This window comes from Gekko japonicus, unplaced genomic scaffold (assembly GCF_001447785.1).
Source record: "Gekko japonicus isolate JY-2015 unplaced genomic scaffold, Gekko_japonicus_V1.1 scaffold530, whole genome shotgun sequence".
NCBI lineage: Eukaryota > Metazoa > Chordata > Lepidosauria > Squamata > Gekkonidae > Gekko > Gekko japonicus.
In genome coordinates this window covers 228,317-300,405 of record NW_015163103.1, presented here as the reverse complement: position 1 = coordinate 300,405, position 72,089 = coordinate 228,317, and positions in this window count along the sequence as shown.

The following is a 72,089-nucleotide window of genomic DNA, read 5'->3' as shown; positions in this document are numbered from 1 at the left end:
TAAGGCGGTTTGTGGAGGTTCATGGGGAGCAAAAGGCAGGGGTTTAAACCTCTGCTTTCTCCTCCCCATGAAAGCTGCCAAAAGATCAGAAACAGTTGAGTGGCAGGGGCAGCCTACTCTCATAGCTCAGCTCTTTCAGGCTGAAAACAGCTGAGGCTATTCCTGTGGCTCAGCTGTTTAAAGGGGCTTTCTTGGGCTGCTAGCCCCAGGTGCTGGCTGCTCAAGAAAGCCCCTTTAAGCAGCTGAGCCACAGAAGCAGTTTGCTCCACATGGTTCAACAGTTTAAAGCGGCTTTGTTGGACAGTGCTGGCTGCCCAAGAAAGCCCTTTTAAACAGCTGAGCCATGGGAGCAGGCTGCCCCCAAGGCTCAGCAGTTTCTGATGTAAACAGCTGAGCCGTGGGGTCAGCCTGCTCCCATGGCTCAGCTGTTTGGGGCATGAACCTCACAAACTCAGTTCAGTTTGTATGCAAGCTGACTGGGTTTATGGGATTTGTGCTTTGGTTCATGGTTCACCCATGAGCCAAACCAAACTGCAATTTTATGGTTTGTGCCAATCCCTAGTAGTTAGTAACCTGGTGGTTGCTGCCAGGAAGGCTTGCCCCTGTTAAGTCCTCCCTTAGAGGCCAAAACAGTTCTGAAAGCCTTTTACTGACAGAAACCAAGGCTTCAACACTGGCAGTACTGTTGAGGTTGCCTAGCAGTAGTCACTGAAGATAGCATTTTCTTAAAGCCACAAGAGTTGTTTTCTAGTATTTTGTGGGAGTTAACCGCCCTCCATGATAAACTTTTTGAAGGTTTCAGATTTTTCTGCAAACCTGGGCCTTTTCTCAGGTTTGTTGAAAGAATCGTCTTGTCTGTTCATGGCTCCCCACTCCGGATTTAAGTATCTACAGATGTGTTGAGAATTAGCTATATTGATTGATGATTGATATACTTAGAGTGAATCTCTGAATCAACATATAAATCAAAGGGCATTGTACAAGATTTTCATCCCTTGGATCTAGAGCCTCCTTAGACTTGACCACAACTCCCTGGGACATTAATTACTTGTTTGGGGCTTTTACACAGTTCTATCTGAGGTGATACTGGGGTTCAGAACTTGGACAAAAAAGGTGAACAGGAGGACAAATATGGACATTGATGTCAATATACACACTAAATAATACTAAAAATGAAGTTTTTGAAAATTTTTACCAAACACTATTAGACTTTCAAAAAGAAATTTTAATCTTTGGAGATATGAATGGGGTGTTAGACTCCAAAAAAGACAGATCTAAAAATGCTAGAGGAAAACTCCCTAAAATGTATTTAGATATATGGGAATTTTAGAATTGGAAGACATCTGGTGAACACTTCATCCAGATGAAAGAGATTTTAAACATTTTTCTGACAAACACCAATCATATTCAATAATAGATATGTGTTGGATATCACAAACTTTAATTACAAGAGTTGGGAAAGTATAGATTCTTCCAAAGATTCTAGCAGATCATAACCCAATAGAATTAAACTGGAAGTGTGGAAGTCAGAAAGAAAGAAAATGGAGATTAAATGATACATTATTACTACAAGATAAGGTGATATAAAAATGTAAGAGAGACGTAATGGAATACTTCAGTATTAATGATACAACTGAAACCATGTAGAATGGTTTAAAATTCACGTCATGAAACAATGTTTAATTTATTGACTGCAGCTAGAATTGTTTATATGTGCTTCTGGAAATCTCTAGTTACTCCAGGAAAAAAGGTTGGTTGATGAAATTATAGGAAACTATTAGAATTGTGATTAGAAATTGAGACATATGTTCGTGCCCCATACTGAGAATCAATTCATGGGTTAATATTGTGGTAATTTGATTGTATTATGACAATATGTAATTATATTATATGTAGCTGGCATATTAATCACTATATCATCACCGTACCACCACCACTAAATGGAGTGGGTGTCATCGGGGAACGAGATGGCCCTGGGAGGAAGGACGGATCGCTGTACCACCTGGAGTCTACCGTGTTGCTGTGGGACCACTTTGTCATGTGTGACCCCCATCAGTTGTGACATCTAGAGCACTTGTATTTTTATATGAATGATTGTTTTATTGCTTGTTTTATCCTGTTTTTACCTGTTTAATCCTGGCATATATGCCTCATTTGTTAGCCGCCCTGAGCCCATCCGGGGAGGGGGGGTATAAATTGAATGATAAATAAAATAAAAATAAATATGTTTGTAATCTGCAAAAATAGTTGTAGCCTTTTATATCTTATACCATTTGATGCAGTGGGATTAGTATGATATTATTTGACAGATAACATGAAATGGTAATTAGTATCAGATAACCAACAGTTTGTGATTTCCTATTTGAAACCCTACCAAAACTGAAACACTGAAAATGATACCATCACGTCTAAAGCGGGTGGATTTTGAATTGATTGGACAAATTTTGACTATATTTATTCCTGTTCAAAACCATAAAGTACTAAACTGTGAAACATAATTCTGTACTCTGAAAATAGAGCACAAAGCTTGTTTTAACTATGAACTTTGTCATCAAATATAAAAAGGTTCTTTAGCTAATTGATCCTTGTCAATGAGGCATCCTGTACAGGAGGCAAGTGTAATAAAGTATAGGGTAGGGGAAGGCTCTGATTAGGACAGTAACAACTCTGTGATTACTCCTCTTATGGCAGAATCTGAGGAGTCACTGTTTTCACAGAAGAAAGTATAAGAGAAGTAGATTGATGAGAATGGATGATTCACTGGACAGTTAGTAGAACAAAATTTCATCCTTGATTACAACTGTACAAAATAAAGTCATTTCAGCCCAGAAGTCTCACAAATTATTGCTGTTTAGAGACATATCACAGTCCAGTTCCTTTGCAAGAACCCCTCCCTCCAAATCTCAAGGTCTTTGGACTGGATTTTGTTTTCAAGCTTGAACTGCAATGCAATGTCATACATCTTGTCCTGGAAAACTGGGCCTTCCGACCTCTCTTTGTGGCTCCCCTACCTTTGTACCTTTAGACATAGAACTTACTTCATCAGTTCCATTCAGTTAGCAGAGAGATCTGAGTCAAGAGAAGAAGAAGAAGAAGAAGAAGAAGAAGAAGAAGAAGAGATTGGATTTATACCCCGCCCTTCACTTGGAGTCTCAGAGCGGCTTACAAACTCCTTTCCCTTCCCCTCCCCACAACAGACACCCTGTGAGGTGGGTGGGGCTGAGAGAACTCTGACACAAACTGTTCTTTTTCAAGGACAGCTGTGCCAGAGCTTGTGACTGACCCAAGGTCACATTAGCAGGTGCGAGTGGAGGAGTGGGGAATCAAACCCGGTTCTCCCAGATTAGAGTCCGCACACTTAACCACTACACCAAACTGCCACATTATATTCATTACTCATTAACATGCCACAAGACTCATTATCACATTCCCATAGCCATTTTAGAGTTCTTTCTAGGTTGATGGTGGAAAAATTCTCAGGATAAGTCAATTTTGGGGGGGACATTACTGCTGTTAAGATTACTAGGTTACTTGTACTGTGTTGTACTGTACTGTATCCATGTACTCTCCTTCCACAGTTGCAATTCTGACAGTACTCATGCTTCAGGATCTTCTTGACCTCTCTCCCCCACCCCATTTCCAGTTTCCCACTTTCTACCAAGCTGCCTCTCCTGACTTTTTTTGGTATTCTCTCGTCCCATTTTCTCTTTCACACAAGTAACTTGTCCACCTCCCTTCTTTCTCTCTTCCTCTCGTTCAGCTCTCCAGTGCACTACTTCTGATCCACCAAATGCCCCTGCCCTCTGTCTTTTTTTTTAAGCCTAACTCTCCCTTCATCCCCTCCTCATCTGACCATCTTAAAGCTCACCCTAGCTCTCTTTGATGCCTTCCCTCCCTTCTATGCTCTCTTCTTTCCTCTCCTTGGGAACACTGTATGCACATTCATAGGCGAGTTCCTTTTAGGCACATCGTGTTAAAAGGACCACTTTCACTAGGACGTACTTAAAATGGTCTTCATTGCATTTATGGATTTATTTAACTTTGATTTCATTGCTTTGTCTCTTGAAAATCGCCTTGCTTTCTTGCTTTCTATCCACTACTGTACTCAATAAAGTTTATTTATTTTTTCCATTTATATACTGCCCCTTCCCCACAAAGTTGGGCTCAGAGAAGTTCATAACAGTTTAAAAACAGAGGTAGTAAATATGGTTAAAACATTATAAAATACGGAGTATAAAAAGCAAACAATTTACAACTGGTAGTGGTGGATCCAGCATTAAGCCCAAAAATATGCCTAATTGGAAAATACCTTACAGAAAAGCTCTGTTACCCCCAGCAGCTTTGAATTAAGAAGCTGAATAGCTGACTTTAGTTTCTAGGGAAAATTAGTCAAATGATAGAGCCTCAGCGAGAGATGGGATTTTTATGGGATTTTGCCCTTTATGAGAGCTCTTAATAACCAGTCCAAGAGTAAAAATAGAGAATGTTTAATTAATGGGATATTAGGGACTAACATAATACCATAAGAGAAGCTGGTGTAGGATCAGGTCAATGGCCTATCCAGTCCAACACTCTGTCATACAATGGCCAAAAATACTAAATGCCATCAGAAGGTCCATCAGTGGGGCCAGGACACCAGAAGCCCTCCCACTGTTGCCCCCCCAAGCACCAAGAATACAGAGCATCACTTGCCCCAGACCGAGAGTTCCTATCTATATCATGTGGCTAATAGCCACTGATGGACCTCTGCTCCGTATGTTTTTCCAATTCCCTCTTGAAGCCATCCATGCATGTAGCCACCACCACCATGGAACATACACACATACAAGATCTATGGAAATAAAGAGAGGAGTGGGATAGTAGGAGGGGTTGGAGAAAAATACTTTACCTATCCATGAGATCAGGAGTCCATGGAGCAGATACTGGAAAGATGTAAAATGGCCCAAACTAATTTTGGGGTGACCTGCCAATAGAGTGCTTGGGCAGGCACACCGAGATTGAGCTCTGAGAGCTATTTTTATACCCAAAAATGTGTTCAGAGGGCTTGCTAATGTGATGGATCCCTCAGAAAAAATTATTGATGAGATTACTCAGGGTTATAATGGGCTTAATCAAGGCTAGGACAATGTAGTTTGGGAATTCTGTACAGAGTTCCCAGGAATGGACAAAGAACGGAGGAGGTTTTCTCCAACATGGAAAGTAGATTTTGGGTTGTGTTCCTGATTAGTTTTCCGGGGTTGGAAGATTTAGGGATTGCTAATTTAAACTAATCAAAATGAGAACAATAATGCTTGATGAACCATCTGGTCTTGCGGTGTGGGAAAGAAGGAAAAGTCAGGACTTTTCATTATCAAGGAGATGTAAGGAGGAAAGATGAGATCAGACGGATGGAATTAGAGTTTGAAACTGAAAGATGTTACTCTGGGGCAAGGCAGGTCCATTGTTCAGAATATGCAGATGTCGGCAGGGTAGAGAGGTAGTCACAGCTGTCAAGGCAAAATCTCATGTGCTTTCCAGGGTCATGTCCTAGGCACGATTATGGCCTGCCAGTCCTGGCTTCCATCTTTGTGTTCACTTATGTCAAGTTGCCTGGTGTATGGACTCCTGGGGTACCCCTATGGGGTCCCTAGATGGTTGAAATGACCCCTCCTGATAGACAGGGGGTCAGTGTACTTACAATTCAGCCATTTGATTGAGTTCAGTTAGAAATTTCTCTATCATATTTTCCCAATTATTGTTCAAAGTATTTGCCTCTGAAAATACAGATATATTTCAAGTTGCTTCTAACTTATGTTTATTAGAGGTGTGCATTTATATACACTCAAGCAAAAAATATACCCCCCAAATACCTTATCTGTATTTGGGGGGGTATATTTGGCATTGCAAAAGATATCTGGGATTTTTTTCAGACCCCCCCAACCCCCCCCCCAAATCCTGGATATATTCATGATTTTCCTGGGGACTGTTTTTGCTTATCTTTGTTTGTTTGATTGATTGATTGATTGATTGATTCTGTGTCTCCCAAGATTTCCCTGGGCTTCCCTGCTGCTTTTATTCATTTCAAATGGGTCTTGTCAGTTTCAAAAGGTTTCCCCCCTCCCAGCATCCCTTTGAGCTCCCTTCCCATTTTGGTGGACAAAGCTTGCAAAATCTCCCCCCCCCTTGCTTGGAGGTGTTGTGACTCTGTGCTTTGAGATCAGTCCTTTTAAACTCACAGTGCCACAGTGGAACTGGGTTCTGCTAGGCATTCTGTACACTGTAACTGGCTGTGCCAGGCTTAAAAAAATGCCCCCCTTCAGTTTGCACTGCAGAGATTTTCTAGTTTGATTTTGGTTCTATTTTCCTTGGCACATTGGCTTGTGGTTCTGCTGGGATTGCTGGGAGCCAAGGAACAGAAAATCTTTAATAATTTCAGTTTCTTCATTGTGTCTATGTTAAAGTTGTGTAATGTCGCATTTAATCATGACTTTTGTCTTCTTGATTTTCAGCTGTAGTCCTGCTTTGGCACTTTCTGCTTTAAACTTCTTCGGTAGTCATCTTAAGGTCTCAAAAAAATAAGGTGCATGTATAGGTGCATAAAATAAGGTGCATGTATATATAAAGGCCATACATATATAAACGAACTTCCCTGGATGGAAACAGTGGCCTGAGAGATGGCTTTAGAGCACCAAGTGAGCTTCTTGATTAGGGACTGAATATATGTTTCCCCAACTCTAACCTTCCTCAGGCTCCTAAAATCCCCTGGTGAGGATTTGCTCAGAGGTCCTTTCTTGGTAAAAGCAAAGTTGGCATCCACAAGGAGGAGGGCCATTTCATTAGTGACAATTATAAAATCCTTTTTTCTCTTGAGACCCACATTGATGGCTACTTTCTGGTTTTTGGTAACTACAGGAAATCTGGGATTACGGGATGGATCCAGCCTGCTTTTTCTCTGTGTTTCACACAATTCATTTCCTTATTACAGCCCCCCCTCCCACAGGTCTTTTGTCCATATAATGACCATGATCGCCAGCACAATCTTTTGGGTAGGCGAAAGGTACTCTGATTAATTAATGGCTACAAACCTGGAAAAGTTCCCCCATAGTTCATTGTCTCATAAGGGACTTATTCTTTGCTTTTGTGGTATAATTGACTTTTTGGGAGCATGCCATCATCTGTTGCAAAGATTAGAATAATTTAAATAATCCCTAGATTTACTATTGCTTCTTCTTCTTCTTAGTTATTGTTTACTTTAAAATAGTAATACTGACCCAAGTGTTGTTAGGGTGACTGAATAAATAAAATCAAGTGTAACTGATGCTTTTCTTACATAAATAAATGTTCTCTAGTACTGGAGATCATATTAAATTTAAAGCATAAGACTGATGCTAGGCTTTTAAAAGGCTTTTAAAATAAGCCTAGTGACTTCTTTTCATGGAAATACTTCTGTACTGAGAGGGAGTATCTGGGTAACTAAAAGCTCCATCAAAAATAAAAGGAATCAAATATTGGAAACTAGCTAGAAACTAGCTGTCTGTACTTGTGCATGTATAAGAAACTATCTTGCAAAACATTCCACTTTAATTGTATAGTCATTTTTGTGCAAAAGATTGGGATGGCTGATTTCTATTTGCAATAAAATAATTTTAATTGAGGGTAGTCATAATGGAGGGTAGTCAATTATTCTGTCCCTAAATAATCTTTCTTGGTTTTGCTATCATGGAAATAAACAGGATGTAATATAATTAGCAGATGGGTGTTTTGTTCATACTCACATTGAGTAGCCTGACCTTACTCCGTATCAACGTCTTGTTTAGCATAATGTGTTTGAGATAATTTTGGATCATTGGAAAATTAAAGAAACCCACCCACTTCTGTTGAGGTCTGATCCATTCATTTATTCCTGTTGAAGCCTTAGTGTCACATCTGCTACTTGAAAAAACAAAAGGACACTGTGAAGGTGCCATTCCTATTAGAAACAATTGTGTGAAGCAGTTTCTGTTAACACACCTTGAGGAATCAGCCAAATCAGCACAACTGTTGAAAAACAGTGATATACTAGTGTTGATGGAATTGTTTGAACCTTATGGTGAATCCAGCTGATTTATCACACTAACTTACCATTCTATTTTCTTTTCTTTAAAATAAATACTAATGTTTACTCTCAAATCAGCAACCCTACTGCTGACAAAGTAATTGTGCAAAACAGGCTCCAAAGAGATCAGCCCTTGTACCTTGCCTAAACTAAACTAAGAGATTCAGGTAGTTCCAAATCAACCAAATCCTGTCTGGTTGGCTTTTAAGAGGCTTTAATTCACATGTTGAACAGATCCAGGCCATGTTTTTGCGGCATATCCTTGGGGTCCCAAACTGTATAGGTTATGCAGCCATGTGCCTGGAGGCAGGGCAGTGTGTTCTTACAACTAGAGCTTGGCTCTTGACACTGAAATTTTGGTTATGCCTCGAGTACAGGGAAGGGCCCAGTAGTTATATCTCTTTGATGCTGTCGGATTCATTTTCATCTAACTGGCTTCATTCAGACTCGAGGAAAATACAGTTAATTGGTATATCTCTGAAGACTCCCTTTTTATGTTCGATTAGGAGTAAGGCCCATTGTGGGAAGAAATATATTGAGCTCTAAAGACAAAAATACCACATAAATACAAAGGGTTTTAAAAGGGGGATTATATTTAATTATTTTAAAAGCAATTATGAAGCCAGAATGCCAGCAGGGGGTTGGGGGCTGTCCAGTGTTTTGCATGGAGTGTCACATGTATGACTATCTGCCCTCTGGACAGAAGTCTTGGGTGTGTGCTCGGTGCAAGGAGCTCCTGGTTCTCAGGGAATGAGTTTGCTCCCTTGAGGCCAAGGTGGCTGACCTGGAGAAGCAGAGACAGTCAGTTAGGTGCACAGAGAAGACTCTCGTGGACTTGTTAGATATGTCCCACTCTGGATCTGGCAGCCCTGCCGCTGTCAGGGGGCATGAGGGTCAAGGGGAAACAGGGCACCGTGCTGAGGATAAGGGGAATGTGCCCACAGAAGGGACCTCTTCTTCAGCTGGTGAACAGGTATCCTTTCACACCAAGGAACCATCCCTGGGCAGGGTGGGAGGGGGGCTCTTGGTAGTTGGCGATTCGATCCTTAGGCAGGTAGACAGCTGGGTGATGAACCCGCGTACTGACCGTATGGTGACTTGCCTGCCTGGTGTGAAGGTAGCGAACATTACGCGTGTTTTAGATAGGCTGGTAGATAGTGCTGGGGAGAGCTAGTGGTTGTGGTGTATGTCAACACCAACGATGTGGGGAAATGCAGATGTGAGGTCCTGGAGGAAAAATTTAGGCTGCTGGGCAGGAAACTCAAGGCCAGGACCTCCAAGGTAGCCTTCTCAGAAGTGCTACCTGTTCCACGCGCAGGGCTGGAGAGACAGGCACAGATCAGGAGTCTCAATGCGTGGATGAGATGATGGTATAGAGGGGAAGGGTTCAAGTTTGTTATGCACTGGGTTGCTTTTTGGAACAAGAGAAAGCTGTACAAAGGAGACAGTCTCCACTTGTCTCAAGAAGGAACCAGGCTGCTGGTGCTTAAAATCAAAAAGGTGGCAGAGCAGTTTTAAAACTGAATATTAAGGGAAAGGGTCAGGGAATATAAGATTAAAGTTCTGGAGAGATTATTGATTTTTGATTGTACCCTGTATGTTTAAATATTAGTTTTGTTTGATTTTAATTTATGCCAGTAAAGGTACTGGCTGACTGACACTATCCAGTTATGAAAGTAAAAAGCTAACAGGGGAGTGAAAGTGAGAGTCTCAAGGCTGGAGGGTGTCAGTCTGAGGAGGAGGGATGTGATCCTTTAGAAGCAACCCCTTTGCTGAGTGATGGACTGATATCCTCTCATACTGAGGATACCCCTGGGGTCTGGGGGGAGGTGGGCTTCTGGTAGTGGCTAATTTGATCATTAGGAATATAATGAGTGGGGTCTGTGATAGGAATTTTGACCTCATAGTGACTTGCCTGCCTGGTGCTGAGGTTGCAGATATCACACACCATCTAGATGGGTTGATAATTCATGCTGGGGTGGAGTCAGCTTTCATGGTGCACGTTGGCACCCATGACATTGGGAAATGTAGTTGTGTGGTCCTGGAGAAAAATGTAGGTTACTGGGCAGAAAATTAAAGGCAACTTCAGACCTCTGCCTCTATGCCCTATTGTTGGCTGTACAGGGTTACTGGCTGGCCACTGTGTGAGACAAGATGCTGGACTAGATGAACTATTGGTCTGATCCAGCAGGGCTCTTCTTAAGTTCTTATGAGCAGTCTTTAATTTGAGAACTGGTTCACATCACTGCAGCTTCCACACCACTTTCTTAAGCTCATGTGCAATGAACCCTAAAGGATATATGCTTGAGGTGGGATGTGGGAAACCACCTGTTTGCACACTTTTGTTGCTGTTCAGTCACACAGTCGAGTCTGACTTTTCGCAACCCCATGAACCACATCACGCCAGGACCTCCTGCCCTCCGTTGTCCTCTAGAGACTGCCCAATCCCATGTTTGTTGCATCAATATATCTGCATGCAGAAGGTCCCAATTTCAGTCTCTGGCACCTTCAATTAAAACGGTCAGGTTGCAGGTGATACAAAAGACCTTTTTTTTGAGACTTTGGGGAGCTGATGTCAGTCAGAGCAGACATTGGCTGAGTTCAGACTGGCAGTTTGGCTCGATACAGACACGTTTCACAAATGGATTAAAGGGGCTGGTTCACACAGCCACAGCTGTCAGGCGTTCCCCAGCCGTACTCAACCCGTCCTATGACAATTCCCTACCATGTTAAAAAAGTACCAGGTGAAAGCGGTAGCAAACCCTGGAGAGCACATTAATCCCGCTTCCTGGAAGTGGTCACGCTAAAAGCCGCAAACAAGCCGCATTGCTGTGCCTATGTGCATAGGCACATATCGCTGGAGTGAAAAAAAGGCACTTTCAGCTGTGCCTCCACCAGGGGCGGGCCAACAGTATGAACGTTCCCTTGCGCCTCCTCCCCAGTATGCTCCCGCATCAGTAGGTGCAGTGCGACCAGGAGTCCCCGGCACAACTTGGTCTGGGTCTTTTTGCCCCACCTCCCTCGCGCTTCATACTGCCAATCTGTCCTCAGCCATTAAGCCTGATAGATTGACAGTCTGATTCAGTATAAGGAAGCATCACGTGTTCAGGTTCTCTGATGTTGTGATTGCAAAGCATGAAGAAACATAGCCTTTCATTTGCAGTATTCATATGCATGAATATGATGCTGGTTCCTATAACTACAGGTGTATGTATGACTGAGATCAAACAGTACTAAAGGCCAACATAGTTATAAGAAGACTGCTGTTCACTATGTTCTCACTGTTACAGGATGAAAGCACGTGCAAGGGGGCCAGTTACACATTATGGACACCATATTGAGACTGCTTTAATTGCTCCATAAGGCAACATGGTGATAATTTGTATACAACAAGGTACCATTAGATGAGTTTTATCACCACATTGTAAATGCTCAAATCCTTTCCAGTTCATACAGATATGATGAACTTTGCTCAGTTTGTGTGGGGGATGTTCTTTTTTGTAAGCTCTTTAGGAACTGTAGTATTCTGTAACTTGATGTTGCAAACATTAAGTATGAACATGCATGTGTGAATTTACCTTTAATTTTAAGGTGACTATCTGGAGTGCAATTCAAAAATTATGAGGAGTTACAGAGGAGGAGCTTTGTAGATAGATAATTGAATGGCTTGATTTACTCTAAAATTCCTGTTGATCAAAAAGATAGTAGGTACCTCGGGCAGCTCTATTGCTGAGAGAAGATAACCTTTCCGCACTCTGTTTAAACAAATGAAGTTTAATTATATGGAAAATATGGCTGTTAAATACCCCTAACCCTATGAAACCCTTTACTGCCCAGCATTAGAAAGAAACCTTGCTTCATGATATGTTGACATAGCCTCTGTGTGCCAAACAATGAATGTGGTGAATAATATAATTCAAACTGAAGACTATGTAATGATAATTTTGTTTCTATGAGACACATGTGGAAAGCAAGCAAGCTAGATAACTAAATCTAAAGTTCTTACTATCTACCTATATGTATAAGAACACTTTGAAAGCCCCTTTCTGCTGAGTGCAACAGTTCTTGGCCAAGTCTTTTTGTAGCCATCTTAGTTCTGTGGAATGAAGAATATACAGCAAATGCCACCCAGCATTAATTATTTAAAGGCTGTGGGACCCACTGGATTTGCATGTCTCCACAGTATACCCCACTGCACCTGCTACAAGAGTATTCAGGCTTCCATGTGAAGCCTGACAACATTTGCAGCAAATAAGCATGGATTAGATTTTGACACTCAGTCACTGCTCCAGATTTCCATATTGCAGCTTTGGATAACACCTGGAGGTTCCAAACATCAGCTTCATTTGAGCATTTTGTCAACTGCTTTGAGTCCTTAGGGTGGAGTAAAACATTTAAGTAGATAAATATAGACAATCCCCTTATTTTTATTTTCTCCTGCATCAAAGAAGTTGTTAGTGTTTCTGGCAGTTTTCAGGCCTCTCAGGGCTCTTTTTGTAGCAGGAACTCCTTTCCATATTAGGCAGGGGTCATTTCCTGCAGGAGCGCACAGGAGCAGAGCTCCGGCAGTAAAGAGTCCAGGGGGCGAACACATGCAACAAGCCCCACCCCCTGCTCCCAGCAGCCCTCAGTCAGAGCAAGAAGCAGCCAGGTAAGTTGCAGAGCTCCCTCCAGCCCCCCAGTTCAAAGCAGTCCAGTGGCACCTTTAAGATTAAGTTTTATTCAGGTACAAGCTCTCCCACCTCTGCAAGGACAGATCTGCACATTCCCCCCCAATAGCTAGCAATCCTAAACAGTCCAGTGGAGCCTGAGCAGTGGGTGTTGCCTTCTGACACACTTCCGGTGATGTCAGGGGGTGTGACATATGCAAATAAGTTATGCTAATGAGTTATGCTAATGAGCTCCTGCACCTCTTTTTCTACTAAATTACCCCTGATATTAGGTGACACACCCCTAATGTAGCCAATCCTCCAAGAGCTTACAGTAGCCCATGTAAGAAGAGCTCTGTAAGCTCTTGGAGGACTGGCTATATTAGGGCAGTGTCACCTAATATGCAAAGGAGTTCCTGCTACATAAAGAGCCCTGTAACTCTTTTCTTTGGTCATCTGGGTTTTCTTCGCCATGCTTTGCGCTATAGATGTCTTTGCTGCCAGAAACTTAACCTGCATGGTATTGATACACTGTTCTTCCTGCATCTCTTTAGTTTCAGGATACTGTAATTTGATTTGATTATATGTCATTATTTTAATAGCATAATTGGTTTAAGGATGTTGGGTGGTTCCTGCCCATTGCATAAGATTAAAATGGATGTGTTTGACTATCCTTCTTGTTCCCCTAAACATCTAAGTGGAAAAAAGGCATAATTTAAATACTACAATTAGTTCTACACATTTGACAGGCATAGAAAAGAACTTTCATGCTTTATGCATCATAATCAGAGCTTAATCTCATTGCTGTTCACTGCTTTGGAAGCAACTTAACCATCTTCTCTATGTTTGCTTCTTTTTGAATAATAATCACATCTCTTAATTAGAGGGTCAACAAAGAATTCCCAATGAGAGCCATAACCTGCAAGAAGTCACAGAGTGCAAAGACAGCTCAAGAAATATAGATAAACGTGCTTTTGGAAGCCTGCATCATTTTACATTTTAGTCCCTGGGTTGCCCAAAATGTTTCAGTTGCTTGGCAACGTTCTGTTCACATTCTTTCTACAAGTTGTCTGGCATTCCTTGGGAGGGAGGGCTGCATTCCTGCTTCACTCCCCATCCAGCGTGGCATTTAGAAACTTAGAATAGCCACTTGTTCCCTGAAATTCTCTAGGCTGGGCAGTAAAGTTACACTGGCATCTTCAGAGTATCATCTGGAAGCTTAATTTCCCTGCTATCTGTGGGCTGAGAGCACTGGCTTATTTGGCTATCTGTTTGGAAGCATTACTACTAAAGTTGCTTGGGACAAAATATTGTCAACTGCTGGAACCAACATCTATTGAATGCTGTCCTAGTTAATGTATTGAAATCCACAGGCACCATGTACCCTTTGAGAATTACAACCAACTGGCAGCCCCAGTCTATGAGTATTTTTCATTGCCCCTTGGGGTGGAGCAGTTTAAAACCCAACGTAATAGTAAACCTTCATTTCCAGGTGGCACTGCCTTATTTCCAGGTAGGGGTTTCCAGAGTAATGAATGAAAAACCAGTGGATTTGTTATGATTTTTAACAGGTTTGTTAATGATTTGGAGCTGGGAGTAAGCAGTGAAGTGGCTAAGTTTGCAGATGACACTAAGTTGTTCAAGACAGTGAAAACCAGGGGGGACTGTGAGGGATCCAGAGGGATCTGTTGAGGCTGGGCAAGTGGGCATCAACATGGTAAATGAGGTTCAAGGTGGGCAAGTGCAAAGTAATGGACATTGGAAACAAAAATCCCAACTATGAATACACATTGATGGGGTCCAAACTAGTAGTAACTGACCAGGAGAGATATCTTGGAGTCATGGTAGATAACTCACTGAAAACATCAACTCAGTGTGTGACTGCAAAAAAAAAAAAGGGGGGGGGAATGCTATGCTGGGGATTATTAGGAAGAGAATTGAAAACAAATCAGCCAGTGTCATGATGCCCCTGTATAAATCTATGGTGCCACCTCATTTGGAATACTGTGTACAGTTCTGGTCAACACACCTCAAAAAAAGATGTTATAGCATTGGGAAAAGTGCAGAAAAGGACAACTAAAATGATTAAGGGGATAGAACACTTTCCCTATGAAGAAAGGTGAAAGTGCTTGGGGCTCTTTAGCTTGAAGAGATGACGACTGAGGGGTAACATGATAGAGGTTTACAAAATTATGCATGGGATAGAGAAGGTAGAAAAAGAAGTACTTTTCTCCCTTTCTTACAATACAAGAACTCGTGGGCACTCAGTGAAATTGATGAACAGTAGGTTTATTTATTTATTTAATTAATTACATTTATGAATCCTCTAATCCCCACAACGTGGGGCTCTAAGGGATGGACAAATTAAAAATAATTAAAACCATAAAACTATCCCAACATATTATACACAGCTGAAACAAATAGATTTGTATTTTGTAGTGCCCTCCCAATCCTGGATTGTGATTTAGAACAGATAAAAGGAAATGCTTCTTCACCCAAAGAGTAATTAACATGTGGAATTCACTGCTGCAGGAAGTGGTGGCAGCTACGGGCATAGATAGCTTCAAGAGGGGATTGGATAAACATATGGTACAGAGGTCCATCAGTGGCTATTAGTCACAAGGTATAGATGGAACACTCTGTCTGGGGCACTGGTGCTCTGTATTCTTTTTGCTTGGGGGGGCACAGTGGAAGGGCTTCTAGAGTTCTGGCCCCAGTGGTGGACCTCCTGTTGACACCTGAGTTTTGGCTACTGTGTTACACAGAGTGTTGGACTGGATGGGCCATTGTCCTGATCCAATTTCCCCCAGTTTTGGTATATGTACTGCCAAAGCAAGCACCAGCATGGCTTCTCTTATGTTCTTAGACCTAGTAGCTAAAGGGGATTTTTTCAGGCACACTCAACAGCCCGTGAAATCTGATGCCAGAATAAAGCTGTTAGTCTTTAATATGCTATAAGACTCTGTTCTTAAAATCCTCCAGGTGGGACCTTATGGGCCAGATGGGTAGAAACTGGAGAACTGCTCCTTTTGGAGAGCAGCTATTGCCCCTGGATTCTTCAATAAGAAATCTTTGTATTCATTTTGGCATAGTGGTTAAGAGTGGTGGACTCTACTCTGGAGAACCAGGTTTGATTTCCCACTCCTCCACATGCAGCCAGATGGGTGACCTTGGGTCAGTCACAGTTCTCTCAGAGCTCTTCTCTCAAGATCAGTTCTCTCAGAGCTCTCTCAGCTTCACCTACCTCACAGAGTGTCTGTTGTGTGGTAAGAAAGGGAAGGAGATTGTAAACTGCTTTGAGACTTGAAGAGAAGTGTGGGGTGTAAATCCAATCTCCTCCTCTCCTCCTCCTCTCCAAAGCTCTAATTCTTTTAATAGAACATTACAAATGAAAAGGCTTGCTTTTTAAAAAATACAAAGTGGGTGCATGTGTTCAGCATATGGCTTGGTGGACACCTCAGCTATAACTCTGTTAAAATCCCAAGGCAGACTAGGGTTACCAACAGTGTGGAGGGGGGAAAGTCCTATCTTCATCAAGTATAAAGTGAAGTATGAAAGTTTTCATGGCCTAAAGATAAGAAACATGACCTGGTACATACAATCTCATTAGGGTTGCCAGGTCCAGAAAACTTGCTGGCAGGGGACTTTAGGGGGCAACCCTGGGGGGGGGGGTGGCAGGGAAGAAGGTACCTCTCTCTCCCTCCTCTTGTCCCCCCTCCTTCTCCCCCCCTCCAGTTCCACAGGTGCCGCTGGCTTCTCAAAGTTTGAGAACTCTAAGTGCTTAATTATAGTTAAATCCCATTTTGTCCAGTTGGGTTTGCTTCCAGGTTAGTGACCACAGAAATACATATTTAGTCACTCCAGCTGTTTTTTTTAAATAGTTGTAGCTTGGTTTAATTAAAGTTTTTAGAGCTTGTTCTGCAAGCCTGTAAAGGTGAAAACACATGCTTAATTCAGTGAAATGTCACAGAAATGCAAGGACTCAAGAGGCAGAGAGAGGGGGAGAGAGAGGGGGAGAGGGAAGGAGGGAGGGAGACTAGCCTGGAGTTTAGGATTTAGGTGTCATAAATGAAAATGAAACATAAATGCCACTGCAGTTACACTGTACGAAGGACATCAGCACTAATATTTGGATTTCTTTTTAAATTTAGGAGACAGATGCTAATTCAACAAAATGTAACAATGGTAAATATATATATATCAGGTATGCATAGTGCAGTTATGATTAAGAGAGGAATCCTAAGGGGGGGGGGAAATCAGAATAGTGACCCTACTGACCCCTATGCTGGCAGAACTCAGAGTAATGCCAGTGTAAGCACAGTTTATGCTGGCGCAGGGCACTAGCAGGGCAAGATGGCAGTGGCCCTGCCCCAGCAAACAGAGGGGGCAGGAGGAAGAGGCAGTGGCAGGGCAGCTGCTCCTGGGCCAGGTGTCTTAGCTGCTGCTGACCGAGAGGAGGGAGGGGATTCTGGCCCATTACTAGGTCCCTGGGCATGGGCCCCACATCCAGTACACCTCATCCCACCCACCCCTTTCCTCCATGTGGGTGGGAATTGAGTAGGAATGGCTGTAGAGCTGTTGTGAGTGGCAGGAAGCCTTTCCCAGGGAGCTGTAAAGGATGGAGGGGCTGGCAGCATCAGTAACGGCAGCTGTCAGACACCTGGAGGGGCTTCTTGCCATAGTGAGGGACATGGGTTAGGGACAGGGGAGCATCAAGAGGATGCTGGGGGACCTGTCTGAGTCCCTCTGGGCCCGCTGCACCCCCTATACCCCCTGCCCCTCCTCCTGTTGTTCCTCTAGTGGGAGTGGCCTACAGATTGGTACAGGGACACCCTAGATGGTGTAGGTGCCCTGCTGGACACCGTGGCTGGCAGGGGGCACCCTCTGGGTCCCTATATATAAAACCATAACTACTCCAAATATAACTACAATAGAGGATGGCAGTGTTCTCTCGACAACTGGATGGTCGCCTACCCCTAACCCAGGCTGTTGGTCATCAGGCTGGCAATGATGTTGATGTTAATTTTAGGGCCAGGGTCATGATGTTAAAGGCAGCCCCCTAATTGAAAGCCTCGTGGAAGAGCTCCATTTTACAGGCCCTGCGGAACTGCAGAAGGGCCCTGATGTCCTCTAGGAGCTCATTCTACCAGTAAGGGGCCGCCACAGAAAAGGCCCTGGCCCTCATTGCGGCCAGCCTGGCTTCTTTTGGGCCTAGGAGAATCAGGTGATTTTGGGATCCCGATCTCAGCACTCTCTGGGGGACATATGGGGATGTTAATATGGAAGATGTTAAATGTTGCAAAAGATCTTGCACAAGCAGACTCTGAGGCAGTCTATGTATTATCCATATGGCATTCTTTTGACTTAAACTAGCAAACACCCATCAAAACTAATGAAGAACTGTTGATCATGTACCATCTGTTTAAAACAAGTAAAGACAGTTGCAAGGAAAACAAAAGGTTGGAAGAAAAAAGGCAGATGGATGCAAAAGGTGTCCTTTGGCAGTTATGTAGCCAGTGGTACCTGAGGAAATCAAAGCCTGTTTTCTTTTATTTTTCAGAAAATTGCAGCATTGCTGGGGAGGGAGGCCTGATGATCTCACAAAGGATTAGCATTTTGACAACTTAGGCTGATTAAAAGTATTAAAGTGGTACACTGAAAAATCCCAAGTGGGCTGCTGGCTACTTCCATATATGAGCGTGAATGTAATAATCGTATCAGAGAGAGTTCAGGCATACATATTTGAATAGTACTGTCAGAAAGGATGTCCAATAACCTGACTTTGATAACCAGCTGGTAGTTCTCCAGAAAGAATTTATTTCCAACCATATAAGCTGTTGATGCTTCACAGATGCAAAGGCCAGGCAGTATCTAATCACCCCTAAAATATTAACTTTTCTCTGTAATATTTAAATCTCGATTCTCTACGATCTTTAGCCAAAGTCTTCTTCAGTGGAGGTTTAGTTTGATATGTGTCTACATGGAGCAGAATTATACTGAACTAATCAGAAAGATATTGGAATCATTGAGATGTGTTTGGCCCACTTGCAAACACAGCAAAGCTTGTGGTAAGAAATAAGAAGTCAGATGTTATTATACTAGTAACAAGAAGTACTGGTGGATTTTGGTAGCAGTAAGTCTATACAAAAGAAGATGTCTAGTTCCTTTGTAACAGGTTTTAACTTTCAATTCAGAAGCTGCCAGACTATATCTAGCACAAAGTTTGAGTCCATTGGCACCTTTAAGACCACCAAAATATTACTCAAGGTGTGAGCTTTCATGTGCATGCACACGTCCTCAGATACCCACCTGAATATATCTAGCATAATAACAGCTCTTCGGGGTGGTGGCCCAGAGAGGTCTTTCTGCTCCTGTAAGGTCCCGGTCAAACCGGCGGGAAAAGCTGCACTGGAAGTGCGGCTTCTTAGAGCCACACCAAAGGAAAGCACGGCATCGGGATCAGACGCTTCCCCCGAGCACATATTCTGTCTGGCGCGAACACACGGCCAGGGGAAGCGAGGCAAAGATGGGCGAGCCGAGGCTGCTGGAGTATTTGTGCGTGTGCGCAGTCTGGCAGTCGCACATGTGCAGTCTGGCAGTCCCTCAAATAACATGGGCTGCCGGCGTGTCTGCGATCCCATGCCCGGCCTTGCTGTGGATCTTCCCATAGGTACTACATTTTCCCTAGTACCTTTTTGATCCGCGTTTTCGGCCAGAAGGGACGGGTTGGGGGTGGGTGCACGACGCTTGCCAGATGTTGGCATCTGATTGTGCCCGTTTGATGCACCCTCAACCTGTCTGCTTTGCAGGGCAAATCCTCCCATGTGACTCGGGGCAAAACTGAGGTATTTTATTAGAGATGCTAGGGACTGCACCAGAGTGTAAAGATGTGCTGTCACTAGCCCCCCCCCCATTGTTATTATGTCCATAGAAAGTATATAGAATTGAAGCTTAATGTGTTGTTATTTATCAGGCAATATCATTTCCCCTCCATGCCACAAAAAAACTTCAACTGCTTATTTCCACACATTAAGCCTCTATTAAAGGGACAGGACATTTTTTCACCCAGCTAGCTGGCAACCCTAGTTGAGGGAAAGATATCAAGCCAATTTTTACTTCTGTGGTTTCTACTCCCCACACACAATCAGCTTCAGAAGTGTGTAGTGCTCATAATTAGCATGCACTGCCCTCCTTCATGCAGTCTCTTCTGATTTCTCAAAATTTACCCAAAATATACCCCAAAGTTTACCCAGCTCTTATTTCTCAGGGCCGGTAGTGGAAATATATAGCTTTCAGAGGTGTCCAGTGCCACTGCCAAACTTGAGTGGAATTCCCAATGACAATAAGTCATAGACAACATCTATGAGGCGTCCTATCAAGTATATGCACAACCAAGTTATAGCAGTGACTGAATAATTCATACTACTTGAAAAGCTGCCATACCTGCCAGTTCTCATATTCCCTGGATATTTCAGAGGTCTTTTTTTAAAAATGCATGTATTTATAAGTTTTGTTATTTACAAAAGAAAAGAAAAAACAAATCAATATACATAGTTCATTCTTTGGAGTTTACATTAAACATTCTTTCCAAACCATGTATACACTCTATACCATCTTTTTTTTTTAAGTTCTTGTGTCTTTCAGAGGTCTTAAAATCCAATGTTTGGTGGTCTTGGAGTGATTGTCTCTCTTATACTGCAATAGGCATGAATCCACATCAGTTACATTCCAAATACCCCATCCTAAATCATATCCTGTTAATTCCAGAAGAGCTATCTGAATGAAATTACCTCCAAAATTCAGAAGATCTATATTGGGATCTGCATTGGGAAGCAGCAAACCTCTGAATATCAGTGCTAGGAGGCAACATCAGGGGAAGGCTCTGTTGGCCTTCCAGGGTAACTGGTTGGCTATCTCATGAGACAAGCTGCGGGGCTAGATCAGTCGCTGGTCTGATCCAGCCAGGCTCTTTTGTACTTCTGAAGTAGGACCCCTTGTTGTTCTGGCAGCTTACTCACTGATGATGTTTCAGTAATGTAAATATGCCTCTAGGACAGAGACAATTCATTGTTTAGATTCAGCTGGGCAGTCATGTTGGTCTGAAGCAATAGAACAAAGTTTGAGTCCAGTGGCAACTTTAAGACCAACAAAGTTTTACTCAAGGTATGAGCTCTTGTGTGCTTCTGTTACCTTCCATTTCAATGTGTCTGAAGACGTGTGCGTGCACACGAAAACGCATACCTTGATTAAAACTTTGTTGGTCTTAAAGGTGCCACTGGACTCAGACTTTGTTCTAACTCATTGTTTATCATTGTTAAAATTTATGTACCTTCCTTTACTCAGAGTGACTCACAGCATCAAAATTAAAATAACCGATGAATCATAAGAACATAAGAACATAAGAGATGCCAATGTTGGATCAGGCCAAAGGCCCATCCAGTCCAACACTCTGTATCACACAGTAGCCAGAAATACCAGTGCCATCAGGAGGTCCACCAGTGGGGCCAGGACATAAGAAGCCATCCCACTGTTGAATCATATAACAACAATAATGAATGAATACTAACAACCCCCCATCAGCATACATGATTCAAAATAATAAGCTGCAACAACTAGAAACTTTTTAAAAAACAAACCAAAACTTAAAACAGCATGAACAGTAAGCCCCATTATGTGTTTAAAAGATGCAACTACAGTAAAATCAAATTAAACCCCAGAATAAAGTTCTGGCATAAAAAACAACCCACTGAAATTTAACCTCTTCTAGGAGGCCATCTGTGAGGGGGCTAAAGGAGCCACTTGGTAAACTTTTTAGATTGGAGGAAGGCTTGAAACTTGAACCAGAAGAAAAGGTGGGGTATAAATGGGTTAAATAAATATACTTTTGCTCAGTGGTTGGATAGGGAAAGCATCCACCCCACCATCTTTCTAGGCCCTGTGATCCACAGGTAGGTTTGGGTCCATAATTTGAAGACTTCAGCTAAGACAAATTGCTGTAGGAAAGCAGAAAGTGGAAATCATTTCTAAATTAGTAGAAGGTTGCCCATGAGCAACTACATAATCCAAAACCCATTTCCTGCATTTCCTCCTGGTTTTTTGAACGTGACAACAAGTCTATGAGGCGTGCTATTAAATAGTTATTCACCTGAGGGTGGCTTTGTCCATGTGTCTATTTATTACTCTGATTTATTTGCAAATCAATTTAAAATTCCTTTTGATTTAACCAGTCACAACTTTGTGCATAATATAACTGCATCTGTCTGATATCATTCAAAATAATCCTCTGGAGAATTGGACCGACACTTTAATCTAGAGATCAAGGCTTCCGACTGTAATAACTCAGCGACAGGGCATGTAGTTTGGGGCAAGAGACAAGTTAAGTCCTTGGGGCATCAATTCAATAAAGAAAGGATTGCATTTGTTGATAGAGGATTAAGAAGTAGCTGGTGGGAAAGGCTCTCTTTTTCTGGGTCGGCAGTTCAAACCAATCCAGGTCAACAAATACTGGATTTTATTGCCACCAGAAAGCAATTTTATACCTATCATTTGCTTTATGAAATGTGGTGGTTTACAGTCCATCCACTTTAGACTTGTTTCTCTATCAGAATGGACAGTCCTTATTGACTGACCTAGTAATGACTGGATACAGTTTTTTTATCTTTTGCTTATCTTCTACTGTAGAACTCAAATGGATATACACAAGCTTCCAAGATACCCAGGCACTGTCCAGACTTGATTAGTTTCAAGCTGGCTGCTGTATTATGTGCCTTAAAATCCAATTCTGGGATCTGAATGAATGTTTTCCACAGTGACTTGAACACCTTGATGTTTACACATATGCACACAAAATATATCTGCAGTCGAATTAAGAACATAAGAGAAGCCATGCCGGATCAGGGCAATGGCCCATCTAGTCCAATGCTCTGTATCACACAGTGGCCAAAAACCAGGTGCCATCAGGAGGTCCACCAGTGGGGCCAGAACTCCAGAAGCCCTCCCACAGTTGCTCCCTCCCAGCACCAAGAATACAGAGCATCGCTGCCCCAAACATAGTGTCCCATCTATACCTTGATGCTTATAGCCACTGAGGAACCTCTGCTCTATATGTTTATCTAATCCCCTCAGTTGTCTGTGTATGTAGCCACCACCACTTCCTGTGGCAGGGAATTCCACATGTTAATTACTCTGTCTGAATTCATTTCAGCTTGCACTTGGACAGAATCCTGCCCTAATCGTTGCTGGAAATAGACGAAAGCAGAAAAGATGTAACTCAATACTGACTCTAGATTCCTAACTAAAAGGCTAGTGGCAGGTGTAGTACTGCTTTGCACGTTGGTTAATTTAGCAAGTATGTGGGCTAAAGAACAATCCACTTTATATTGTACTTTGATGTTCAATCTTCTCTCCAGGGTGAAACTCAATGGAAACTGATTCTGCCACTTTGTAGTAGAAAACTGTGCTACCCTTCTTTTCCTCACATTGTAAATTTCACAGGAATACATGAAATTGTCTTACACTAAGTCAGGCAATTGGTCTATCAACATCTTTATTGCCTGTTGTGGCCAGTAGTGGTTCTCCAGGGTCTCAGGCAGAGGTCTTTCAGATCATTGAAGATGCCAAGGAGTGAACCCGGAGGCTTCTGCATGCAGAACAGATGCTCTGCCACTGAGTCACAGGCCCTCCCACAAACTCAAAAGAAAATCTTAGGGAAATGTGTTAAATTTCCCAAAGGAAAAAGTATGTGCTTCGTTTTAAGACATCCACTCCACAAAATATGAAAGTCACACAAAATAAATGATTCCTTGGTAGGTATTCCTTACTGCAGAACCATAAGAGACATTCACTCAGTGCAACAGCATAACAGCAAAATCTTATTCAAAACAAGAACTGGCTTATAGAACTCAGTGGTATAATGTAATTGGAGTGGCTAATAACCTGAAATTAAAATTGACATCTAAAAAAATATTGTGAATAATAACTGTGAAAGAGGCATGCATTTGAAGATATCATTGATTTTCCTGCACACTTGAAGCCAATTATTCAGAAGCAATCCCACTACATCCCAACATGACATATGATAAATTTGGAGCCCCTGTGCATTCAGATGTTCACAGAGAGCACTTCCACTCAGGAGATAACTAATTTGTTTCCAAGAAGGGAGCTGATCTTCATATGGAAACAGATGCTTACATGGACACCCTTGAAAGGAATGGAAAAATGATTGCAGGAGGTGGAGCTCTGTATGTACACTGAAGTTCCTAGGACAGTAAGAAATTGCTGGATCCTTCCTGCATACACATGAAGTTGGCTTATACTAAATCAGATCATTGGTCAACCAAGGCCAGTTTTGTCTACTCACATGGAAACAGGTCTCTAGGGCCTCCGGTCAAAGATTGTTCACATCACTGACTACCTAATCCTTTTAGCTCTTTCAGTACATTGCAGGCAATCATGAATACATTAGCAAAAGATGGAGATAAGACAACATTTAGTAACCCTTGAAACAGCCAATGAAGCTCCCAAGGGCCAGGGGCCACATCTCCTTGGGGCTGTGCCACTGTATATCCATGTTGTCAAAGATGAATCAACATTCAAGGGATGCAGAAGTTGCCCTTTTATTGCTTTGCTCAGTTCCAATCACCAGTTCCCAAGGTTAGCTGTCACCCTGCAGTCTTATTACTGCCACCTGCTTTCCCCCATGTTCACTGTCTGCTTTCCCCGCTAAGGTCCTTCACCAGGTCTTGGTAACTACTATCTCTGGCCACTGCCTCTTCTGGTAGGATTAACACCTGAGGCTGCTAGACCACCTAGGCCTGGGCCAGTGGCAAATGTTGCCCTTTGTTCAGGAATGCTACCTTCTTTGTCCATGGGAGCCTTCTGTCTCTATTGACCATAGAGAGCTCGGGCCAGGCTGGCTCTTCTCCTTCCCTTCTCCTACATGGTTCCACCCAGCAGTTTCCTCATCACCTCCTTCAGCTGAGGCCTTTATGTGCTCCTTCTCCTGGATATGCTCAGTTCCTGCTGACTAGTGCCTACTCCTGAGTAGATTATTTCTCCCAAGGAAACCTTTGCCTTTGCTCTTTTGTCCATTGAAAACTAGCCCTGGTTGTCCTTCCACCTATCTGCTCCTCCCATGTCCTCTCAGACCCACAGTATGCCTCCTTCTGCCCCATTATTGTGTTGCTGGCATGTTTATCACAGTGTCTGAGCTCCACCCTTTCTCCTCCACAGCTGGGGTGCCTGAGGATGTGACACAGCTCTTGAAGGTAGGCCAGTTTATTGCCTCTGTATTTCAGTTGGGAGAGAGGAGTTTGAGATGCCCAAGGCCACCATCTAGTCAGTACATATCTCTGATAAGATTTGTACTGGGGATTCCCTGCTTACAGATCCTGCTTAGTCTTATTATGCCTGTTTTGCTACATTGGTCATTTTGATGCACAGGAAGTATCCCAAATTTTAATACCCCTGTGATCTTTTGGGATTGCCAAAGTTATTCAAGTGAAGTCTTACAAGCTAGCCCAACCTCACAACTTTGCTATTCTTTGTATGTTTCTCCCCACAAATAATAATTTTTAATTTATCCTAAATTATCCCAATTAAAACCAAACCTTCATTCTAGGGTCGTTTGTGGAATTTTTAAATTTCTAAAACTGAATAAAATGAAAGAAGGAAAATAACAGTGTCTAAATAATATGTTCCTAGTATGATAGTTCCCAGTAAATATAATTTTAAACCAAATCCCTGAGGCACTTTATGATAAAATACAGCAGGCAGACCAAAATGTATACATGGCAAAAACTCAGGAAAACCAGGATCGAACATAGATTGCCGTGTGTGATATAGTCTCAGTATGATAATCAGTATGATTAATCGGCCATTAATACTTTTGCCACCAAATGAGAAGGGAGCACTCACTGGAGAAGACCCTGATGCTGGGAAAGACTGAAGGTCAAAGAAGAAGGGGACGGCAAAGGATGAGATGATGAGACAGTGTTATTGAGGCAACGAAAATGAAATTAAGCAAACTCCGAAGCACAACAGAAGACAGGAGGGCCTGGAGTGATGTGGTCCATGGGGTCATGAAGAGTCAGACTCAACTGTGCGACTGAACAACAAACATGATAATCCAAGAGCCCAGGTCAGATGTGGGCCAGAGAAGTAATGAACAAGAAAACGTATCTTGAATCTGGAGTTAAGCAAGGTTGTCTGATGGCTCCACTACTCTTTAACCTGTTCCTAAATGATTTGAACAGAAGTATAGTGTTCAGATCATATGAAGTGACGGTATCAATTTACTCTGCTCTGGTTAGACCTCACCTAGAGTATTGTGTTAAGTTTTGGGCACCACAATTTAAGAAGGATATAGACAAGCTGGTGAGGGGTCTGGAAACCAAGTCCTATGAGGAAAGGCTGAAGGAGCTGGGTATGTTTAGCCTGGAGAGGAGATGACTGAGAGTTGATATGATAACCATCTTCAAGTACTTGAAGGGCTGTTATGTAGAGGATGGTACGGAGTTGTTTTCTGTTGCCCCAGAAGTTTGGACCAGAACCAGTGGGTTGAAAAATCAAAAGAGTTTTCGGCTAAACATTAGGAAGAACTTCCTGCCAGAGCAACTGCCTCAGTGGAACAGGCTTCCTTGGAAGGTGGTGGGATCTCCTTTGGAGATTTTAAAACAGAGGCTATGTGGCCATTTGACAGCAATGTGGATTCTGTGAATTTAGACAGAACATGAGAGGGAGAGCAGGAAGGGTTACATCAGTGCTTGTGGCCCTTTCTTACATGCCCAGGAAAATGCTGATCAACACTTTGGGGTCAGGAGGCAAACGTTCCCTGGGCCAGTTTGGCCAGGAATCCTGGACTTTGTTTGGTTTCTGGTCATCTTTTGGGGATGGAACAGGTGTCACTGGGGGTGTGGGGGGAAGTATTTGTGAATTTCCTGCGTTGTGCAGGGGGTTGGACTACATGACCCTGGAGGTCCCTTCCAACTCTATCATTCTATGATTTAGCACCCATTCTTAAACAAGACCAATTCCACCAGCCAAAGCTTAAGACTCTAGAAACACATATTTTATTATACTCCAATGATGCAGTTTTAATATCACAGTCTTCTATTGGGCTATGAAGTCCAGGGCTATTTTTGGGCAGGAACACACAGGAACGGAGTTCTGGCTGACTTCAGAGATGGCCATGCCCACTACAGCCAAAACCTTTGCATGGGTGGCTACAGAGGGAAGGCCTGGAGAGTGACCCCCCCACGACTCCGAGGCAGGTGGGCGGGGGCCCCCCTCCAAGGATTGGGGATGCATTTGAATGCCTGCCTTCCCTGACCTATCCAAAGGCTGGCTTGCCACAGGGCACCCAGGCAAGCCAAGGGAAGGCATGGGGGTGGGGCCTAATATGCTAATGAGTTTCTGAAGTTGGGTGGGGCCTGTCATGCTAATGAGTTCCTGCTGGGCCCTGACAAAGACTAATACGATCCTTCTCTAACTACTGTTGAGAACAAGGCCTAACAACTTTGTAAAGTCAAAGATATTGGTCTTTACAAGAGAGAGGAGAGTTCTAAGTTATAAACAGTTGATAGATGGTAATGAATTAGGACAAGTCATGTCTTTTAAATACCTAGGAGTAACATTCAATGTACATCTAACTTGGAAACCCCAATGCAAGGCTATGATGACATCAGCAGCTTGCTCTAGTGCAGTAATAAAGCATTTTCTCTATAGAAAAAGTAGACAGTATCTTCCTTCAGCAATTACAGCTTTCAATGTTTAAGTATTGTCTCAGTTACTATATGGTGCAGCAATCTGGGTCCATAAGATAAATGAGACTATACATCGGCCATTAATACAATTTATATGCCAAATCTGTGAAATACAAAAATTTGTGGCTGATATTGCCCTCAGATTAAAACTTGGTCAGCATTCTGTTGAAGCTAGGGCCTGAATATTGGCATTAAATCTGAAACTCAAAATAATGTTTTGAGAAGACAAGAGCCTATTATATTATATGAAATCAGATAACTTCTCCAGTTCATGGAATCAGGCTATAACAGAAAAACTGAATATTTTGGAGCATCCAGAAAATGTGGTTTTGGCATTAGATTGCCTTTAGCTCATAAGACTATTAAGCAGCTGATTATAGAGACTGAAAATACTAATACCATCTGCCGAGCTAGACATGTTTGTTCTTCTCTATATATGGGTATCCCACCACTCTTCACAATACCAAAATATATGTTCATTCTCACAATTCCAAGGTACAGATAAGCAATTATTCTCACAAGGTTAAACACACTACCATCTGCAATTTCTGACAGATGTATGTTTGGTATACCATTCTTAGAAAGATACTAGGGATGGGCATGAACTGGCTTATGAACTAAAGTTTGTGACAAATTTTGGGTGATTTATGCTTTGTGAAGTCAACTGGCATGAACTTTCCACAAACTCTGAAGCTGTTCGTGGAGGTTCATTGTGGTTTATGAATGGATACATTTCTAGACTGTTTCCGCTCAGTCAAGATATTTACCAAGCTTCAAAGCAAGGGGGGGTGGAAGTTTCCCTGTGAGTTTGGTGTCACTGGCTTGTTCCTGAGCTTTTCCATAGACTCCTGTAACTGCAGCAATGCAAGCAAAAGTGGACTAATGTCAAACCACAGAATCCCTGCAGTACAAACTGAAGGAAGGCACATTTTTTCAAGGCCAGTACAACCTGTTCAGTGTACAGAATGTCCAACAGTATCCAGTACCACTGTGGCAATGCAAACCTAAAAGGACTGTTAGATCTTGCCCTGACCTGGCTGACCCTGGCAAGCACTTGGAAGGATGACCTCCAAGGAATACCAAGGCTGGGATGCAAAAGCAGGTAAGGTCAGAGCCACTATCTGAAATGTCCTAGCCAACAGAAGTCACCATGACTTCTTGGCTTGCAAGCACACACACAAATACGCATCCCCCCTGAGCCGTTTGGATAGGGCGGGGTATAAGTCCCAAAATAAATAAAAAATAAAAAAGGACTGTTCGATCTCAAAGCACATTGACACAAGAAATCCGTGCTCTGTGTGTGTGTGGGGTGAAACTTTGCAAAGCCAGCACAAATAGTTCAATGTACAGAATGCTCAGCAGAATTCAGTACCACCATGGCATTGCAAGTAAGATTGATGGTAAAGCACAATGTCACTAGAAATCTGAGTGTAGGGGGGATTTTGCAAGCTCTGTGCAAGAAAGTGGGAACACAAAGGAATGCTGCCAAAGGGTGGGGAACCTCCTTGAAATTGACAAGAGTCATTTGAAACTGACAAGAGCAGCAGAGAAACCCAGAGACAGAGCGGGGTGTGTGGGTGTCGTGGGGAGAACCTCCTGAACCTGTGCCTGTCATTTCTCCAGAAAGCACTTTCCTGGAGGGACCTTCTTTGGGGCACTGTAACTCATTACCAGATGAACCAGTTCATTTGATGCCTAAAAGTTCATGACGGTCCGTGGTTTATGAAGCACAATCTGAACTGTATTTTCCTGGTTTGTGCCAATCCCTAATAGATACTGAGGCTGTGGTTTAGGCAAGATAGAAACTGTGACCCATGTTCTGTTTGAATGTCCATGGTATAATGAGGCTAGAGAGAAACGGATTAAACCCCTTATGCAACAGTGGAATGATTCGCCTCTAGATATTTTAGTTACTAAATTTTTAATAGATTCTAGATTAGAAAACATTTTTCTTTTAGCCAAATTACTTGTTCAGGCCATGAAAACTGAGGCAGCCTGTAATGGGACATCCTCTTTTATATGGCATGCCCTTGCTCTCTTTGGCTTGAATTCTTCCTTTTATTACCAGCTGGGTCTGACAGATATTACTCAAGACCGGAAGGTCAGAGGAGCAGAGAAAGAAGAGGAAGAGTTGTACCCTCTATTATACCCTACTATTCTAATATAATAGCTATGAAACTGCTTGTTAAAGTATTATAGTGATATGGGCAATAGTTAGAATATTGGATATTGTCTTCTGGGGTTAGGATTTAACACCTGTCCATCACTTTTCTTTCTTTCTTTCTTTCAAAAACAACAGAAAAGAACAGGAAAAGGGGAAAACTCAAAATCCAGCAACTAATTAAGAAAGCAGAAACAATGTAGCAACCATGGTAGCAGATCAACATATACATTTCTATAAGATTTCCAAATATCTAAAAGCTAGGAATCAGGCTCGTTGTAGCAGTGAAGACAACAGGCGCTAGCTTGGCTGACTGACCGCAGGGCCCAGCCCTTTTCCTGGAACCCCTCGGCTGCCGGAAGTGCCCCCCCATCCGTCCGAAGGGCTGGTGGGCCCAGGTGGGTGGCATCGTTCCTCCCCCCTGCCAGAGGGCAGGTCTACCAATATAGTGGCATATTCCACTGTACTGGTAGACCTGCCCCCTAGAGAACAGAGGTACCCACCCACCCCCACTATCTTGGTAGACCTGCCCTCTGGAGAACAGGCCTACCCACCCCAATCCACTGTATTGGTAGGCCTGGGCTCTGGAGAGCAGGTCTACCTGCCCCTTCTTTCCTCCATCGATTGATTTACAGGAGGTGTAAATCAGGGCTTTTATCTCTGAAATGTTGTAATAGAAGTCTTTTAGCTGTAGTAAGGGCATGGAAGGTCTGTTGACTGTCAGTTAGCCTCCAAGAGATGGGCAGATAGTTTAAAAGTACATAACTGTGACAGACTGCCCTTAATAACAGGTTTCCTAATGCAGCAATTTCAGAGAGCTGGGAGATGAACAGTTAACTCTTCACTGGAATGGAGAGCTTGAGTGACAGGCTGCTCCCTCCCCTCCCCTCTGATTGTCCAGCACCAGCTGAGGAGAACTATATGATTAGCTGAGTGTCAAAAGCAATGTTCCCTCTAAGTTGAGTTAGTGTGAGATGGCTCACAGTTTTTTAGCCTCTTAGCCCAGAAAGGATGGCTCCAGAGCAATCTAATTTATGCAGTTGCCAAATTATTTGCTCACAACTTTAATGCCAGTAGCTCAAAAGTAGAATTTTTGCTCACAAAACTCCACAGCTTAGAGGGAGCATTGGTCAAAGGCACGGCATGGTCTTTTGGAGTCTTTCAGCCAGTTGGTTTTTGGGAAAATCAGACACTCAGTTGGCTTCTGACAGAGTCGGTTGGAGTCAGTGAGTCTGACAAAGTCAGACTGGTTCACCTTTGGAGTGAAGGGAAACGACTCCTTGCCTTAACTTTTTTCTATCAATTCTGAGGAAGAATTCAGAACTGAACACCTAGGAGTTAACCTAAGCTGAAGTCTGTTTTACACAGACACCAGAAGTATTGAGATTTTGGCAAGGGCAATGGGGTAGTATGCTGAAACTTCCTTTCAGGCCAAAAGAAAAATGTTACATTTTTTGAGGAGAAGAATAATTCCTGTCCACTTACGGGGGGGGGGGGGCTCTAAGGAGACACCTGATCTGTTGTGGAGGAAATCAGATTTAGACACCCCAAGAATTTGGGGGGAGGGCATTTTTGAATTTTTGTTTGTGTGTGCGTGTACCCATGCCTGGAAGTCACAGCAACCTCTGGCAACTCCTACTGGGGCATGGAGGATGTTCAGAGAAGTGGCCTCTGGCCTCCCAGTCCTGGTAGTCTTTGGAGGTCTCCCATCCAAATACTTGCCTGGATTGGCCCTGTTTAGCTTCCAAGATCGATGAGCTGAAGCTTGCCTGGGCTATCCAGATTAGGGCTAGACACCTCAGAATATTGACATACACTATGGTTTTCAAATGCGGGAGAGTTTAGGTAAATGAATGAAGAGACCATCTCCAGGAAACCTGAAGAATTATAGAAAACTATATGAAGAGACATAGTTGTTGTTGTTGTTCAGTCGCACAGTCGAGTCCGACTCTTCGCGACCCCATGGACTAGATCCCGCCTGGCCCTCCTGTCTTCTGGCCAAAGTATTTGAGCTTCAGTTTCATTATCTGGCCTTCCAGGGAACAGTCAGGGTTGATTTCTTTGAGGATTGACTGATTTGTTCTTCTTGCAGTCCAAGGGACTCTCAAGAGTCTTCTCCAGCACCATAGTTCAAAAGAATCTATTCTTCGGCGCTCGGCCTTCCTTATAGTCCAACTCTCGCAGCCATACATGACTACTGGGAATACCATTGCTTTGACCATGCGGACTTTTGTTGGCAGGGTGATGTCTCTACTTTTTATCATGCTGTTTAGGTTCGCCATCGCTTTCCTCCCAAGGAGCAGGCGTCTTTTAATTTCATGGCTGCAGTCACAGTCTGCGGTGATCTGGGATCCCAGGAACGTGAAGTCTGTCACTACTTCCACAGCTTCCCCTTCTATTTGCCAAGGAGTGATGGGGCCGGATGCCATGATCTTAGTTTTTTTGATGTTGAGCTTCAAGCCCACTTTTGCGCTCTCCTCTTTTACCCTGAGCAAGAGGCTCTTTAGGTCCTCTTCACTTTCTGCCATTAGAGTGGTATCGTCTGCATATCTGAGGTTGTTGATCTTTTCCCCAGCAATCTTAATTCCCGCTTGTGATTCATCCAGGCCAGCATTTCGCATGATGTACTCTGCATATATATTAAATAAGCAAGGTGACAATATACATCCTTGTCGTACTCCTTTTCCTATGCTAAACCAATCAGTTGTTCCATATCCGGTTCTAACTGTTGCTTCTTGGCCCTTATACAGGTTTCTCAAGAGACATGTGAGGTGGTCTGGTACTCCCATCTCTTTAAGGACCTGCCATAGTTTGTTGTGATCCACACAGTCAAAGGCTTTAGCATAGTCAATGAAGCAGAAGTAGATATTTTTCTGGTACTCTCTTGCTTTTTCCATAATCCAGCGAATGTTGGCAATTTGATCTCTAGTTCCTCTACCTCTTCGAAACCCAGCTTGTACTTCTGGTAGTTCTCTATCCACGTACTGTTGAAGCCTAGCTTGTAGGATCTTGAGCATGACCTTGCTAGCGTGTGATATGAGTGCAATTGTGCGATAGTTTGAACATTCTTTGGCATTGCCCTTCTTTGGGATTGGAATGTATACTGACCTTTTCCAATCCTGTGGGCACTGTTGCGTTTTCCAAATTTGCTGGCAAATTGAGTGCAGCACTTTAACAGCATCATCTTTTAAGACTTTGAATAGCTCAGCTGGAAGAGACATAGTAACTATAATTAAAATACTCAGTCAAATGCCTCTCACTGTTAAGAGCCAAGAATATATGAAAATAAGCCTCAAGAACACTATTTTGATTGTTAAAAGAAGTATAATCTGTATTAACAATTTTTACCTCAGTATTTCCATGCCTGTTAAAATAAAAGTGTTATTTCTGTTTGAATGTTATACCATTTCAAGTTCCATTTGACAGGGAAAAACCAGAGTGCTCATGCTTATCCCATCAAGTTACAAGGCTGGGCTAAAAGACAAATAAATTCTACTTGATGGGGTAGGACAGACAGACATTTAAAACAATAACTAAATCCACACTACTTGGGGCTGCTCAGTCACAGTTGGGAACTAATTTTTGGTGGGAAAACCTGCCTAAGAATGGGGAAGTGCCAGGATTTGGTCATGATAACCATCCTCAAAAATCAATGAAAATTTAACTACAAAATTGATATGAGTAATAACTGTCTCTAGAAACAACAGGAACAAATGATAGGACACCCCCAAAGTATTTGTATAAGGGATGTGCCCTGCAAGTTACAACACCAACAATTAGACATGTGTGGTGTCCAGTATATCTTAAACATAATTTTTTGCTGAATAGATCACAGCATAAGATCCACAGAGAGAGCAGTCATAGACTTTAAGGCCATATCCCATTGCTTTGGCAAAATAGGGTGGTCTAGCTCCTTGTTCCATTCATTCCTGAGACTTTGCCTATCTATATACTATTTCTCAAATGTAACCCCCAACTTTGGATATGTAAATCTGCAGATCATGGCCACACTAATCCAAAACAGATTTTTTTCACAATCAGGACTACACCTGGCACTGTTGCTGTACCCAGGGTTTCCAGGATACACAAATACAAAAACAATAAGTAAGCACAGGTTACCAGTGACAAGGTACAAGGCACCAGAGTCAGGGTAGAGCTCTGTTCACTAAGCAGGTCACCTTACAGAAGGGTGGCAAGCCAGGTTGCTTCCATACCAAGCTTTGCTCAACATGGTCCTTTTTATCTGCCTCCTTTGCTGACTCATCCCCTGAGGCGCAGGTGCTACTCGTTACAGTTGTGTTCACCTTCCTACAGGTGCTGGTCTTTTACTGTTTTCCTGTCAGCCTGTCAGTCTTGGTCCTGCAAGGCAGGCACTTCACCATCTCTCTTGAGCTGCCAAGTGCTCTCTCCTCCTTCTGTGCTCTGCTGGCTCAGGAGAAACTGGTGAGGACTCCTGCCTCAATATCCTTTCTTTCTTCTCCTGAACAAAAGAGTAGCCCAGCTATAAAGTACTGAGGCTGATGCATGGAAGAGTGATTTGAGCTCATACTTTATTATAAGATCAAGAACTTGAGATGGCTTGGCCGGCTCACAGGCTGGCTTATATACCACACCCAAACACACACCCACACCTGTGATTGGATATTTACAGTGCACCCCTGGACCTATAGGTCCCTCCTAGGATCCTAGTGTTTCTATAGGTGCGCGCTAGGAACCGTTCAGGCTATTGTCTCTGGCAGCAAAGCTTGGGTCCTTTGCCCGACCTTGTGTTTGCCCGGCCATGTGCGTGGGCTTCCCTGAGTACACAACACCCCTCCCCCCTTGGTCCAATTGGCCCAAACACACATAGTCCTTGAGGTATGCTGGCTTCTTGTGCTCCCGCACGGAGCAGCAGATGGTTGGAGCCAGAATGGTGCTCCCTGGTGCTGGTCCTAAGTTGATGCGGGGGGAATTTGTGTCAGGGCAGCTGAGCTGCTGGGCTCTGGGCAGCTCGTTGAGTCTGGGTCACTGCCGTCTTACCTTCTGGGGATTGGGCTAGGTGCTGGAAGTGGAGGTTCTGCGGCAGCCTGTCCCCCGGGGTAGATGACAGCCTTGTCAGGGCTGTCTGGGGCGAGGGGCAGGACCCGGTGGCGGAGCTGGTCTATGTCTCACCTCCAAAGCTGTCTATCCTCGCTGGCAACTTCATAGGAGAGAGGGCCGGTCACTCGCATCACTCGCGCTGGAATGGATGTGGGCCCCCAGCCGTAGTTGTGAGCGTAGACCAGGTCCTTTGGGAAAAACCCCCTCAGGGCCTCCTGGTCGACCAAGTGGGTGCTGTGGTCTGGAGCCTGGTCAGGGTGGAGGTGGTCCAAGAGGGATGTCAGATGGCAACCCATGAGCAGCTCCGCTGGGCTGCGACCGGTGGTGGAGTGCGGGGTGATGCACTGGCCGAACAGGAAAGCCACCAGTTTGTAGTCCCAGGCACCCTGGTCCATGCGGCGCAGTGCCTCTTTTGTGGTGCGGACCATCCGCTCTGACCGGCTATTGGTAGTGGGGTGGAAGGGAGCAGAACGGATGTGCCGGATCCCGTAGTACTCCACAAACTCCAGGAACTTGGCCGACGTAAAGGCAGTGCCATTGTCCGTGACTAAAGAGCCCAGAATTCTGTGGGAACTGAAAATCTGCTACATTGCCTTGATGGTGGACCAGGATGAAGTAGAGGAGATGGGTATCATTTCCAACCATTTTGTGTATGCATCCACCAGGATAAAAAAGTTCTGTCCCTGGAATGGTTTGGCGAAGTCCAGGTGGAGAAGCACCCACGGCTTGTGGGATGACTCCCAGGGTTGCACCGGTGCTGTCAGGGGCTCCCGCCGCAACTCCTGGCACTTCTGACACCGCTTCACGGTATCTTCTATCTGGGTGTCAAGCCCAGGCCACCATACATAGCTCCGGGCCAGGGCTTTCATCCTTACTATTCCAGGATGGTGCTCGTGCAAAGTGGTTAGCATGCAGCCCTGCAGCAGTTGCGGAATCACCACCAGACTTCCCCACAATAAACAATCCCACAATAAACAACAGCTCGCAGGCTGGCTTATATTCACAACTCACACCACACCACACCCAAACACACACCCACACCTGTGATTGGATATTTACAGTGCACCCCTGGACCCATAGGTCCCTCCTAGGATCCTAGCGTTCCTATAGGTCCGTTCAGGCAGTGAAGCTCAGGTCTTTTACCCAATCACGAGCTTCTCTTCCCATGAGTTCTCCAGCCTCACCCCCTCTTTTCCCTTTCAGCAAGGCTTCACAATTGCCTGGGACTGGTGGGGAATTTCCCAACCCAGCCCCAATCTTTCATTCACAAGAAACTGATAAAAATGAATCCATAGTGATGCTCCAGGGAAGGATGATGCAGCATTTCTCAAAAATGAAAGAATCAAAAATTGCAGGGCTGTATAGCATGCACAGAAAGACAGCGGTGTGCATTTATCACACAGAATGGTTGAAGGTCTTTTTCTATTCAGAAGTGACAAGCATGCCTCAAATGGCCTTTCCAGAGGCATCTTAATAATCATTGACTCTATTCAAACCATCTGCCAAATTGTGCTTTAGAGAATCAAAACTGAGTTGCAAGTTTGCATGCTCCCACCTCCTTCTCCTTCCCTCTTTCCCATGACTCTGCTTTCATTTGCAGTTTAACACTAACTCTAGTTTACCATGAAGTCTGAATCAGAAAACGATGCTTACCACTTCTTCTCCAAGCCGATAAAGGGAAAGGACTAACAATAATTTGACAGTGAGCATGATTTGGAAGCTCATTTGAACTACTGTCTCTCAGTCTCATCTTAGTCTGAATAGTATGAATTACAAAAATAAACAGAAAATTTGTATACTAAAAGTACCTCAAATGATACATAATTCCAAGCCACAGAGCATCTGAATGATAAAGGATGTTAAGAAGAGTAACAATGAAAAGTTTCTTTTATCCTGTTCTGATAGATGCCTCGTGGGATAAATGCATCACAGACAGCAAAATAATGACATCTAATAAAATCATTGCAACAATGAAACCTCTTCATAAAGTTTCTTAGTATTATCAATAGCTAAGTAACTTGTGTCTAATATTTACTTTGGCTTCTAGTGAACTTTTACTTTAATCCCTTGTGTCTAAATACTTTGATTCATTTCCTGCAAAGTTTTGATGTAACATCATGGCTTTCTATGTTTTGGGTTTTTCAGCAATGCTGTAGACATGGATCAGTGGGGAAATGTTACATTTGCAGAAATTGTTAGGCAAATAACTTTACTTTTCCCCACATTCTGAGAGATGTGGCATGATGACATCACCAGAGCATTGCCAGTTCTCCAGAGGACAGCAATCATAATGTCAGTCAAATGTTTAATTGCAATGGTTTTAAAGTAGAATAACCAGACATTATATCTGCATATGTGAATAGCATTAGTGTGTCCCTTAAGAAAAAACAGTCTTTAAATTAAGTATAATGCTACTCTATGGGTACAAACCAGCTACATATAACCACTTATAAACCTGACTGAAAAAGGAGTGACTTAACCACATGCATAATTTTTCCATTAGTATCAATGAGATAGGACAGTGGTGAGATTGTGCTTATATTTATAGTTCAAAATATAGACCACATCCTTTTTTACAAAGGATCTTCCGAAGTTTCCAGCTGGTCTTGAAAAGAGAGGTCATACCTGTCACAATTTCTTGCTAATCAGACACAGCTTCTGTCCTTTCACGTAGTAAGTCTTATACTGGAGAAGAAGACTCCAGGGATAATAGAAGGAACATTAGAGCAATCTTAGAATGTAGCCAGACAAACTTCATGACTCATTTATTAGGAAATGTTATAGGAAAGGAGAGGAGGATTGTGATCTTTTAAAACATTTGTTGTACATTTATAATGCGATAATTCTTCTATTTGAGATTAAAAAGTGGTAATTTGGAGATCAGGGACTGTGGTGAACTTCACCAACAGGAATCTGTGTAAAACTTACAACTTGACAGTTGACTGTTTAACTAGCACTAAGCTAAGCATCAAAGTGAAAACAACTTTAAAAGGTTGCAGAACAAGTCTTTCTATTTAGTTGTTGTAGATTTTCCAGGCTGTATGGCCGTGCTCTTGGCATTGTAGGACCTGACGTTTTGCCAGCAGCTATGACTGGCATCCTCAGAGGTATAACACAGAAAGATGGAGTACTCTCTGTGTCAAGGTGAGAAGAAAAATGGTAGGCAGGAAGGTGGGGTAGGGCTGAGTCATTATCTTGTAGGAGTTCCCCAGACTGTGACATGCTAATAGAGGAGCTTTCCTGAGGAAGTTCTTTTGCATATGGATTGGCTGTTGAAATTCTAATTTTATCTGTAGTGCTATTGTAAGATGTAGAGAATTTTGTGTTTTTCAGGACAGGAAACCCTGCCCTATTTATTTTTAAACTCTCTTCTTTCCTGTTGAAATTGTGTTTATGTTTATGAATTTCAATGGCTTCCCTGTGTAATCTGACATGGTAACTGGATGTGTTGTCCAGCCTTTCAGTGTCTTGGAATAACATACTGTGTCCTGTTTGAGTTAGGCTATGTTTCTATTTAGCTTTTAGTCTACCAAGATAGGACAATGCCAGATCAGATGCTAGAGTAGGGTGTGTCATAAATCCACCTTGAGTCTGTATGTGTTTAGCTACATGTAGTTTGTTCATATGCATATTAATGTGTTCTTCTTCATGCCACCACCCCAAGTTAAATCCAACCTCCCACATTACCAGTGACTTGGACTTGAGGAACACTAGTAAAGATTGGCTCTGAGCATGTGCAAAATGTAGTCTGTCCCAACTACTTCAGCCCTTCCCCTGTGCATGTATGCAAGCATGAATGAGTGGCTAAGGCATGCAAGGAGATGTTTGAAACACAGGCCCAATCTCCATTTGCTATGTAAAGCTGTTTCATGCTGCTGTGGCACCAGCTTCCCACTTGGCTCAGTATAAAGCTCTCCTCTGTCTGCATCAGGATGCAAGTTGTTTAGGAAGAGCATGCACAAGAGGGGGGAGGAGTGGCCTCCTAGGAGCGCCAGCAGGGCACAGTGCTGCGGGGAGGAAACAGCACCTGCGACACCCCCCACAGAAAGTAAAAGGGGGTGACCTGGAAGAGGGGGAGGCAGGGGAGGCAGGAAAGACAGAACGACCTGGTTAAAAAAACACAAAACACCCAGCAGTTGCCAGGCAGGGCATTCTGGAGATTGCCCCAGGAAATAACAAATGGTTCAGAGGTGGGCGTGCTTCCAACCCCACCCCCAATATGATTGCAGAAAAATGTTCCCTGGCTGCTTTTAAATGCATACGACTGGATTTTCAGCTAACTTGTTTCCTTTGTGACAATTTGCATTATCTCCTTAGAAAAGATTGGGGGTGGGGAGAATTCAGCTTCAGTTGTCTGCTTTTTGCTCACAGTAGCTCGACGGTGGGGAGGAGCAGTTGTACCACCTTAAAACTACATTCAGCTAAGGCGGTTAGATGCCATAGTGACCCTGGAGTCACCACTAAATGGCAATAAAATGATGCAGACAGCCGATGCTGACACTATAGGAGAGTGGATGTGGCATGAAATGTAGACAGAAGTTTGTGAGACCATGTGAGATCATTTGCACAATGGTGGGAAATACCAATGCAGATTGGACCACAGTCTGCTCTCTTAAACAGGAAACCTTTATTGCTACTGGTTTTCAAACTAGGGGACAAAAGAGGGGAAATAACTATAATGCCTGCTGGTTTACAGATTTTAAAAAAAGAACAGGAAAAAACATCTCACTAAGTTAAACAATACCTCCAACAACCCACTCTGGATGCCTGTGGAGAAAATGCAAATCCTGACCCTACCAGATCAGTGCAGGGGAATCCAAATCCTAGTGTCTGAATAGTATTACAGGATGTTTCAAACCTTTTAACCCTTCCTGCCTTAGCTGGTGGGAAGCCTCTTACCCAATCCAGATTTAGGGAACTTGCTCCCATGTGTAAGGTAAACTCTGATGTCTCAATCATTCCATACATCTTAATACCTAGATCATGTTTTCAACAGCTATCCATCTTGCTCTTCCTGGCAGGCAAAGCAAATATTATCTTTTTGAAGAAACACATCTCTGTGGTCTTTTACCTCTTGGTGCTCCCCCCAAGCTAGCTGACAGAAAGATCTCAGCATTTGCTATTTGCCAATGACTTGGTGTTTAGTCATGCCAGCCACATGACCACGGAAACATCTTCGGACAGCGCTGGCTCTTTGGCTTGGAAACGAAAATGAGCACCACAACCCTAGAGTTGGATTCGACTGGCTTTTGAGCAAGGGAACCTTTACCTTTACCTTTAATTACACAGTAATACTTTCTAGAACCCCTGTGGGTCTAAGAAGAGCACTTAAGGTGTTTAGCCACTATTAGGAAGAGAACCAACTAGATATCTATATATCTAATAGCCAAGTGGCCCCGTCTGTGCAGATATCTAAATCCGCACTCCGGGGCCACTTGGGGGGCAGGGAGAGGTTTATGCACACATGGGGCAGTCCCCACGTGTGCACAAAAATGCTAAATGTTGGAAAAAAATTTGGGGGGATTTTTAAATCCCCCTGAAAGTGCCAGAGCATTCCATGCGCATGCGCACGGAACGCTCTGTGAAGGCCGCCGCTTGCGAGGGGAACGGTGAGCGGTGAGCAGGGGGGGAGGCAGAGCGGCGAGGGCCAAACGCTCAGCTCGGAGCTGGGGGGTGGGGAGAGTAGCGAGGGGCAGCCCCAGACCGGCTCGCCCCTCACCCCACGTACCTACTTGCAACAGGTTGAGCCCGCCAAGCCGCGAGGTGGCCGAGCCCCTGCCGGGCCCTCCTCCTCCTGCCGCGCCGTCACCACCTCCTTCCCTGGAAGAGAAGCCCGCCGCCTGCCCCGGCAGAGCTCGCCCGGCCGGACTGCTTTGGAAGGTGTGCCGGGATTGGGGGAGAAGAGTAACTAGGGCCGGGGGGGAAGGGAGAGAGAGCAGCGCCGACTTCCCTACTCCTGCTGCTTCCTCCCCCCCCCGCGAGTATCGTGGGTCCCCCTCTTGTTAACTATATAAAGAACAAAATTATATCTTTTGGCAAGAGGCAGAAAATAAGGACATGGAGTATTAATGGACATAGTTTAGAGCAAATACCATGTTTCAAGTAGTGAGCCATTTGTCTGGGATCAGGAGTGCCCATCATGATCATGTAGCTGCTATCGGTCAAAAATCTGCTCAGGGCATATTAAAATTTCTATATATTTAAGGAGGACACTATTTGCCAGATGCCATTAAGGTATTCCAGGTAAAAATACTGTCCCAACTTTTGTATGGGACAACACTTTGATCCACTAGAGTGAGTCCAATCAAATTTTTTCCAGAGCAGTATTCCAATTAGCTGCATCTAAAATGCAGGCCTGCATCTTGAATCTGGCCTTGTCAAAGTGGAGGCTAGGGTAACCCTTGCCTCTATTAATTTATGGATCAAGCTAAATTATATTCCACAGGGTCTGAGACCTTTAATTCTCCAAAATAACTTTCAATCTTCTTGAGTAAAGGCAGTACATTATGAACTGCTGGATCTAGGATTCTCTTTACAAACTGTCCTAGAAATGGGCCACGTTCAAGCTAAAGCAATGGTAAAACAAAATGCAGAGCTGAGAGTGTATATGTAGTTTTATGATTCCATGGAGAAGAATCAGAACTCTGTTGTTGGCAACCAGCAGTGCGTGTTAAGTTTTGGAGGGCTCCTATTGGTGTTTACTAGGGATTTGCATTCGGTTGTCTGAACCGAATGCACCCCTGAAAATGGCCCGTTCGGGCCCCTTTCGGGCTGCTGCAGGCCGATTCAGATTCTCTGATCTGAATCAGCTTGCCACCGAATTTCGGCGGCAATTCGGCCCCATTATATCCTATGGGCCATTAAAATCAATGGCGAAGACATAGCGTATATTCTTGGGGCTGGAGGGGAGGGGGTTTAAGGGAGAGGCTCCAAACTCATAGGGTAGGTGCTGGGGCCTCTCTTCAAGATACCCACCAAGTTTTTAGAACATTGAACCAGGGGGTCCAATTCTATGGGCCCCCAAGCAGGTTGCCCCATTCCCTCCATTGTTCTGTATGGTGGGGGAAAAGTAACTCCCCCCCCCACCATAGAGAACAATGGAGGGGATGGGACAACCTGTTTGGGGGTCCATAGAATTGGACTCCCTGGTTCAAAGTTCTTGAAACTTGGTAGGTATCTTGGAAAAAGGTCCCAGCAGCTACCGTGTGAATTTGGAGCCTCTCCCTCAAACCCCCTCCCCTCCAGCCTCCAGAATATACCCTATGTTTTCACCATGGACTTCAATGGCCCATAGGATATAATGGGGCCGAAATTGACATTCGGCTGGCCAAAAGACTCCCGAATGGGCTCCTACTGCTGAAATTGACATGCGGAAGTCTTTCTGCCAGCTGAAATTGATTCTGCCCAATTCAGCGGAATCTGAATCGGGCTGAATTCCCCCCCCCCGCACACCCCTAGTGTTTACAAGGCTGGATAATTCCACCCCCCTGTTGGCTTGGAGTTTTATAAACAGTTTAATTGAGTGGAGACAGTCTGTCTGGAAAATGTAATTATTCACAAACCGCCACAAACAGCACTGAAATTTGTGAAATATCCATGCTGGTTGCCCTTCCACAAACATCACTTTGTAAACCATGAACCAAACAAAATTCATGATGAACTTTAGTTCATGAGCCTGTTCATGCTCATCCCTACAGCTATCACAGTTTCCAAAACCTGAATCATGAACAGCAGGTCTAACTAGTGAATCCCCCATGACCATGGCCCTACTGCTATGGAAATCTTCTTTCTTCACTGAATATTTTATTTCTGTTATTTATCTACATTGTTTTATTTACGTTATTTATATCAAATAGTATCTACTGGGCTGGTGAAAGATTCCTGCCTCTGCTTCCTCAATACCTTACAGATTCAAAATACAAAAGAATAATTTATCCTACTTTCCAGCTAAAATTGGCTCTCAAATGGACTTGCAGAAATTTAAAATACAGATTAAAAACAAACAATTTTAAAAGGTGCTTGTGTAAGCAGTGATGTTTGGGTCCAGACCTGATGGGTGCTCCCATCTCTGGCAAGGGTCTTTCAACCAGAGCAGATGTGATCGATGGGTGAGCGGATGCTTTTTCAACTCTCTGTCCTTAGAGCTGTTGGAGCAGTACCAGTCTGGAACAAAAGACCTTGAAGCTGTGTGAGTGAATTATCTTTGGGTGTGCCCAGATCTCTGTCATGTTGCCTATCATGGTGTATTTTTGCTAAGTCTTTAGCTTACATAAAGTTAACCTCCAGGGATATTCCCAGAGCTAACTTCCACTGAATACTTAAAAAGCAAGAAACAGAGCTGAGAATGACTGACAAGTATTTGCATCATCATCTTCTGGAAGTTGACAGCTTAAGAAGGCAATGCTTCACTTGCTTCAATTATAACTCACTTTTTTGTTTCTTTTCTTTTCCCAAGAGATTTAAAAGCTGCCTGCAACCCCCTAAACAAAGAAAGTCAATGTCATTAGCAATCTGTGTAGTTAAACTGTCAGTTTACCAGCAATCAACTAAAATCTATTCTTTTAAATGGTAATTGAAATGCCCAGCTCTATCCAATGGCCATAATCACCATAAAGCTTAGAGATACACTCTGTGGATGGATAAACTCTCATTCACCTGTACCCTGTGCAGTGCTGTTTAGGAGATGGCCGACTGTAATCTCCTTTGACCTGCAAGGGAAATTTATGATGAACCTGAGGGAGATTCAGGGTGACAAAATGATAGATAAAGCAAGGAACAGCAAGACCAAAGATGAAGGGGAGGATGCACCACAGTCTTCAGAATGGTTTGGCCCTTTGATGACAGATAAAATATCAGATCATGGCTTAGATATGACATTGTGATTTTATGTGGAACCTCCTAATGGCCCTTGATGACCTGAAGTCACATCACTTTCTCCTCCATTATTTCTGTGCTTTCCTGGATGACAATGTAATCTTTCAGATACAGAGGATCCCCCATCCTTTTTGAATGGCAAGGGCAGCATGACATTCACTTGCAGAATCTTGGTGGGAGTGCACATCAACTGACTTCTTTTCTATAAATGGAACTGTAGCTATTTCTCAGAAGTTGGGCTACATACGAACAGTACAGAAACAAATTAAATAGTCTGTAGAAAAACCTAATATTACTTGCCTTTGTTCTTCTGAATCTGTTTATTCCAAATTAAGTTATATTGTTATTACTTTTTCCAATTATGTATGATTTATTTTAAAACATATATACACTGTCTATATGGAGACCTGTTCAAGACAGCTCACAAGATAAAAACAATATAATAAAATCATAAAAACAACACAAGATTTATCAATAATAAAACAAAACATAAAACTAAGAACATAAAAACTTCACAAGACAACATTCAGCAGCCTAAAAGACTATTCATCAAAGACTCCTCAGGCTAAAGAGCTAAAAAAGATGAAACCCTTTGGTTGAAACCAGGGTAAAAATAAATATTTTGGCCTATTGCACAAAGGGCTGTATGGTAGGAAGCAGGGAAGCCTCAAGGTGGGAGAATATTCCAAAGGCAAAGTTGTTGTTGTTCAGTCGCACAGCCGAGTCGGACTCTTCGCGACCCCATGGACCAGATCCCGCCAGGCCCTCCTGTCTTCCGCTGTCCTCTGAAGTTTGCTCAATTTCATGTTGGTTGCATCGATGACCCTGTCTAACCATCTCATCCTTTGCCGTCCCCATCTTCTTTGACCTTCAATCTTTCCAAGCATCAGGGTCTTCTCCAGTGATTGCTCCCTTCTCATTTGGTGGCCAAAGTATTTGAGCTTCAGTTTCATTATCTGGCCTTCCAGGGAACAGTCAGGGTTGATTTCTTTTAGGATTGACTGATTTGATCTTCTTGCAGTCCAAGGGACTCTCAAGAGTCTTCTCCAGCACCATAGTTCAAAAGAATCTATTCTTTGGCGCTCGGCCTTCCTTATAGTCCAACTCTCGCAGCCATACATGACTACTGGGAATACCATTGCTTTGACCATGCGGACCTTTGTTGGCAGGGTAATGTCTCTACTTTTTATCATGCTGTTTAGGTTCGCCATCGCTTTCCTCCCAAGGAGCAGGCGTCTTTTAATTTCATGGCTGCAGTCACAGTCTGCGGTGATCTGGGATCCCAGGAACGTGAAGTCTGTCACTACTTCCATGACTTCCCCTTCTATTTGCCAAGGAGTGATGGGGCCACCTGCCCAGCCCTCACTGGGAGCATGGGATCCCTTCTCTGGGGCCCATCCTCTGGTGCCAATCAGCTTGCCATGGAAAAAACTAGGCCTCGCACTGTGTTGCTGGGAATGCAGCAATGTCACTTCTGGTGGGCACTGGAAGTTATATCATCACATTGCCAGCAATAAAGGGATACTCTGGTATTTGGCCAAAAACTCTATGGTAAAATTGACTTCTACCAAAGAGTTTTTGCCCAAACACCAGGGCATCCTCAGAAATGTGTGCTGGAAGTGATACCACCACATCATGGGCAATGCAGACTTAAGTCTAGCTTTCCTTCTGGCAGGATTCCATCCCCATCCCTTGCTGTTTGCCAGGGATACCTGGTGATCATACACCTACCTCATCCCTCTAGGTGGGAGCACAGGGACCAGGGCTTGAGAAGAGGATCTTAACTGGCAGGTTGGACAGTATGGAAGGAGGAAATCCTTCAAGTTCCCTTGGGCTCCAAGATGTTTAGGACCTTAAGACAGCAATTCTAAGCAGGTTTACTCTGGATTCTAGTCTATTAAATGGAATTTACTCCTAGGAAAGTGTTTTTAGGATTGCACTGTAAAGGCAAGAATCAGAATTTGCAAGACTTTGATTTGGTTTAGGCATGAAAGTTCAGCTCTAATTATTTAAATTATTTTTTAAAACTAAGTTATTCTTTAGGCACATTTTAAGTGTGCTGTTTATATTACTCAAGTGGATTAAAGGCAATGCAACAGAACATTGGAATTACTTCTATATAGAGAGTGTCAACAAAAGTAAAAGGGCCGTAAGAACAAGTCAACTTCTATATTTGTTCCTGGATCACTAAAAATTATAATAAGAAAGACCTTTTAAAAAGCCTTGAATGTTTTGGATTCTTGTGCCTGGTTTTTACTAAATTTAGTACACTGACCATTCCTTTCACTGAACATTTTCCTTTCCCAAAATCTGATCTGCCCTGAAACATTAGGCTAAGACAAACAACCCTGTGATTTCCTTTTCATCTCACTTGGTCTTAGGGCTGTAGTAATCAAGAACATATGGAAGCCAGTGGCAGAGGAAAAAAATATTAGAACTGGTTTCCGATAGGTTAGCATAATCATTATTTAACTTGCTAATTATCATTGCTTGTTGTTGCTGATACAGAATCAAGAGTTGGTGAACCAATCCTGTGCTGTATTAGGCTTTGCATAAAATCAGTAAACATCAAAATCTGATCCTTGGGACAAGGTTCAATATCAAATATTTATAGACGACAGTTGCTCAAAGTTTGGATTTTATTTTGTGACTTTTACATTCTCTGGGTACTCTTTGAGAAACAGCCCAGAAGTGATAAGTGCTTCTATGGACTCCTTACACACACACACACACATTCTATCTGTATGTATCTGATGACAGATCGACCATTAACACAATTCTTAGTCAGATCTGTGAAATAATGAAATATGTAGCAGGTATTGCCTCAGATTAGAATTGGGTCAACACTCCATTGAAGCTAGAGCCTAAATTTTGGCTCTGAATATGAGACTTAAAATATTTTTTTCATAGAATAACAGCCTCCTGTTCTATATGAAGCATGATAATTTCTCCGGTGTATGGAAACAAGCAACAGAAGAAAAACTGAATGTCATGCAATGCCCAGAAAATGTATTTGCTGCTCTAGGATGGCCTTCAGCTCAAAAAATCATTTTAAAAATTAATTATGACAATAGATGTAAACAGCACCATATGCAGAGCTAGGAGGGTTTGCTCTTCCTCCAAGCTTCACAATTCCTATGTATTTTTTCAGTTTAATAGTCCCAAAGTACAGACAAGCAATTATGCTCGGTTTTTTTGGCCCTGGTTCCCGCCCGGTAGAACTCTATACCTGAGAACATCCAAACCCTGCAGAATTTGTTACCTTTCCGCAGGGCTTGTAAGGCAGAGATGTTACCCCAGGCTTTCGGATGAGGACAGCAATGGCATAATTCTGTGATCTGGCAGCCTCATACCCCTCTTACCATGTTCCCCCCCTGGGAGATCTTCGATTTGCCATACCAGAAATTCTGACTGGTAGCCATCTTGGAATTGATACTTTTTTTTATTCAGGGGAGGGCAGCCTAGAAATCTAATAAATGAATAAATACTAAGTGCACTACCCTCTGCAGTTCTTCTGAACAGATGAAGGAAAATGAAGAACATGTGACGTCTCTGGTCAGTTTTTCAACTGGTACATTTCAAGAAATTCATGATTTTCTTCTATATGTCAAAACATTACTGAGAGGAAGGGCAAAATCTTACAGCAGATATATTTCAAAACAGTTGAACATTCTGGAGATCATTGTTAACAACCAATACAACAACTAATAACTATTGAATACCTATATATATTTTATACTCATCTTATGTATTTTGTACTTCACGAATAATGTTTGTATTTTGTTCACTTTAATATTTAAACATTAATTGAGCACAGTTAGTATACAGTTTTCCTTCATTGGGATCTTTTTCCGAGCTTGGAGCTCATCAGGACTCTGGAAGTAACCAATCAAGAAGTCATGTTATGTAAATAGCCTATTGCTCGAAGTGGGGTGTGTTTGGGTGTGGCAATTGCATGCGATTTAAACAGGGCTGTAGCCCTGGAGCTTAGTCTTGTACTTGCTGAAATCACTAATAAAGTAGAACTGATCACTAGTAGTGGGGTCTGCTTATCCATGGAACCCAGTATTTAACAGTGGCAATGAGGATGGGATCCTGTTGAGCCAGCCCAGCGCCCATGTGCACTGCATCGCGCACCGAGCTCCAGCGCCACGCACATGACATCACAACCGGGACCATGGCTGCCACTCCAGGACATCTGCCGGAATTTGGCCCCGCTCACCCAGAGTTTTGGGAAACCTGGGTGGAGAGACTCAAGTACTTTGTACTGTTCCAGACATCAAGGGCGAAGAGAAAAAGAAGGCTCTCCTGCTCAGTTCCTGTGGAATCGCAGCCCTGAGGCTAGTCCAGGACCTCATCACGTCCACCACGCTCAAAGCAGCAACTTATGATGCCTCATCACGGTGCTCACTGGTCATTTTGCGCCTCAGTCCATGAAGATGGTGCAGCGCGTGGACTTCTACATGCCCCAGCAAAAGTCCAACGGGATGGCTTCTTAGGTGTCAGATGAAGAAGAGATGCATCAGATCTGCCACCCAGCTCGCCATGACTTGCGACCTTCTGCCACTGCCATTCGTCCAGCAGAGACCATCACATCGATGCCTTGCACCAGCTGCGGAGAGGCCCATGAGCATCGCTCCTGCTGTTTCCAAGATGTTACCTGCAGGACCTGCGGCAACACAGGCCATATCACTTGCGCCTGCCTCCCCAAGGGAGCCCAGAGATGCACCACCATGCACCAGGAGTCAGTGGATCTGCACACCACTGCTGTCCACCAACATCAGGTACTGAATTTGCCCCGGGACACCCCTGATAAAATTAAAGTGACTGTGCTTATAGAGGGGGTACCTTGCAAGATGAATCTGAACACGGGGTCCTCCCTCCATCATCTTGGAAGAGACTCTCCGGAGGTTCTGTCTATAATAATAATAATAATAATAATAATAATAATAATAATAATAATAATAATAATAATAATACTTTCGATTTATTAATCACTTTCCCCACAAGTGGGCTCAAAGTGATTTACAGTTACACTTTTAGACAGGGGACTAACAATGTTTCATAGGGGATAGGAAAGACAATATATAATTCATTTTTAATTGCACACGCCGTAACTGCATGGTGGAAACGTCACTGGCTGTGTTGGTGCAGTCCTGGGCCATTCGCTGCCGGATGGGAGAGAGGTGCCAGTGGCCTACTACTCAAGGACCCTATCGTCAGCTGAGCAGAACTACTCCCAGATCGACAAAGAAGACCTTGTGATCGTGGCTGGAGTGAAGAAGTTCCATGATTACCTGTATGGCTGCTCCTTCACCATTGCAACTGACCACAAGTCCCTGCTTGGTCTCCTCGCCTCTGACTGCCAGATGCCACAGATGCTGTCACCCAGGGTCCTGTGCTGGTCCATATTCCTGGGGGGTTACCAATATGCCCTGCAATACCAGCCGGGGAAGTCTTTGGGACACGTGGATGCTCTTAGCCGCCTCCCTCTCAGCACTGTTGACCTGGCCCCCATGCACCAAATCCTGATGGTGCACTGCCCTCTGCACGCTGCAGTCATTTCCCTCCACACTGCCAGGGACCGCATTCTCTCCCACTTTTTGGACTGGGTGGGGAGGAGATGGTCCACTGGTCACAGCGTTTGCATCCCACAGGGACAAGCTACCAACTTATGCAGTGTTCCCTCTAAGCTGAGTCAGTGTGAGCTAGCTCACAGTTTTTTAGCCTCTGGCTCACACATTTTTGTCTCAGCTCAGGGAGGAGGGCTCCAGAGCAAACTGATTTATGCAACAGCCAAATCGCCCGCTCACAACTTTAATGCATGTAGCTCACAAAGTAGAATTTTTGCTCACAGGACTCCAAAGCTTAGAGGGAACACTGACAAGGGGTGCCTCCTATGGGGTAGCCAGGTAGTGATTCCCCCACCACTGCGTAAACAGGTTTTGGTAGCCCTGCACAAGACCCACCTGGGAATTGTGAGAATGAAAGCTCTGGCCAGAAGCTACATGTGGTGGCATGGTATGGACAGTGAAATCAAGGCCTGGGTACAGCATTGCCAGGCCTGCCAGGAGACGCACCCCAACCCTCCAAGGGCTCCTGTTCACCAGTGGGAGTGTACCCACATGCCCTGGGCATGGGTGCATTTGGACTTTGCCGACCCATTCCAGGGGCAGCTGTTCCTCCTCTTGGTGGACTCCTACACCAAGTGGCTGGAAGTTGTGTCAGTTGCATCTACCTCATCCTCATCCCATGCGGCCATCCAGGCCCTGAGATAGATTTTTAGCACCCATGGCCTACCAGACACGGTCATGACTGACAATGGCACTGCCTTCACCTTGGGAGAATTCCAGGAATTCCTGGACCAGATCCTCATCAGGCATGTGTGGTCTGCTCCTTTCCACCCGGCTACCAATGGATAAGCTGAGAGGATGGTGCGGACTACCAACGACTCGCTAAAATGGAGCACCCATGGAGACTGGGACCGCCAGCTTGCGGTTTTCTTGTTTGACCATCGAGTGACCCCAAGCATGTCCACCTGCCGGAGCCCCACGGAACTCTTAATGGGCCACTGCCTCATGACACAACTGGACTGTCTGCACCCAGACTGAGCCCCTGAGTTGCGCCAAACACCAATAAGCCAGGAGGCCCCCCACAGGTTCTGTCTGGGCAACTCTGTTTTCACACAAACTATTCCAGTGGCCCTGCCTGGATCCCAGCAAGGGTTACTCAAGTAATTGGACCCCTATCATATGAGGTATCAATGGATGTGGCCCAGCTTCTACGCAGGCACATATACCAAAAGCCAAGACCAGCTGCACCACCACCTGCTGCCCGAGGAGTCTAAATTGTCCTCCACCAAGGAGGAGGATTGCACCCTGGAACCATCATCGCCACTGCCCCCCCACAACAGCATGCATCCAGATTGCTGGGAGAGGAAAGCCCTGCACAGGCTGCTACGGACCTTCCGGACTCTGTTCCTGCCTCGCAGGACTCCACAGCGGTTCCTGCATCACCAAGCCCAGCTCGGGTGTCTTCTCCACCCCCAAAGGAGCCCTGGCAGTCTCAGAGGGAATGATGCAAGCCAGTGTACCTTGAAGACTATGTCTGTTAAGGTGCTTTGGAATTTAGGGGGGGGGGGTGGGATGTATTGGGACTGAAACATCCCAGGACTGTTCTACCAGAGACTGGCTGAGCTTGGAGCCCACGAACATTAGCCCACCAGGATTCTGGAAGTAACCAATCAAGAAGTTTGTTGTTGTTCAGTCGCACAGTCGAGTCCGACTCTTCGCGACCCCGTGGACCAGGTCACGCCAGGCCCCCCTGTCTTCTGCTGTCCTCTGAAGTTCACTCAATTTCATGTTCGTTGCATCTATGACACTGTCTAACCATCTCATCCTTTGCCGTCCCCGTCTTCTTTGACCTTCAATCTTTCCCAGCATCAGGGTCTTCTCCAGTGAGTGCGCCCTTCTCATTTGGTGGCCTAAGTATTTGAGCTTCAGTTTCATTATCTGGCCTTCCAGGGAACAGTCAGGGTTGATTTCTTTTAGGATTGACTGATTTGATCTTCTTGCAGTCCAAGGGACTCTCAAGAGTCTTCTCCAGCACCATAGTTCAAAAGAATCTATTCTTCGGCACTCGGCCTTCCTTATAGTCCAACTCTCGCAGCCATACATGACTACTGGGAATACCATTGCTTTGACCATGCGGACTTTTGTTGGCAGGGTGATGTCTCTACTTTTTATCATGCTGTTTAGATTCGCCATCGCTTTCCTCCCAAGGAGCAGGCGTCTTTTAATTTCATGGCTGCTGTCACAGTCTGCGGTGATCTGGGATCCCAGGAACGTGAAGTCTGTCACTACTTCCACGACTTCCGCTTCTATTAGCCAAGGAGTGATGGTAATGTTATGTAAATAGCCTATTGTTGTGGGTGGGGTGTGTTTGGGTGTGGCAATTGCATGCTATTTAAACAGGGCTGAGGCCCTAGAATTTAGTTTTGTACTTGCTGAAATCACGAATAAAGTAGAGCTGATCACTAGTAGTGGGGTCTGCTCATCCATGGAACCCAGTATTTAACAAATCCTAAGCAGAGTTATACCCTTCTAAACCCATTGCTTTAGAGGGGTGTAGGATGGCATTATTAGGTTGCTTTAAGTTTGGGCCCATGCATAGCTCCCAGTCTCACCATGTATTTACTGATGTTATTGAGCGCTTTTCTTCTCCCAGTTCCCTCATCTTCTCCCAGCTCCCTCCTCTTCTTCTCCCTGGAGATTTCCCCAATCTTCTACCACTTTCCCTTTCCCCCTACTTACTGATTGATGGTAGAAAGCCTATTCTGTAGCCCTGAGTAGGGTGTTGAAATCTACATGAGCAGAATCTCAGGCATCAAGATTGACAGGAACTGTAGTTTTCACAATGCTGTTGGGTACATTTCAGTGGGACAGGGGAAATCTCATTAGACACTGAACACATAATTAGTCTGGAAGGTTTAAACTGGGGAAGTTCATACTTACAGATCTGTAGTTCTGAAGGTTGGGTGCAGAATAACATTGTACATTCTAAACAATTAATATGGCTATCACTAAACAATGTTGAAATGTTTATTTATGAAATCTAATAAATTCACCTAAAGATATGTTACAAGTCTGAAAAGTGGCAGGTAGAACATATTTCATTTTTATCACATTCACTGCTTCTGTGCCTCTTGTGCACCAGTGTCTGTAATTTGCTGACACCAGAAAATTTAGATGTTCATAACATTTAAAACCACTTTTTTTTTTTTGATTCTATGTGTTCAAAGATATGTTCCAGTTCAGCCACAGATTAACAAACCGGATAGTGATGCTCCAATTCAGCCGCACATTACCAATCCAGATAGTGATCTTTTATATAACAAAATGAATTGCTGAATGAAATCCTGTATGTCAGTTTTTTGTTATTATGACCAGTTTATTTAATTTCATTCTGACCTTAGTCTCAGTCTGTTATGTGGCTTCCATATGGAGATGGGATTTTGTAGTTTCCCTGTTACTGTTGTGACTGCATATAAAGTACAGCAACAATAGGGCTTTCACATGGCAAATTTCATGCAGTTTCCTTGCTTCAAATCCCCAGAAGTGGCTACCTCCCCTGCCTTAGACCATCCAGGCTTCTGCACTTTTTTTAAAAAAATCAGCATTAGAACATTGGAATATCAATATACCATTGTAACAATAGGTGTAGTAGGTTCTTGGTATTCCAAGGTTTAATATATTTTTTTTAAATGAAAGTCTCTAGGCCCTTCATTTGTGAAGCGATGCCTTTTTAAATATATTTTATTGCCGAAGGTGAAGGTATTCTTGGCTTTGAGAGAGATGCAGTCAGTCACAGGATGGACCATGTGGTACAATGTTGTATCATTAATACTACTAAAAATAGAGAATTAAGGGGAAATATTTTGGGGCTCAGGTCACCCTTGGGGCTCATGGATCTGGGCAAGTCATGTGATTTGTTGACCCATGATGTTTCGGGGCTGGATGGAATAGAGAGGGCAGAGGATATTGTGGTATATAGTGATGGCTTTTGGTAGCAGTAAGGGCACTAAACCACAGTGAATATAGCAACTTAATAAGATAGTGTCCTCCACCACCTCACCAAAAGCCAAGTCTTCACCAGGCAACCTGGTCACACCTTCACCAGAAGGTGACAAATTTCTTGCTAGCAATAATAAGCATACTTTCTCTATTCACATTACTGTGCCCATGAACTCATAAAACTGAACTATTCTATTAAACAAGAAACTAATCTCTTGAACCTTAGTGTGATGTTACTGTGGTAGAAGGAGGATGAAATGCCTCAGAGAGCTATTGGACTCTAATACCAAGGGCTTTACATCTTGCTACTTCCCAGTCTCCTATTTGGATTATCAGAGATCAGCAAACGTTATAGTTCCTATGTTGCTTATGAATATTGTACATTCTGAAGTTAACACAGCTGACAATAAATAAACCTCTATCTGAAAGCAGCCAAAGATAAAATCATTCTGGAATCTCTGGCAATTGATTGAAGGCCAGTCACTCGATTCCATCAGCATGAACCAAGGAAATTGATGACCTGCGGTGAAGTCCAAATCCAGCCGCATACGCTGAAGGTTTGTCTGACTCCTGTTGGCATATGCTGAATTATGCATAAATGGAGTTCTATCAAGACACCTTGAACACCCATTAGATGAAGTATTGAAGTTTAGTGAGCACATGAAGCTGCCATATAGTGAGTCAGTCCACTGGGCTATGAACATCCAATCTAGACATAGACCTAGTTATTGGACTGAAACAGCCTTGGTCACACTGGTGGATTACTTGTACTGACTAATGGACAGAAGGAGTACAATTCTGATTTCATTATAGGTACTAATTTTCTTCCTACCTCTATGCATATTTCCTTGCTCTAATCAAGCTGATTACACTTAGCATTGTACCTATGCATCCTGACCCCTTCTATGTAATATCTCTCCCACCTTCTGATCTGGATATAAGGGTTGATGGAACTTCATTGAACTTGGATTCATGAAAGTTCATACCCTGGATAATGTTTTTGATCTTTATGGTATTTCTGAACTAAATCTTGTTTAATTTTTTAATCCTATGGCAGACTGTGCCTGCTCTGGCCTGCAGGCTCTATTCTGCCCTGTCCTCCTAGGGTTTTTTCAACACCTGAAGGGGCTTTTGGGTAGCTTGCTGCCACCACCAGAGCATTGTACAGAATTGCCCACTGAGAGGGTCAGGACTCCCAGCTTCCCTTCCAAGTTCTGAGACCTTGCCTCTGTGTCTCCTGCTGCCCAACATCTGGTTAACACAAGGACAGTTTACAGCCTTGTGCACCCCTGGAGGAATCGCCACTTGCCAACTGCCTGTCTTACCTTGGCTCTCCTTTTAAAATAGCATGTCCAAAATGGTGGGGGTCCATGTGGTACAGAGAACCACTACCATCCTCAAAAATTATAAAGTATTTATTTAAAAGAAAATGTTTACAAACATACTTTTAGCACAGCAGCAGATTGAGCAAGAGATTCCAAAAGAAATAAGTAAAATGCAAATCCTCTGTACCTTTCTCTATACATGCTTTATAAGATGTTAAAATAGGACTGGTTCCTTTTTCTTAGGATGTTACAGATCCCTATCAAGTTTCTAATACCTTAAAGATTGCTCCAGCTCTTGAGGTGACTACATGGTCAGTGGCTGCCTTCCCAGTGGAGAGGTCCTCATCCTCTTATGGACTCTGCACCCAAGGAAAAGAGACCTCCTTCCTATTGCAAGGAGTTTTTATCACCTCTCTTTCCCCCACCCCCTGAGATGCATTTCCTAGAGCTTCTTCCTGGAGACTATTCCTGGATCCATTCTAGTCTAAAGTCCTCCAAATCTCTGTTCCCTGCTTGGAGAAGGGAAAGAGAAAGAGCTTGACCCACCCTTTATCTCTCCTGTTAGATCTATTAGCATTTGTATGGAGGTGAGCTGAAGTACGTCTGGGCTGCAATTGAACTGACTTTCTCCTTCCTGGCCTGGTCTCTGCTTAGAGGAAAAACCAGTTAAAACACAAAGTGGAGGGTTCGCTTCTTTCAACCCTCCCAGGAAAAATTCATTTCTTCACAAATCCAAATCAATGTAATTGTGCCACCTGGTAAAACTCACCTAGATATACTTCTTTGTTGGGTTGCAATTAACTGCAATGAATGAGAAATTTACCTACACATCTATCAAGGCAAGCAATAACAGATAATCCAGCACAAGTTATTATCAGTTTTTACAGAGTGTAAGGAAAAGGGGAAATCAGCTTCCTAATACTAGCTGTTTCCCTTGATACAGTGTAATGAATATCTAAGAACACTCAATAACTAAAAAGTTGCAGAATTCAGGACAGTGCAAAAAGAGAACAGAAAAGGACCTAGATGGTGAAGAAAAAAGGATTATACATACAGACATAGCTGAATCAGAATTATACTGTGTCAAATATAAACAAGATTTTCAGTGATTTCTTGGAAATATGAATTCATCCTGTTCAAAGTGATGGGATAGTATCACATATCCTTTGTACTGCCCTAGGAAAAACCATTTATTGACCCAAACCCATAATAATCTCATAAACCAAATCTTCATAATCAGTGTGACAAACTTCCTTATCAGTAGACTTTCTTTTTTTCTTTTCTTTTTTGGCCCCCTGAAGGGGATTTTTTAATTGCATTTTCTATAACTAAACATTACATGAAAAAATAAGGGAGGGTCTACAAAGTATAGGGATAAAGAAAAGAAACCTCTAAAAACCCGAGTGGGTGTCATACAAATTGCTTTAACAAGGTTACAAGCTTATATAGCTAGGTATTCGTATAAAATCATTGAACATGTTCATCATCTTTCTATTAAACTTCCACTCAAAATTAAACATCTTCTACTATGACTTCATAAAAAGCCCAAGAAAGCTTATTTTAAACATTTTTTTAAAAAACTTCAGCGTTATAACAACAAATCACTTTTTCTCCTTTGGCTCCCTCAATTTATAGCCTCATTTTGGGGGCGCTGCCCCCAAGTTTGAGTGATTCTTCACCAGAAGATGGCTCCGCTCCATCTCCGCCATCCTTCTTGGGGCTGTCTTTTTCTACTTTTCCTTCTGCTGGATGACTATGAAGATGCAGGAATTAATTTGCTTTTTCCACGGTGTCAATTTTTTCTTTTCCATTCACAAACTTAAAGATGGCTCCTTCAGGCAGAATCCATCTGTTTCTTTTGTAGAAATGCGACCAAGTCTTTATATTTGCGCCTTCTCTTCCTTATTTCAAATGGAATATCCTTTAAGACCTTTATCTCATTGCCCTCCATTAGCCACTTTAAGAATTTTATATCTGGCATTCCTTCTGGAGAATCTCACCAACGCTTCTCCTGGCAGGTTATTATTCCTTGTAAATCCTGTATACGATCTGTAGACTATAAATATCGTTTTGCAAAGTATCCGCTTTAATATCTGCCATTTGCTCCAATACTTCACACATTGTCTGTGTGAGATTCTCCCCTTTTTTCTCAGAAATTCCCTGAAACCTTAGGACATAGCTTGCCTTTTCCATTTGTAACTGTAGCAGTTTGGACTCATCTGTTTGTCGCTTCTTCTCCATTGTCTGCTTTTGTTTTTGCAGCTTTTTGGTGTTGGTGTCCACTTCTTTAAGTTGCTTGTCCATTTGGTCTATTTTTTACGGTCTTGTTAATTTGAGCTTGTTGCATATCCAGCTTTCCATTTATCTCCGTCACTTGTTCCAGCAGAGGGTGTCGTGCTTCATTTAATATCCTTTGAAGGTCTGAGTTTGTGTCCTGTCTGGGCACAACACTCACTGGGCTGGCACTTTCGGTAGCCTTAGCTTTCACTATTTCTTATTCTCCTCTTTCCTCATAGGAGGTGCCATTTTTGAGAAATTGTTTACTTTTCGTCAAAAGTTACCACAGTCTCTAAAGTTCTCAGTTATGCTTGGTAAGTTCTTTAAAGTCTTTTATTTCAGTCTTTTTTGCTTTGAAAGCCTGCCCCCCTGCTTTAACGATAGAATTCACTTTAAGTCTGTCTTATCAGAGAAGAGTCCCCTCCCCCCCCTTGCTTCCCACTGGGCGGCTTTAGCTCTTTTCAGTATTCTCACTTCAACTTAACTCACAGTTCAATGATTAGACAATTTCTATTTCGCTTATGTTGCCAAATCGCTAGATCACCCAGTGCTTGATCCGGTGTGCACTTCTACTTCCATCTGGAAACTCCGCGGCAGGACCATTGGGGCATGGATGGCCCCCCCTTCACTGGCAGGATCACCGGCAGAGAAGCTGTCTAGTGCCCCATGGCTTGGAACCCATCAGCAAGGGTTCCATGGGGGATGCGGACAATCGCACCCATCCTAGCCATGGGTTCTGGCAATCGTCTCCCAGAGGTCCGGGAGAGCAACTGCCATAGCGAACACCAAAACCAGAACCCTTATCAGTAGACTTTCTAAACATGGAATCTCATTCTAATGATTCAGATTGTTACCAATTATTCTTGCAATACATGCTTGCTCTTATTTGAACCACATGCCAGAGACAACTATCAGGATTTGCATTTAACAACATTTTGTAAGTGCCAATTCATACTACTTTATTTTGCATAACAGGATGTAGTAGCATTCAGTTTATTCAGAAATAGGGACATGAATTTTGGGTAGACAGTGGTTCGCAAAGCAATGTTCATGGAATGGCAACTGGACCGAACATTCTGTGAATTTTCATGCTGTATGTGGTGGTTCGTGAATGGATACATTTCCAGAGAGACTGTCTCCACTCAACTAAAATGTTTAAAAATCTTCAAAGCACCAGGGTGTGTGTGTGGACTTCTCCAGCCTTGGAAACATCAAAAGCTCAAGAGGCAATGCTGGCTGCCAATAACAGAGTTCCCATTCTGTTCTATATATACCCTCAGCTCAGTTCCACATTCTCTCCTCTGTTGGCAATTAGACAGAAAGGCAGGGTACTTGTTGAAAGCAGAGCACATTCTTTTTTATTGTGAACTTCTTTCCCCTACTGGGGGTTGGGTGTTAATGGACTCATGGTGCTGAACCACCCCATCTCTCTGCTCATGCTAAGCAAAGGGGCTTAGCTACTGGATTCCTCAGCTGAGAAAACATACCCTCCTGATTGTGAACACCTCTCCCCTGCTGGGGTTTGGGTGTTAGATGGACTGAGGGCTCTGAGGTACCTTGTCTCTCTGTTCACATCAAACAGAGGGACTTATCTACTGGGAGACTCAGTTGAGGACTTCCCTTCCCTGATGGTGTTTGTGTGTTAGTGGACTCAAGGTGCTGAACCACCCCGTCCCTCTGCTCATGCTGAACAGAGGGGCTTAGCTACTGGGTATCTTGGCTGAGGACCCATACCTTCCTAATTGTGAACTCCTCTCCCCTGCTGGGGTTTGGGAGTTAGCAGACTCAGGACTCTGAATCACCCCATCTCTCTGCTCATGCTAAGCAGAGGGGCTAATCTACTGGGTGCTTTGGCTGAGGACCCACATTTATACCCTCCTGATTGTAAATACTTCTGTGTATTGAAGTTGAAAGTGGGTGCAAAGTGTTCTTATCAGGTGAAGAAGTCCTCCAGGCCCCCTGTACCATAGGCCCCAGTTGCCAGGCACCAAACCTATCCTTCCAGCCCACTGGAGCCTGGCCCTATCAGGGAATCACCTTAGAGTATCAGAATCTCCTTTCCTAGATCTGCTTTTGGAACTCTCCATAGAGGCAACAAGGTTGTTAGCACTGCCCAGAAACCAGCAGTTGCTCTCACTCCTTGGAGTGGAGGATTCTGACAGCAGTGATTTTTTTGGGGGGTGCTTCTCCTCCCCTTTCACATCAAAACTCCCTATTGCTGCTCCCTCCCAGCCCAGTGCCAGATAGCAGCTATCCCTCCCAGCTTCTACATTCCCGGGGCAACATTTCCAACCTACACTTTGGAAACCTTTCCACACCCTCCCTAGTGACCCCTGTGTGACAGATTCTGGAGAGGCAGAAACCCCAATACTTGTCCTCCTGCATCCTACACAGGCACTTGCAAATGATGCAAACCAATATGTTGCTGCTGGATGACAGTGGCGGCTAGTGGAAGGAAGAGGTCCACTTCCTCTTGGCAGGGATTAGTGGAGGAGGAGCAGGAGGCCCCTCCATGAAAGGGTCCCCACACTCAGGGTGCCATGGGTGGGTCATTCCTCCTGGGAAGTAAACATTGCCATCCAGAAGGGCTACGTGGAGGGCCCAGTAAGCAGTCACTCACCTCATAGGCACAATGAGTGCTGTGGAAGGCCAACCCTTCTCCCTTGTGGAGGACATAACCTTTCACTGGCTGCTGCAACACTTGGCTCCCTGGTATTTCATCTCCTCATGCAGGATCATGAGCTGATGAGTCTTGCCCACCATGCACTGGGCTGTCCATAGCTACCACAGAGAACCTTGCCCCCCTTCCAGCCTGCATCCCATCCCAAGAGTGGCATACAGAGGGGCCAGGATTATGGACCCCCCTCCAGCATTGGTGCTGTGCAACGCCAGGTTCATAAATAATAAGATCGCAATCCTTCCAGATTATCTGCTGGAGCAGGACATGGATCTGGCATGTGTGGCCAATACCTGGGTGCGAGATGGGGAGACAGTAGCTCTCTCCCAGCTGGCTCCACCCAGGTTTGCGGTCCTTCACCAATCAAGGACCGAGGGGCGGGGGGAGGAGTGGCGCTGTTCATTCGGGAGGCTTACTCCTACAGAGCACTCCTGCCGTTGAAGCTCATGGGCATCTAGTGCTCGGGCATGGTGTGGGAAGCCAGGGAGAGTTTGGCTATTTGGTTGGTGTACCAGCTGCCTAACGCACCAGCCGATAGCCTGCCATCTGTGGTCGAGGCCATGTCTGGCTGGGCATTGGAGTACCCTAGGCTGATAGTCTTGGGCGACTTCAGTGTCCATGCCGATGATGTGGCCTCTGTTCTGGCGATGGACCTGGTGTCATCCATGGTGGCACTAGGACTCACCCAATATGTAATGACCCCCATTCACCGTCAACCACCAGTTACTGATCCACCACCTCGCCGACAATGGAATTCAAGGGCTTGCCTTGCAATGGCTTGTTTCCTTCCTCCAAAGTCAGGAACAGAGATTGGCATTAGGGGATCAGATATCCCAGAGGCATCTGTTGATTTGCGGGGTGCCTCAAGGTGCAGTGTTGGATGCTGTCTTTACCATTAGGTTGATTTGGAACACCGCCATCATTAGCTTGTCTTTTTATCTGTTAACTGATGTTGTTTAATTTTGTATTGTATTTTTAACTCTTTTAACTCAGTATTATTCTATGATATTTTAATCCTGTTAGCCGCCTTGAGTCAGTGTGTCTGGCAAGGCAGGATACAAATAGAAACAATAAATAAACAAACCAAAAATAATTCTTTTCTAAAATAAGATCTAGAAATTCAGATTGGAACCAATTGTCCTTTGTAAAGAAAAAATGTATACAATACCATATGCATGCTATCTCATTATCAGAGTGTTGTAAGGGTTATAGAATACCTAGAGGGCTATGCCTGCAGAAGGATCCTACTTTGTTCTTTGACTCAAAGGAGTTTAAGAAGTGGGCAGTGGCATGAAGAATTGCTAACCTGTCTATGATTTTTGAGACAACATTTATATATGACCCTGCAGTAAATCCCTTTCATAAGGAAATTTGGTTCTATAACAGATACATTGATGATTTATTTATTATATTTTTGGACATTTCCGAATCAACGAATTTGATAATAGGTTTAATAATCTACATCCCACTATTAAATCTGAGGTAATTGGCATTAGAAACCCTAAGAGTGTGAGAAACTTTGTAATTAGAGCTAACATAGATACAGCATTAAATTCTTCAATTCATAGTGAAACGTATGGGAATTATTCCTGTAGAAACTGTGCAGCATGTGCATATATGGCAGAGACTAAATAATTTATTCACCCAATAAATGGGTATAGAATCACATTAAACCACCTGGATAACTGTAATACCAGAAGGATGGGACATGTGGCAAAATATTACAACAGCATTTACAGATGATGCTCAAAACACTTCACAAATACTCTCTCAGTAATTTCCACAAAAGGCCTGTAGGACAGGCCTGTAGTTTTGTTGTCCCCACAATACAGATTTGCAGCCAAAGAAAGACTGCTTGCCTAAGACTACCTACTGGAGCAAATTCTCACTTTAGCTATGATTCTATAATACATGTTGCTACATAGTATGTAGCAGATTTACAAAACTTCAGAGTAGCTGCCCCCCTACTATAGCTAGATATCATTTAATAAAGGATATTCCCCAGGCAAAGTAGAAAGGCAGAAACAATATAATAGGATTTTGTTTCAGTTTAGTATCAGAGTTGCTTGATCACTTGTTACTTTGAGTTCTTGTTCTGTTTGTTTGTTGTAATAATCTCCATTGAATGTTTGACACTTACCAGTTACCAGTTAACCTGTGTTCAGTTTGCCTATGTTTGATCATGTAAAATAGATGATTCTGCATGCACATTCACGTTTCTGCCACCACATTCTTTAAGTACACAGAACAATCCCCCGTTGGGGATTTTTTATTTGCATTTTCTAAAAACTACAATGAAATTAGGGAGGAAGACTACATATTATAGGAGAAAGAAAAGAAATCCCACTAAAACCCAAGGGTTGGAGGTCACATACAGCTTATAAAAAGTTTGCTTAACAATGGTAAAAAGCTTTCTTTAACATTGAGAGTGATCAATCATCATCATAGCTTGTGAAAACTTCCCAACAAATCTGACTATATGAAAAATAATCCAGGAGAATCACTATTTAACTTAGACACAAATTTTAGAGAACAATGACATCTCATTTGACTGTTATTTTCCTCTCCACCATTAAAAGCAAATTAACAGTAAGTCTCCCTCAGTAGATATAACACAGTCTCATTTTCTCTTCCATTGCTGTTTTTCTCTTTCTTCTTCCCTGTGGCACCGTCTTGCTGTATCAGGAACTGGCCATCTCAAAGTCCCTTCTCCTTTTTCCAGGACTGTTCCACTTAAATTCATGCCTTCAGTCATAGGGGTCATTCCAATTTGCTTTTCACTGCCCAGCTTGAAGAGAGTCTCATCACCTTATTGCCCAGCAGACTTAATCAGGATATAACCATGGAGGATACTCCTTTGCTTTAAGCCTCGCTTATGGTTTGCATACAGGCCCTTCGAATTACAAATGCCCATTTGACTCTCTTCTTTGATCCTGGAAGCCCCTATGATCATTGGTTAGTCACTTCTCCAATATTAACACAGTCCTTTTAAAAGCAACAGTTGACATATAGCACAATTCTTGCATAATACCTCATTTATACCCACAAGGGACAAAAGCTTAAGACACAGTTTGCAAGAGTCTATAATTATTATTTCTGGTCACATGGTTACCAGCCACTTTTCCACTTCCTGGAAGACGCTTGGATATCACTTGCTGCTCTTACTACATTGTCTGTCGCCATTTTTAAGGATGTTTACTTTTACAAAGTTTGCCAAAGTCCTGAAAACTTGCTTCAATGCTTAACTGCCTCCTGTGATCTCTCCAATATAGTCCGTTGCCGCTTTTAAACTTGGCTCCCCTTTCTTCTAGCTCCGAAATGCTTGTAAACAGTTCTTAGCAGAGGAGAGTCCCCTCTCCCCCCTCGCTTTTCCCTGGGGGGCTTGCTTTGTCGTTTCGTTTCAACTTTACTCACTCTTCATATGTAAATCAAGTAGATCTTGCCAACAAATATGCATATTAACCACTCGACCTCCACGCTTGATGGGGTGTGCGTAGCTTAGTCCTTGCCAGAACACAGCAGAGAGACCATCAGAGCAAAGGGAACCTAAATTTCCTGACAGCATGCCGGGAAAGAAGTGACCCTCAGCGCTCCATGACTGGAGACTCTTCGCAAGAGTCCCCAGTGGGGTGCATACGTTCACATCCCCTCTCTAACTGCTGGTTTGCAAGCCGCATCTCTGGGAGATCCTAGGCGACACAGCTGCCATTAGCTCACCGAAAACACTGCCAACAATCATACTTGATAGTTAGTGACTGACTCATTAATGTTGAAAACAGGCAAACTGCCTGGATCAGTTCTCACGTATGTATTATACTTGCTTGTGGGAACTGTAGGAGCTTTTTCTAATGTTTCCCTGGGCATCCACTGAATTATTGTTAAAACTTGCTGCCAAACCAGAATAGGCATCTTGGGGCTGTATGGCCCCCCCCCCCAACCGCTTTTTAATTCTTGGCCCATCTTGATGCATGATCCAGTGTTAATAGGGAAGGCAGATGACCTGCTCTGATGGGGATAATTCATGCATGAACATTTTTACACTGCCTTACAGGAGTTGGAATTATCTTTCAGGAGAAGTCCTATAATTTCTTAGCTGTGTGAGTCTCATCCTGGATTGTGATGAAGAACTATTCTGACCACCTTCATGTGGTCATTTGTTGTTGTTGTTAGCCATTCAGTCGTGTCCAACTCTTGGCAATTCTATGTGGTCATTACACTGTTCCATACAAAGCAACATGCAGGAAAGCCTCTTGAAGCACCTACTATTGTTCAATATGGCATTTAATTCAAGCACTAAACAAAAACATCAAAGTGATCCAGCATGGTATAGCAGTTAGAGTGTCAGGTGAGGATCTGGGAGACCCGGGTTAAAATCTCTGCTCAGCCATGGAAGCTGGCTGGGTGTTCTTGAGCCAGTCATTCACTCTCAGCCTATCCTACCTCACACGGTCATTGTGAGGATAAAAATGGAAGATAGGAGAAAGTTTTAAACCACTTTGGGTTCCCATGGGGGGTGGGAAACATAAATGACATTTTAAAAAATCAAGTGAGAGGCTCGACTCATGCAAATGAGCAATTTGATTATGCTAAGTGAATGCTGATCATGTCAGTGTTGAAGTTTACAATGTCCATGGTTATTATTTTGTTTTGAACAGTGCATCACACCTGATTAGCAAGGCTTCCAGTTTACAAGCAAACAACTTACCTTGTCAATTTTCCATAGGCCTGGCATGTTTCCTTCTCTTCAACTGACTGCTGAAATAAGGAATTTTCTCAGCAGCAGCATTCTGAACAAGGCCTATCAACATGCTGCCAGGTTTGTTTGTTTTTTCTTACACTGAATACCTGGCTGTGAGACTAGTGACAGGAAAGGGTTGCTTTCTTGTGGAAAATATCCTTTTGAATGAGACAAACAAATACCACCAACCCTATGTGGAAGTAACATCTATTGGGTGTTGTAAATAAGAAGCGGGAGACTGAAGGTGCACAGAGTTTATATAGTTATAAAGGTGAATATATACAGAGATATTTACAGGCTATCATACAGCATGTCATGCCTTAGTCTACGAGAACTAAGTCCCCACCAGCTTACTGGTTTGTTGTCTGGTTTGTCAGTTGTACGGCTGTGGAGAGGAAAGCACTCCAGAGAGTTATCATCACAGCCCAGAAGATTATTGGCTGTCCTCTCCCACTCATGGAGGAATTGTATAGTTCTCGATGCTTGAAAAAAGCAAAGAACATTTTGCAGGATTTGTCACACCCTCACCTCTCTCTCCCTCCCTCTCCTCCCTTCCTATTGCGTATTGTAAATAAGAAGCGGAAGACTGACCAGTTATGAAGGTGCACAGAGAGTTTATATAGTTATAAAGGTGAACATATACAGAGATATTTACAGGCTATTGAACAGCATGTCGTGCCTTAGTCTATGAGAACTGAATCCCCACCAGCTTACTAAACTGATAGCTATTATGCTAAACCCCAGCCAATCTCTAACAAGGTGATGTAATCACTAGCTCTAACAAGCCCTGAAAGAGTAACACCTGCTAGAAAACACCTGGCTGTAATTACATGATTACTAGCATGACAACTAGGTCTGACAAACAGATCAAACTGATCTATAGTAACTACTTGCTACCTCTATCACTCTGACATATATCTCAATATGACATATATCTCAATACTCTCGTTGGCTGAGAGTCTGATTATCATATCAAAAGCCACTAGTGCTGTCCAATCCTATGCGGTTTCTCTTGGAAACAAGTCCCACAGGGAAACAGTCTCAGGATGTGAAGTTAAAAAAAACAAAAAACGTCTGGCAATGTGCAGGCCATCATAGGAGCTGTAATCTAATGAACAATAGCCTGTAGAAAGCTCCAATAAACTCAGGGAAGTTTACTTTCAAGTAAATATGTATAGGTTTGGACTGTAAGTCACAAATACTAGAGACCAGTGTTCCCTCTAAGCTGAGTTAGTGTGAGCTGGCTCACAGTTTTTTAGCCTCCGGCACACACATTTTTGCCTTCGCTCAGGAAGGAGGGCCCCAGAGCAAACTATTTTATGCAGGAGCCAAATCGCTTGCTCACAACTTTAATGCCAGTAGCTCACAAAGTAGAATTTTTGCTCAGAAGACTCCACAGTTTAGAGGGAACATTGCTAGAGACATGAAGTTGGATGGCACTAATCAAAATCTGAACTGAAAACATCCTATTCTTTAATGTAGATACTCCAAAAACCATCGAAAATGATAAGGGAAGGCTGTTAATCCTTGTGATTTGGGCACCTTGCTATTTCAGTTTGGCAAGGACGAGAGAATGAATCAGCTGATAATAATGTAAGGGACAGGCACAGTAGCTGTCCGACAGACTGTATTGATGTTGCCACCGAAGAGGAATGCATTTATAGATTTCTTCTATAATTTCTTCAATTTGTTTCTGCTGTCAGGAGAGCTTTTTGGAAACCAGGGAAGCACCATAATTTCCCTGTCAACTATTTGATTTCAGAGACAGTGTGTTCTTAACCTATCTGCCCTTTTTCTGCCTTCTGTGAAAGTCATACTCCTTCCTGTACTCATTATGCAAGTGTACATCTACCTTGTCTAAAATTTGACACTTTGACAGGGAGGATTCCTTTGGTGCAGGGTAAATACTTGGAGGATTTAAAACCAGATATGTATTCTATCATGGGAAGTAATTAAAGTACACAAAGAAATAACATGCATTGCTTTAATAATGGTTTTATTTACAGAACCAAATCAAGGGTTTAAAAAAAATCAAAAGAACAGACAGTAAGAAAGAAGTATCCCCGACACACACATCTATGCTAAAAACCATGAGGCCATTTTGCAACCATATAAGTATTTAGACTTATGGAAAGAAATAGAGTTCAGACTGACATTTCCAGAACAAAAGTCATTCTCTTACACAGATGTGATTCAGCTAAAAAAAGGGATAAGTCTGTCTGCTACGGAACATATGCCTTTTGAGACTCCTACATTGTTGGCATCTCTTAACCAACCAGCCTCAGATTCGATAATAGCCTCCCTATTACATTACTGCTGAATTACTGACATTATGGTAGCTCTTGCCACAATTGCGCCGACAAGATTCACCCCTTGTGTGAATGTACTCTGGCCTTTCTAATCTCTTTAGCATCATCCACTGAACATTTTATTTGCAATTGATTTTTAAATTTACCTGTAATTGAAGTTTAAGTGTAGCTACCTCCTTGCAACAGGGACAATTAAACACTGATTAAAAGTAATAGCAGAAGCCACCATTGTTTTGTTCTTAAAAGAATCAGTATATAGAGTATGAATCACAGTTCCAGGGCAATAGGTCCCTATAGAGAGGGAAGAATGCAAAAGTGATGGCAACGTGTGTTTCCTAGTGCCTTTTGGGATAATACTTCTGATTCAAAGGAATCGGTTCCAAAAAAGAACACAGTGCAAGTTAAGTACAGACCACACAATATTCATCTTTCCTACTTTGTACTAGAGAGGCTCAAACATCTTCTGGTCTGGTTTATGTTCAGCTCACCAGTGATGAACAGAGAGCTTATTATTCATTGAGCAATTCAGCTGTCTGTAAGTAGCTCACTGATGGATTGTTGGATTATTTTTTCATGCATTCCAGCACTACAGTACATTGCAATCAGCAGTATATTCATGCATGTGCATTCTCACATGGCTCAGTCCTACCTTCCTTCTCCCCCAAAGACCCATCGTTTCTGCATGCTACTCAACAGTGAGCAAATCAATCAGTCAGCCACTGATTGTATTTTTAAAACAGTGTTACTGTTTGGTGTTCATGTAAATCTGTGTTATTATCAAGGTGCATCTTTGCAGAAGTCTTATGTAGACTGTGGTACTCTCCCCACACCATTTAATTACCTAACCCAACCATCCATAACCCTGGTGGAGAATCAACATAACCCATTGTAGAGATGCAGAAGTGGTTTACACAGCAGAAAGAAATGAAATACCATCAGTACAGCTATTCTGAAAGTACAAAGTTTTAGGCTGATGGTGGTAATAAGACCTAACATGTGGATGATAAGTGATCGCAGTTGCTTGCCTACTGAATACGTTCATCATGAAATTCGCAGCACCCCCTAACTAGTACTTTGTAGAACCAGCTGCAGTCAGGCATACTAGTGCTAGTTCAACTAGAACTCCATTCCCCAGCTTTTAGTGTGCGTTTCCATTGCATCACAGAATTGAAAGTACAAGACATGGTTCCCAAAGATCAGTATCCACTAACTATGCTCAGGGTGCCAGAAAGCAAGTGCCTGCATAGAAAAATGCTTCAGAGCTGGAGCAGCAGTCATGGTATTTCAAGCTCTTCCAGAAAATTCTGTCATAATTCCTAACTAAATCTAATGCTTGGAGTTCTGTTTTTCCTCTGTAAAGAAAACTCTAAATCTGAATCATTACTTGTGTATTTTTTGTGATTCTTCAGATTAGGTGAGAATAAAGAAACTGAAAAGAAACAGTTCAGAGGCAGGAGTACTTTTTGGGGAACTTATTTATTTGCAAGTGAAATACATATCATCACTGCCTTGCTTCCTTTGTTGCCCTGTCCAGGAGAGAAGAAAACAGGGAAAACTGAGGAAATGGGGGATACTAGAAGGAAAGAGGAAATACTGTTTGGAGGGAGATACAGGGGAAAGTAAGGTGCCCTCACAAGTCCTTGCAGGTTCCCCACCATGTGACTGAGCTTGGATCTGGCCAGCACCATGCATCTGTTCCAGAGTTTTCCATGGGGGAGGGTAAGCTGAAGACAGGAGGCAGAAAAAGGTAGGTTGACTGCTGGGTGGGAAGAACAAGGCAGGAAAAGGGGAAATGCTATGGGAGCTTTCAGGAAACAGAAGTTGGAAATGGTGGGGGACAAGAAAATGAGATGCCTCTGCTTGTGGGTCCCCCTGCTTGTACAGCCCAAAATGTCATTGATCTCTGAGATCAGGGAAGTCATATCTTATTCACTATTGCTCCTCATTTTTATCACTCCTCAATTTTTAACTGAACTCTTGTTGCTTAGTCATTTATGACCCAACCAGTGTGTGTTTTAAGTGCAGCTCCTGAAACTTTTTCCTTGTTTGGATTTTATCAGATTATCATGTATCCAGTTTGCAGTTCACTGAAATAATGTTATCTGTGCGCCAAAATGTTAGTTAGTCATCCTTCCAGGTGTCATGTATTGTACAAATGGGATGAATCTACTCCTTCCTTGGATCTCTGGCAAGTGTATTGAATAGCACTGGACCCAACCCCGACTCTAGTGAAACATGCATGTAATAGTGTAAGACAAATTCTCCTGTTGCCTATACCAATGTATTTTGTAGCTGTGAATATTTACCTGTTTTTACTCAGGTATTAGTGAGAGTTGATCTGGGACACATTAATTCTCTTAGGACCCACTTTTATATTGGCTTTTATTGTGACATTTTTGTAACCATTTTCTGTCTTCACCAGAATACATAACTCCTTGAGTGTATGATGCAAACTGCCATACTGAATTTGTTCATTATTTATTGCCTGTGATGGAATAATCTTCTCCCAAGCCATCCTTGAATCATAATGATCAGTTTGTCAGTGTGGTGAACGACTCTTATCTGGCCTGGGCTTTTTGCCTGAGGATATTAACTAACAAATTGATCCTGCTAGGACTCTCTTTTGTGTGCATTGTTTCTTAATTGCATGATTTGTATGATCCTTCAGACTCAATTACTCAATTTGAGAAGAGGCACAGGGAAAATAAAGAGAAGGCCAAAAGGCAGACGGAATAGGGGAGAAAACATAAAGAGCTCCTGCTGAGGAAACAAATCCTAAAGTCACCGGAGATTCCTTTCCCTTTCATAATTCATACTGGATCAGAATATCTCTCAATTCAAAGCACTATGTTTTCATGCACAAAACTCAGTTGCACAGTCTCTAACTATAATGGTATTTGGTTCTGCATATTGTCCCTACATATGCATAGAATGCAAAACAGTCTGCTTTCTGAAGAAAGTTCTTTCCTTGTTTCTTTTTGTTTGTTGGATACCCGAGATTCTCCAGAATAAAGACTTTGCAGTTAGGCCATGTACGCATACAATAATTTATCCAGCTGAATAAGCAAAAAGCCTAGTCAAAATTATTCATTATACCAACCTGGGTCTCATTAGATACAATAGCACTCTATCTGGTTCATACACTGATATAAGAAATTGATGTTTAGGGTTGGATTAATCATGCAAATTACATATGTTGTGGAGCAGAATCCCACACAAAATGAGGCTGATGGAGTATAATTCTTTGCAATGTAAATTTTCTGAAATTACTGAGCAGTGCTGTATCCAGTCTCTGTCCTTGCATTTCGCCCTGCAGCCTGATCCAGCTACTGTCCTGCTAGAACTTTTTCCAAGCTCTACCTTCTCTGGCTGAGTACTCATGGACTGAAAATCTTCTTTCATTGACTTGATTGCTGGACATAACTTTCTCTTGGCAGTTTTGAGAAGAAGGCTCACTGGATATACTGAGGTCCAGATGTAATGTAAGTTCAGGATCTCTTGTTTTAATTCAACTATTCAGGGGCGGTGATCTGGTCTTATCAGGTAAGTTGCAGAACTACATGATGTCATCTCTTGCAAATAAGGCTTTCAAGAAGCCTCTTCCACCTGCCAGTTTGGCTTTGATGCTTCCAAACAAGTTGAAGGAAATATTTGAATCTTAACTGGAGAAGAAATTTTATAGAAGGAACTTGAATACAAAAGAAATGGATATAAAACATATTTTTGTTCCAGTTTTCATTCTATAACAGAAATTAATAAATATTGAAATATTCATTTGCCCCCCCCAGCTGGAAGAACAAGACAGACAACAATATTAGGTACTAATGGGCCACTTTATTAACTACAAGACACAAAAAGAAAGATATTGCTAGTATATGTTCATCAAATTCTCAACTGTCCAAATTTATATTTCATTTTTCAGATACATCAAAAAAGTCAACAAGACCAAAGTCTTCAAGAGAGAAGAAGGACGGACCTTCCCGGGCTTTCTGTAGTCCGTTTCGAACAATATCTTTCTCAGACGTCAATTCATGTTGTTTGTAGTGTTTTTACAATTCCAATCTTGGCTGTATACGTGATGTTTACAAAAGTTCAAAAGTGGCTGCCCATAACTCTACTTTCTGAAGATCTCCATTCAGGATGATACATTATGGGCAGCCACTTTTGAACTTTTGTAAACATCACGTATACAGCCAAGATTGGAATTGTAAAAACACTACAAACAACATGAATTGACGTCTGAGAAAGATATTGTTCGAAACGGACTACAGAAAGCCCGGGAAGGTCCGTCCTTCTTCTCTCTTGAAGACTTTGGTCTTGTTGACTTTTTTGATGTATCTGAAAAATGAAATATAAATTTGGACAGTTGAGAATTTGATGAACATATACTAGCAATATCTTTCTTTTTGTGTCTTGTGCTACCTATATTGCTTGATCCTTTGTAATTTTTTGCACTTTATTAACTACAACAAAACATAACGGCAACATACAGGAAGGATACCAGAATGCAGCATGACGAGGCTAAGGGTCACCAGACCCTTCCCTCACCATAATGATCTAGGGCGAGCCACCCAGCCCCAGAAGCAAGGCAAATGAAATGCCTTCCTTCCGGCTAGCATGGCTAGGGTAATTGCCAAGGAGAACCACCCCCGAGCCGCAAGGCTCAAAGGGAGGCCAATCCCAGGCAAAACCCCTTAGGCGGTCTGCTTTCCCCGCCCCAGGCCGCAGGGCCCAAAGACTGTACCGACAATACCCCTACTCCCAAACGGGTTATAAGCCGGTGCTCACCGTGCCACAATCTGTTCTGAATAACAACCTGCCACCGCAAAGGTCAAGCCTCAGCTTAGGCCCTTGTACCCACCCACGAGGGGAGTCGGTTAACAATGCTATTCCGCAGTTTCTTTGTTCAATTAAATACACTTCCTTTGATCAAGCAGTCAGGGTGGTGCACCAGTGTGGATTGGGAGCTGAAATGGCCAAATGCAACATCAAGTCGGCGTTTCGGTTGCTCCCAGTTCACCCCGGGGATTTTGAGTTACTGGGGGTTTTCTTTGAGGGCCAGTACTACATGGATCGAGCATTGCCAATGGGCTGTTTGGTTTCTTGTGCCGCTTTTGAGCGTTTCAGCTCTTTTCTTGAATGGGTTCTTCGAGGGCGCACTGGGATTTCCACAGTGGCACATTACCAAGTACCGACAATACCAAGCCGACAGTCACGCTTCCAGGCCCAACCCAAGCGGACCCCAGCACACCCAAACTTCCCGGCCAATTATAAAGAAAAAGGGGGGGCTGAACAGAAGGAGGGGCGGATCAACCATGCTCCACCGCCGGGTAAATGCTTTCCATGTGGAACAACTGCCACTGCCCTTGCCTAGCGCCACTCGCCCGCCCCTCCCTTGGCCCCGACCACCCTTCCACCGGCTGCCGCAGCCCGCTCTGGCCTGCGCCAACATGGCCGGTGCGAAGCCTCGCCCATCTGCGCGCCCAGCCCCTCGCTCCCAGGCCGCCACATGCTGTTGCCCGCCGCCGAAGCCGCCCTGTCACAGCCACTCAAAAAACACAGCAGACAATGACGCCTCGACTCCCCCCGCCA